A 72,089-nucleotide genomic window follows, 5' to 3' on the forward strand; every position below is an offset into this window, starting at 1 on the left:
TTCTCATTAAGTGTCAGTAGTCTGCAAACTGCTAAGTTTGGTGTCTTGCATGCATTGTTATTTGATTTTAGTTGCATTTTGATTATTCCTCATTATTAAAAATCCAAAAATATTTTTAATTTGTGTCTTTTCAAGTCAATAATACAGAGAATTGAAGATTCAGAACATACTGCAGAGGAATTACACAGAAAAAGCTGAGCATTCAAAAATGCCCAGTGAAGAAGACAGACTGACGTTTAAACGCCAGCCAGGGTACGGTTGGGGTTTAACGCCCAAAAAGTAGCATTTTGGGCGTTAAACGCCAGAATGGATACCATTCTGGGCGTTTAACGCCAGGATGGCACAAGGGGGAAGATTTTGTTTTCAAATCAATTTTTTTCAAGTTTCAAAGTTTTTCAAAATCAAATCTTTTTCAAATCATATTTTCAATCAAATGCTTTCAACATCATTTCTTTTCTTTTCAAAGATACTTACTAACAATTAATGATTTGATTGAACATCTCAAGTTTGTTGCCTTTTCTGTTGAGAAAGGTTTAATGTTTGAATCATATCTTTTCTTGTTAGGCAAGTCATTATTTTAAAATCAAATCTTTTAAAAATTGTTTTCAAAACATTTTAAAATTGTTTTCAATCAAATCTTTTTAAAATGTTTTCAAATCATATCTTCTCAATCACATCTTTTTAAAACCAATCATATCTTTTTAACCACATCTTTTTCAAATTAGTTTTCAATCAAATCTTCTTAACTTCTAATTTCAAAATCTTTTTCAAAAATCACTTGATTTCTTTTCCACTTTGAATTTTCGAATTATCAATCAATTTTTTCAAAATGTTTTTGACATCTTTTTAATTAATTTTCGAAAATTCTCTTCCCTTCCTCCCACATCCTTCTATTTATGGAATACTACTCCTTCTTAATGCACAATTCGAACTCTATCTAATCAAGTTCGAATTCTTCTACCTCCTTCTTCTATTTTTCTTTACCTCTGACACCTCAAGGAATCTCTATACTATGACATAGAGGATTCCACATTTTCTTGTTCTCTTCTCTTCATATGAGCAGGAACAAAGACAAGGCATTCTTGTTGAGGCTGACCCTGAACCTGAAAGGACCTTGAAGCGAAAGCTAAGAGAAGCTAAGGCACAACTCTCTGTAGAGGACCTAACCGAACTCTTCAAAGAAGAAGAACCCATGGCAGCCGAAAACAACAACAATGCCAACAATGCAAGGAAGGTGCTGGGTGACTTTACTGCACCTACTCCCAACTTCTATGGGAGAGCATCTCTATCCCTGCCATTGGAGCAAACAACTTGAGCTTAAGCCTCAATAGTTTCTCTAATGCAACAGAATTGCAAGTTCCATGGACTTCCAATGGAGATCCTCATCAGTTTTTAGCTGAGTTCTTGCAAATCTGTGACACAGTCAAGATTAATGGGGTTGACCCTGAGGTCTACAGACTGATGCTATTCCCTTTTGCTGTAAGAGACAGAGCTAGAATATGGTTGGACTCACAACCTAAAGATAGCCTGGACTCTTGGGAAAAGCTAGTCAATGCCTTCTTGGCAAAGTTCTTTCCACTCAAAATGGAGTAAGCTAGAGTGGAAGTCCAAACCTTCAGACAGAAGGATGGAGAATCCCTCTATGAAGCTTGGGAAAGATACAAACAATTAATCAGAAAATGTCCCTCAGACATGCTTTCTGAATGGAGCATTATAGGTATTTTCTATGATGGTCTCTCTGAACTATCCAAGATGTCTTTGGATAGCTCTGCTGGAGGATCTCTTCATCTGAAGAAGACGCCTACAGAAGCTCAAGAACTAATTGAAATGGTTGCAAATAACCAATTCATGTACACTTCTGAAAGGAATCCTGTAAACAATGGGACAAGTCAGAAGAAAGGAGTTCTTGAGATTGACACTCTGAATGCCATATTGGCTCAGAATAAAATATTGACTCAACAAGTCAATTTAATTTCTCAAAGTCTGTCTGGAATGCAAAATGCACCAAGCAGTACTAAGGATGCTTCATCTGAAGAAGAAGCTTATGATCCTGAGAACCCTTCAATGGAAGAGGTAAATTACTTAGGAGAACCCTATGGGAACACCTATAATTCTTCATGGAGAAATCACCCAAATTTCTCATGGAAGAATCAAGAGAAACCTCAACAAGGTTTCAACAACAACAATGGTGGAAGAAACAGGTTTAGCAATGGCAAACCTTTTCCATCATCTTCTCAGCAACAGACAGAGAATTCTAAGCAGAACCCCTCTGACTTAGCAACCATGGTCTCTGATCTAATCAAAACCACTCAAAGTTTCATGACTGAAACAAGGTCCTCCATTAGGAATTTGGAGGCACAAGTGGGACAGCTGAGCAAGAAAGTTACTGAACCCCCTCCAAGTACTCTTCCAAGCAACACAGAAGAAAATCCAAAAGGAGAGTGCAAGGCCATAAGCATGGCCGAATTTGGAGAGGAGGGAGAGGAAGTGGACGCCACTGAGGAAGGCCTCAATGGGCGTGCACTGGCCTCCAATGCGTTCCCCAATGAGGAACTATGGGAATCTGAGGCTCAAAATGAGACCATAGAGATTCCATTGGACTTACTTCTGCCTTTCATGAGCTCTGATGAGTATTCCTCCTCTGAAGAGGATGAGTATGTCACTGAGAGCAAGTGCTAAATACCTTGGAGCAATCATGAAGCTAAATGACAAGTTATTTGGAAATGAGACTTGGGAGACTGAACCTCCTTTGCTCACCAAAGAACTGGATGACTTGTCTAGGCAGAAATTACCTCAAAAGAAACAAGATCCTGGGAAGTTTTCCATACCTTGTACCATAGGCACCATGACCTTCAAGAAGGCTCTGTGTGACTTAGGGTCAAGTGTGAACCTCATGCCTCTCTCTGTAATGGAGAAGCTAGGGATCTTTGAGGTACAAGCTGCAAGAATCTCACTAGAGATGGCAGACAACTCAAGAAAACAAGCTCATGGACTTGTAGAGAATGTTTTGGTAAAAGTTGAAGACCATTACATCCCTACTGATTTCATAGTCCTAGAAACTGGGAAGTGCATGGATGAATCCATCATCCTTGGCAGACCCTTCCTAGCCATAGCAAAGGCTGTGATTGATGTTGATGGAGGTGAACTGATCATTCAAGTGAATGAAAAAAATCCTATGTGTTTAAGGCTCAAGGATATCCCTCTGTCATCATGGAGAGGAAGCATGAAGAGCTTCTCTCAAATCAGAGACAAACAGAGCCCCCACAGTCAAACTCTAAGTTTGGTGTTGGGAGGCCACAACCAAACTCTAAGTTTGGTGTTGAACCCCCACATTCAAACTCTAAGTTTGGTGTTGGGAGGTTCCAACATTGCTCTGAGTATCTGTGAGGCTCCATGAGAGCCCTCTGTCAAGCTATTGACATTAAAGAAGCGCTTGTTGGGAGGCAACCCAATGATTATATTTTATATATTTTCTTTTGTTATTTTATGTTTTTTGTAGGTTGATGATCATAAGAAGTCACAAAATCCATTGAAAAAGCAAAAACAGAATGAAAAACAGGAAGAAAAACACACCCTGGAGGAAGAATTCACTGGCGTTTAAACGCCAGTGAAGCTAGCAGTTGGGCGTTTAACGCCCAGTCTGGCACCATTCTGGGCGTTTAACGCCAGAAAGGGGCACCAGACTGGCGTTAAACGCCAGAAAAGGGCAAGAACCTGGCGTTAAACGCCAGGAATGGGCACCAGCCCGGCGTTTAACGCCAGAAATGGCTCAAAACGTGATTTTTGATACCAATTGGTGCAGGGATGACTTTTCCTTGACACCACAGGATCTGTGGACCCCACAGGATCCCCACCAACCCCACCACTCTCTCTCTCTTCTTCACCCATTCACCAATCACCTCATTACCTCTTCCCCAAAACCCCTTCACCTATCAAATCCCATCTTTCTCTTCACCACTCACATCCATCCTTCATAAAACCCCACCAACCTCACCCTTCAAATTCAAACCACTTTCCCTCCCAAACCCACCCAATATGGCCGAACCCCATCTCCCCTCTCTCCTATAAATACCCTTCTTCACTCCTTCATTTTCACAAAACCTAAACACCACTTTCCCCCCTCCTTGGCCGAATACATAAGCCATCTCCTTCTCCCTCATTTCTTCTTCTTCTACTCTCTTCTTTCTTCTTTTGCTCGAGGACGAGCAAACCTTCTAAGTTTGGTGTGGTAAAAGCATTGCTTTTTGTTTTTCCATAACCATTTATGGCATCCAAAGCCGGTTCAACTGAGAAGGCATGACCTCAAGCCCATCACTAAGAAAAGGATGGAGCAAACAAGAGACCCCTCTCATCAAGAGATCCCTGAGATGCCTCAAGGGATGCACTTTCCTCCACAAGACTATTGGGAGTAAATTAACACCTCCCTAGGAGAATTGAGTTCCAACATGGGACAACTAAGGGTGGAGCACCAAGAACACTCCATTCTCCTCCATGAAATTAGAGAAGATCAAAGAATCATGAGAAAGGAGCAACAAAGACAAGGAAGAGACATTGAGGAGCTCAAGCACTCCATAGGATCTTCAAGAGGAAGAACAAGCCGCCATCACTAAGGTGACCGTCTTTAATTTCCTTGCTCTTTGTTTTTCTGTTTTTCGAAATTTTCATGCTTATGTTTATCTATGTTTGTGTCTTATGATCATTAGTGTCTTAGTGTCTATGCCTTAAAGCTATGAATATGAATCCATCACCTTTCTTAAATGAAAACTGTTTTTATTACAAAAGAACAAGAAGTACAGGATTTCAAATTCATCTTTAAAACTAGCTCAATTAGTTTGATGTGGTGACAATACTTTTTGTTTTCTGAATGTATGCTTGAACAGTGCATATGTCTTTTGAACTTGTTGTTCATGAATGTTAAAATTGTTGGCTCTTGAAAGAATGATGAAAAAGGAGACATGTTACTGAGGATCTGAAAAATCATAAAAATGATTCTTGAAGCAAGAAAAAGCAGTGAATACAAAAAAAAGAAGAGAAAGAGAAAAACAAAAAAAAAGGGAGAAAAAGAAAAAGAAAGAAAAAGAAAGAAATAAAGTTGTGATCCAAGGCAAAAAGAGTGTGCTTAAGAACCCTGGACACCTCTAATTGGGGACTCTAGCAAAGCTGAGTCACAATCTGAAAAGGTTCACCCAATTATGTGTCTGTGGCATGTATGTATCCGGTGGTAATACTGGAAGACAGAGTGCTTTGGGCCACGGCCAAGACTCAATAAGTAGCTGTTCAATCATCATACTTAACTAGGAGAATCAATAACACTATCTGGATTCTGAGTTCCTAAAGAAGCCAATCATTCTGAATTTCAAAGGATAGAGTGAGATGCCAAAACTGTTCGGAGGCAAAAAGCTACTAGTCCCGCTCATCTAATTTGGAGCTAAGTTTCATTGATAATTTGGAGTCTATAGTATATTCTCTTCTTTTATCCTATTTGATTTTCAGTTGCTTGGGGACAAGCAACAATTTAAGTTTGGTGTTGTGATGAGCGGATAATTTGTACGCTTTTTGGCATTGTTTTTAGTATGTTTTTAGTATCTTTTAGTTAGTTTTTATTGTATTTTTATTAGTTTTTAGTTAAAAATCACTTTTCTGGACTTTACTATGAGTTTGTGTGTTTTTCTGTGATTTCAGGTATTTTCTGGCTGAAATTGAGGGATCTGAGCAAAAATCTGATCCAGAGACTCAAAAGGACTGCAGATGCTGTTGGATTCTGACCTCCCTGCACTCGAAGTGGATTTTCTGGAGCTACAGAAGCCCAATTGGCGCGCTCTCAACGGCGTTGGAAAGTAGACATCCTGGGCTTTCCAGCAATATATGATAGTCCATACTTTGCTCAAGATTTGATGGCCCAAACCGGCGTTCAAAGTCACCTCAAGAAATTCCAGCGTTAAACGCCGGAACTGGCACCTAAATGGGAGTTAAACGCCCAAACTGGCATAAAAGCTGGCGTTTAACTCCAAGAAGAGTCTCTACACGAAAATGCTTCATTGCTCAGCCCAAGCACACACCAAGTGGGCCCGGAAGTGGATTTTTATGTCATTTACTCATCTCTGTACACCTAGGCTACTAGTTTTCTATATATAGGACCTTTTACTATTGTAATTTCATCTTTGGATCTTTGGATTATTTTTAGATCCTTTGATCATCTTTGGACATTTAGTTCTTAGATCACTGGGAGGCTGGCCTCACGGCCATGCCTAGACCTTGTTCTTATGTATTTTCAACGGTGGAGTTTCTACACACCATAGATTAAGGTGTGGAGCTCTGCTGTACCTCGAGTATTAATGCAATTACTATTGTTCTTCTATTCAATTCCGCTTGTTCTTGTTCCAAGATATCACCTGTTCTTCAACTTGATGAATGTGATGATCCGTGACACTCATCATCATTCTCACTTATGAACAAAGTGACTGACAACCACTCTTGTTCTACAAGCATATGAGGCTTAGTGAATATCTCTTGGATTCCTGATACACGATGCATGGTTGATCGCCTGGCAACCGAGTGCTCGCCTGACAAACGAGCCAGCCATTCCGTGAGATCAGAGTCTTCGTGGTATAGGCGAGAACTGATGGCGGCATTCAAGAGAATCCGGAAGGTCTAAACCTTGTCTGTGGTATTCTGAGTAGGATTCAATGATTGAATGACTGTGACGTGCTTCAAACTCCTAGCAGGCGGGGCGTTAGTGACAGACGCAAAAGGATCGATGGATTTTATTCCGGCCTGACCGAGAACCGACAGCTGATTAGCCATATGCTGTGACAGAGCATGGGAACATTTTCACTGAGAGGATGGGAGGTAGCCATTGACAACGGTGAAACCCTACATGAGCTTGCCATGGAAAGGAGTAAGAAGGATTGGATGAAGACTGTAGGAAAGCAGAGAGACGGAAGGGAAGGCATCTTCATACGCTTATCTGAAGCTCTCACCAATGATATACATAAGTATCTCTATCTTTATCTTTATGCTTTATTCATCATCTATACCCATTTGAGTCTGCCTGACTGAGATTTACAAGATGACCATAGCTTGCTTCATAGCAACAATCTCCGTGGGATCGACCCTTACTCGCGTAAGGTTTATTACTTGGACGACCCAGTGCACTTGCTGGTTAGTTGTGCGAAGTTGTGTTTATGCCATGGTATTGAGCACCAAGTCTTTGGAGCCATAACTAGGGATTGTTCTGTGTAAAATTAGTGATCACAATTTCGTGCACCAGTCGTCCAAGTAATAAACCTTATGCGAGTAAGGGTCGATCCCACGGAGATTGTTGGTATGAAGCAAGCTATGGTCATCTTGTAAATCTCAGTTAGGCAGATTCAAATGGTTATTGAGGATGAATGATTAAAAGATAAATAAAACATAAAATAAAGATAGAGATACTTATGTAATCCATTGGTGAGAATTTCAGATAAGCGTATAGAGATGCTTTGTCCCTTCCGTCTCTCTGCTTTCCTACTATCTTCATCCAATCCTTCTTACTCCTTTCCATGGCAAGCTGTATGTTGGGCATCACCGTTGTCAGTGGCTATAGTCCCGTCCTCTCAGTGAAAATGTTCAACGCGCTCTGTCATAGCACGGCTATTCATCTGTCGGTTCTTGATCATGTCGGAATAGAATCTAATGATTCTTTTGAGTCTATCACTAACGCCTCACAATCGCGAGTTTGAAGCTCGTCACAGTTATTTAATCCTTGAATCCTACTCAGAATACCACAGACAAGGTTTAGACCTTCTGGATTTTCTTGAATGCCGCCATCAATTCTAGCTTATACCATGAAGATTCCGATTAAGGGATCCAAGAGATATCCACTCACTCTAAGGTAGAACGGAGGTGGTTGTCAGGCACACGTTCATAGGTGAGAATGATGATGAGTGTCACGGATCATCACATTCATCAAGTTGAGGAACAAGTGATATCTTAGAACAAGAATAAGCTGAATTGAATAGAAGAACAATAGTAATTGCATTAATACTCGAGGTACAGCAGAGCTCCACACCTTAATCTATGGTGTGTAGAAACTCCACCGTTGAAAATACATAAGAACTAGGTCAAGGCATGGCCGCGAGGCCAGCTCCCATGATCTAAAAACTAGACGTCCAAAGATGATCAAAAGATCTAAAGTGATCCAAAGATGATAATACAATAGTGAAAGGTCCTATTTGTAGATAACTAGTAGCTTAGGGTTTACAAAGATGAGTAAATGACATAAAAATCCACTTCCGGGTCCACTTGGTGTGTGCTTGGGCTGAGAATTGAAGCTTTCATGTGTAGAGACTTTTCTTGGAGTTAAACGCCAGCTTTTGTGCCAGTTTGGGCGTTTAACTCCCATTCTTGTGCCAGTTCCGGCGTTAAACGCCAGAATTCTTGAGTTGACTTGAAACGCCTGTTTGGGCCATCAAATCTCGGGCAAAGTATGGATTATCATACATTTCTGGAAACCCCAGGATGTCTACTTTCCAAAGCAATTGAGAGCGTGCCAATTGGGTTTCTGTAGCTCCAAAAAATCCACTTTGAGCGCAGGGAGGTCAGAATCCGACAGCATTTGCAGTCCTCTTCAGCCTCTGAATCAGATTTTTGTTCAGGTTCCTCAATTTCAGCCAGAAAATACATGAAATCATAGAAAAACACACAAACTCATAGTAAAGTCCAGAAAAGTGAATTTTAAATAAAAACTAATAAAAATATAATAAAAACTAACTAAAACATACTAAAAACAATGCCAAAAAGCGTATAAATTATCCGCTCATCATTAGCCATCATCAATTCTCAATTTCTCAAATTCATCATCAATCTAGTGCTCCATCAACTCACATAACTAATCCATCCACATTACATCTCAAGTCTAAGTCACTGTCTTCTAAAATCATAACAGAAAATATCTAATTTAAGTCACCTAACCCATCTTCACTAGTCTCAAATCCTAATCACTAGTTACGAGCCCTAAGTAGTAATTAAAGAAGGTTGGAAAGCTAGAGGAACAATTAAAGTTTTTAAAAATAAGTTTTCAGCAAAATACGAGTCACTCATACGCACGCCCCCTCTCGCATACGCATGGGTGTCAAATTGCCCAAGTCAGAAATGCATGCTCCATTCGTGTACGGGAGTCCTCAAAACAGAATGGGAGGCTCGCGTCGCGTGTAACATCCCACATACGCATGCCTGTAAAAATGTCATTCTTGCGTACGCATGCCAATGTCGCGTACATGAGAGTCTTGGCAGCAACTAATCCTCGTGTCGCATGCACTGTCCGCGTACGCATGCCTTGAAAACCTTTGAAAATTTTTAAAATCTTCAAAATTTAGATTTTTATACCAAACTTCAAACGCACATAACTTTTTCGTTTTAAAACATTTTTCATCCTTCTTTGAACGTGTTAAACTTCTCGAGCCCAACTTTCATTTAAATCAAGTTTCATAAAAAAAATGAGGGTCCGGAGCACAAGCTATGGCTCTTTGAAGTTGGTTAAAAATAAGGTTTTATTAAAAATTGCTAGGTTCTCTAGTTTTCCAAAACTCCAAACCAAACCAAATCCAAACATACACAATTCCAAATCCTACACTTTTCTACACATTACCAATTGCAACTCTATCATTGTTCAACTACACAATACCTAACCATTTAATTTTAAAATCAACGACTACTTCTAAGCCATAACCGCGACAACGGTGGCTCCCTACATCATCACTTCTTGCTTCCCTTTCCTCCTCTTTTTATCTTTTTCATTCTCTGATCCTCCCTCGCTCTTTGTCTTTGTCTTTGTCTTTATCTTTTTTTCACTGTCATGATTGCGACGACGATGACACCACCCTTTCTTGCCGTTTCCTTCCTATTCTCTCTTCCCTTTCTTTTTTCTTCTCTTATCCTTTTCTTTGCTTCCTTTTCTTTCTTTGTGTGTTCGTGTGTGTGTTTGAAAGTAAGTGGTAAAAAGACTGTAGTGTGCGTGTGTTAGTAAATTTAGGAAATTAGGGATAGGTTTGGTAAAAAAAATCAAATTAGAGGATACAAAGGTAAATAATTAGGATTATTGAAATTGTTCATGCCCTGGGTCGAGCTGTACGACCCGGGCGGATCAACGACAAATCAACCGACCTGTTCAGATCAGGACTACTCGACCTCTTTATGAAAGAGGTCGGCCAAATCACTACAGAGGCCCAAGAATGCCCAAAAAAGAGGAACACGACCCAAATCTAAAGGCAGCCCGAAGCCTAGAGAGAAAAGGCGGTTTCCTTAAAGATAAGATAACTTCACACAAAGATAAGATAAGATAACTATCTTATCTCCAGAAAGGTCATTCTATGCCATTATAAATACATTGGAGCACCCAGGTATAACTCATACTCTAATTCTACTAAAAACCTGCTTAATACCCTTGCTGACTTAAGCATCGAAGTCCCTTGCAGGTACCACCACCCTCCGGTGACGAAGGATCAATGGTGCGCGAAATTGTGAACAATACTTTTCACAACTCTCATAATCCCTGGTCATGAACTCCAAAAACTTGGTGGTTCAATTCCATGGCATTACACAACTTCGCACAACTAACCAGCAAGTGCACTGGGTCGTCCAAGTAATACCTTACGTGAGTAAGGGTCGATCCCACGGAGATTGTTAGCATTGAAGCAAGCTATGGTCATCTTGTAAATCTTAGTCAGGCAAACTCAATTGTATATGATGATGAACGAAAATAACAAAGAAGATAAAGATAGTGATACTTATGTATATCATTGATGTAAGAGCCTCAGACAAGTGTATGAAGATGCCTTCCCTTCCGTCTCTCTGCTTTCCTAATGCCTTCATCCAATCCTTTCTTACTCCTTTCCATGGCAAGCTCGTGTAAGGTTTCACTGTTGTCAGCAGCTACCTCCCATCCGCGCAGTGAAAGCTAATGCACACACTCTGTCACAGTGCTGCCAATCACCGGTTTGGTTCCCTCCCCTACCGGAATAGAATCACTCTTTTGCGTCTGTCACTAACGCCCAGTAGGTTACAGGTTTGAAGCACATCACAGTCATTCAATCATGAATCCTACTCAGAATACCACAGACAAGGTTAGACCTTCCGGATTCTCTTGAATGCTGCCATCAGGTCCTGCCTATACCACGAAGACTCTGATCTCACGGAATGGTTGGCTCGTTTGTCAGGCGAGCACTCGGTTGTCAGGCGATCAACCATGCATCGTGCAATCAGGAATCCAAGAGATATTCACTAAGCCTCAGATGCTTGTAGAACAAGAATGGTTGTCAGTCACCTTGTTCATGGGTGAGAATGGTGATGGGCGTCAATCATCACCTCATCATGTTGAAGAACAAGTGATATCTTGGACAAAGAACAAGCGGAATTGAATGGAAGAACAATAGTAATTGCATTAATACTCGAGGTACAGCAGAGCTCCACACCTTAATCTATGGTGTGTAGAAACTCCACCGTTGAAAATACATAAGAACAAGGTCTAGGCATGGCCGAATGGCCAGCCTCCACAGGTCTAAGATAGCATAAAACTCAAAGATAGCTACCCAGATGTTCCTAATACAATAGTAAAAGGTCCTACTTATAGAAAACTAGTACATAGATGAGTAAATGACATAAAAATCCACTTCGGGCCCACTTGGTGTGTGCTTGGGCTGAGCAATGAAGCTTTTTGTAGAGACTCTCCTTGGAGTTAAACGCCAGCTTTAGTGCCAGTTTGGGCGTTTAACTCCCAATAGGTGCCAGTTCCGGCGTTTAACGCTGGAATTTCTTGAGGTGACTTTGAACGCCGGTTTGGGCCATCAAATCTTGGGCAAAGTATGGACTATTATATATTGCTGGAAAGCCCAGGATGTCTACTTCCAACGCCGTTGAGAGCGCGCCAATTGGGCTTCTGTAGCTCCAGAAAATCTACTTCGAGTGCAGGGAGGTCAGAATCCAACAGCATCTGCAGTCCTTTTGAGTCTCTGGATCAGATTTTGCTCAGGTCCCTCAATTTCAGCCAGAAAATACCTGAAATCACAGAAAAAACACACAAAACTCATAGTGAAGTCCAGAAAAGTGAATTTTAACTAAAAACTAATAAAAATATACTAAAAACTAACTAGATCATACTAAAAATATACTAAAAACAATGCCAAAAAGCATACAAATTATCCGCTCATCACAACACCAAACTTAAATTGTTGCTTGTCCCCAAGCAACTTAAGATCAAATAAGATAAAAAGAAGAGAATATGCAATGAACTCCAAAAACATCTATGAAGATCAGTATTAATTAGATGAGCGGGGCTTTTAACTTTTTGTCTCTGAATAGTTTTGGCATCTCACTCTATCCCTTATAATTCAGAATGATTGGCTTCTTTAGGAACTCAGAATCCAGATAGTGTTAATGATTCTCCTAGTAAAGTATGATGATTCTTGAACATAGCTATTTCTTGAGTCTTGGCCGTGGCCCAAAGCACTCTGTCTTCCAGTATTACCACCGGATACATACATGCCACAGACACATAATTGGGTGAACCTTTTCAGATTGTGACTCAGCTTTGCTAAAGTCCCCAATTAGAGGTGTCCAGGGTTCTTAAGCACACTCTTATTTGCCTTGGATCACAACTTTATTTCTTTCTTTTTCTCTTTTTTTTTTCGAAATTTTTTTTTCTTTTTTTTTTTCGTTTGCTTTTTCTCTCTTTTTTCTGCTTTTTCTTGCTTCAAGAATCATTTTTAATGATTTTTCAGATCCTCAGTAACATGTCTCCTTTTTCATCATTCTTTCAAGAGCCAACATTCATGAACCACAAATTCAAAAGACATATGCACTGTTCAAGCATACATTCAGAGAACAAAAGTGTTGCCACCACATCAAAATAATTAAACTATTATAAAATTCAGAATTCATGCAATTCTTTCCTTTTCAATTAAGCACGTTTTTATTCAAGAAAGGTGATGGATTCATAGGACATTCATAACTTTAAGGCATAGACACTAAGACACTAATGATCACAAGACACAAACATGGACAACCATAAGCATAAAAATCAAAAAACAGAAGAATAAAGAACAAGGAAATCAAGGAACGGGTCCACCTTAGTGATGGCGGCTCTTTCTTGCTCTTGAAGATCCTATGGAGTGCTTGAGCTCCTCAATGTCTCTTCCTTGTCTTTGTTGCTCCTCCCTCATGATTCTTTGGTCTTCTCTAATTTCATGGAGGAGAATGGAGTGTTCTTGATGTTCCACCCTTAGTTGTCCCATGTTGGAACTCAATTCTCCTAGGGAGGTGTTTACTTGCTCCCAATAGTTTTGTGGAGGAAAGTGCATCCTTTGAGGCATCTCAGGGATCTCATGATGAGAGGGGTCTCTTGTGTGCTCCATCCTTTTCTTGGTAATGGGCTTATCCTCATCAATGGTGATGTCTCCTTCTATGTCAACTCCAACTGAATAACAGAGGTGACAAATGAGATGAGGAAAGGCTAACCTTGCCAAGGTGGAGGTCTTGTCTGCCACCTTATAGAGTTCTTGGGCTATAACCTCATGAACCTCTACTTCTTCTCCAATCATGATGCTATGAATCATGATGGCCCGGTCTATGGTAACTTCGGACCGGTTGCTCGTGGGAATGATTGAGCGTTGTATGAACTCTAACCATCCTCTAGCCACGGGCTTGAGGTCATGCCTTCTCAATTGAACCGGCTTTCCTCTTGAATCTTGCTTCCATTGTGCGCCCTCTTCACATATGGTTGTGAGGACTTGGTCCAACCTTTGATCAAAGTTGACCCTTCTAGTGTAAGGGTGCTCATCTCCTTGCATCATAGGCAAGTTGAACGCCACCCTCACACTCTCCGGACTAAAATCCAAGTATTTCCCCCGAACCATAGTGAGATAATTCTTTGGATTCGGGTTCACACTTTGGTCATGGTTCTTGGTGATCCATGCATTGGCATAGAACTCTTGAACCATCAAGATTCCGACTTGTTGAATGGGGTTGGTAAGTACTTCCCAACCTCTTCTTCGGATCTCATGGCGGATCTCCGGATATTCACCCTTTTTGAGTGAAAAGGGGACTTCGGGGATCACCTTCTTCAAGGCCACAACTTCATAGAAGTGGACTTGATGCACCCTTGAGAGGAATCTATCTATCTCCCATGACTCGAAGGTGGAAGCTTTTGCCTTCCCTTTCCTCTTTTTAGAGGTTTCTCCGGCCTTGGATGCCATAAATGGTTATGAAAAAGCAACGCTTTTACCACACCAAACTTAAAATGTTTGCTCGTCCTCGAGCAAAAGAAGAAAGAAGAGAGTAGAAGAAGAAGAAATGAGGAAGAGGGGGAAGGTGGTGTGTTATGAAGGATGGATGTGAGTGGTGAAGAGAAAGAGATGTTGAGGTGATTGGTGAATGGGTGAAGAAGAAGAGAGAGAGTGGTGGGGTTGGTGGGGATCCTGTGGGGTCCACAGATCCTGAGGTGTCAAGGAAAAGTCATCCCTGCACCAAATGTTGCTCAAAGTCACGTTTTGAGCTATTTCTGGCGTTAAACGCCGGGCTGGTGCCCATTCCTAGCGTTTAACGCCAGGTTGTTGCCCTTTACTGGCGTTTAACGCCAGTCTGGTGCCCCTTTCTGGCGTTAAACGCCCAGAATGGTGCTAGACTGGGCGTTAAACGCCCAACAGCTAGCATTACTGGCGTTTGAACGCCAGCTTCTTCTCCTCCAGGGTGTGCTGTTTTTCTTCCTATTTTTCATTCTGTTTTTGCTTTTTTCATTGTTTTTGTGACTTCTTATGATCATCAACCTACAAAAAAGATAAAATAACAAAAGAAAATAGTTAACCATAAAACATTGGGTTGCCTCCCAACAAGCGCTTCTTTAATGTCATTAGCTTGACAGAGGACTCTCATGGAGCCTCAGAAATACTCAGAACCGTGTTGGAACCTCCCAACACCAAACTTAGAGTTTGACTGTGGGGGCTCTGCTTGGCTCTGTTTTGAGAGAAGCTCTTCATGCTTCCTCTCCATGATGATAGAGGGATGTCCTTGGGCCTTAAACACCAAGGATTCTTCATTCACTTGAATGATCAACTCTCCTCTATCAACATCAATTACAGCCTTTGCTGTGGCTAGGAAGGGTCTGCCAAGGATGATGGATTCATCCATGCACTTCCCAGTCTCTAGGACTATGAAATCAGTAGGGATGTAATGGTCTTCAATCTTCACCAAAACATTCTCTACAAGTCCATGAGCTTGTTTTCTTGAATTGTCTGCCATCTCTAATGAGATTCTTGCAGCTTGCACCTCAGAGATCCCTAATTTCTCCATTACAGAGAGGGGCATGAGGTTTACACTTGACCCTAAGTCACACAAGGCCTTCTTGAAGGTCATGGTGCCTATGGTACAAGGTATAGAAAACTTCCCAGGATCCTACCTCTTTTGAGGCAGTTTCTGCCTAGCCAAGTCATTCAGTTCTTTGGTGAGCAAGGGTGGTTCATCCTCCCAAGTCTCATTTCCAAATAACTTGTCATTTAGTTTCATGATTGCTCCAAGGTATTTAGCAACTTGCTCTTCAGTGACATACTCATCCTCTTCAGAGGAAGAATACTCATCAGAGCTCATGAATGGCAGAAGTAAGTCCAATGGAATCTCTATGGTCTCATTTTGAGCCTCAGATTCCCATTGGAACTCAGAGGAGATTGGTACACGCCTACTGAGGTCTTCCTCAGTGGCGTCCTCCTCCTCTCTTTCCTCTCCATATTCGGCCATGTCTATGGCTTTGCACTCTCCTTTTGGATTTTCTTCTGTATTACTTGGGAGAGTGCTTGGAGGGAGTTTAGTAACTTTCTTGCTCAGCTGACCCACTTGTCCTTCCAAATTTCTGATGGAGGACCTTGTTTCATTCATGAAACTTTGAGTGGTCTTTATTAGATCAGAGACCATTGTTGCTAAGTCAAAAGTATTCTGCTTAGAACTCTCTGTCTGTTGCTGAGAAGATGATGGAAAAGGTTTGCCATTGCTAAACCTGTTTCTTCCACCATTATTGTTATTGAAACCTTGTTGAGGTCTCTCTTGATTCTTCCATGAGAAATTGGGGTGATTTCTCCATGAAGAATTGTAGGTGTTTCCATAGGGTTCTCCTAGGTAATTCACCTCTTCCATTGAAGGGTTCTTAGGATCATAGGCTTCTTCCTCAGATGAAGCTTCTTTAGTACTGCTTGGTGCATTTTGCATTCCAGACAGACTTTGAGAAATCAAATTGACTTGTTGAGTCAATATCTTATTCTGAGCTAATATGGCATTCAGAGTGTCAATCTCAAGAACTCCTTTCTTCTGACTAGTCCCATTGTTCACAGGATTTCTTTCAGAAGTGTACATGAATTGGTTATTTGCAACCATTTCAATCAATTCTTGAGCTTCTGCAGGCGTCTTCTTCAGATGAAGAGATCCTCCAGCAGAGCTATCCAAGGACATCTTAGATAGTTCAGAGAGACCATCATAGAAAATACCTATGATGCTCCATTCAGAAAGCATGTCTGAAGGACATCTTCTGATTAATTGTTTGTATCTTTCCCAAGCTTCATAGAGGGATTCTCCATCCTTCTGTCTGAAGGTTTGGACTTCCACTCTAAGCTTACTCCATCTTTGTGGTGGAAAGAACTTTGCCAAGAAGGCATTGACTAGCTTTTCCCAAGAGTCCAGGCTTTCTTTAGGTTGAGAGTCCAACCATATTCTAGCTCTGTCTCTTACAGCAAAAGGGAATAGCATCAGTCTATAGACCTCAGGGTTAACCCCATTAGTCTTGACTGTGTCACAGATTTGCAAGAATTCAGCTAAGAACTGATGAGGATCTTCCATTGGAAGTCCATGGAACTTGCAATTCTGTTGCATTAGAGAAACTAATTGAGGCTTAAGCTCAAAGTTGTTTGCTCCAATGGCAGGGATAGAGATGCTTCTCCCATAGAAATCAGGAGTAGGTGCAGTGAAGTCACCCAGCACCTTCCTTGCATTGTTGGCATTGTTGTGTTTTCGGCTGCCATGTGTTCTTCTTCCTTGAAGAATTCGGTCAGGTCCTCTAAAGAGAGTTGTGCTTTGGCTTCTCTTAGCTTTCTCTTCAAGGTCCTTTCGGGTTCAGGGTCAGCTTCAACAAGAATGCCTTTGTCTCTGCTCCTGCTCATATGAAAGAGAAGAGAAACAGAAACTGTGGAATCCTCTATGTCACAGTATAGAGATTCCTTGAAATGTCAGAGGAAAAGAGAAATAGAAAGAAGAAGGAGAAGAAGAATTCGAACTTTAATTAGATAAGGTTCGAATGTGCATTTAGAAGGAGTGATACTCCATAAATAGAAGGATGTGGGAAGGAGGGAAGAGAATTTTCGAAAATTCATTAAAAGATTTTGAAAACATTTTGAAAATTTGATTGATAATTTTCGAAAATTAAAAGTAAAAAAGAAATCAAGTGATTTTTGAAAAAGATTTTTAAATTAGAAATCAAAAAGATTTGATTGAAAACTATTTTGAAAAAGATGTGGTTAAAAAGATTTAATTGAAAAGTTATGGTTTTAAAAGGATGTGATTGAGAAGATATGATTTGAAAACAATTTTAAAAGATATGATTTGAAAACAATTTGAAAAGATATGATTTTAAAGATTAATGACTTGCCTAACAAGAAAAGATATGATTCAAACATTAAACCTTTCTCAACAGAAAAGGTAACAATCTTGAAATTTTGAATCAAATCATTAATTGTTAGTAAGTATCTTTGAAAAAGGAAAGAAATTAATTTTGAAAACATTTGATTGAAAAGATATGATTTGAAAAAGATTTGATTTTGAAAAACTTTGAAAACTTGGAAAAAAAATTGATTTTGAAAACAAAATCTTCCCCCTAGCACCATCCTGGCGTTAAACGCCCAGAATGGTATACATTCTGGCGTTTAACGCCCAAAATGTTACCCTTTTGGGCGTTAAACGCCCAACCAGGTACCCTGGCTGGCGTTTAAACGCCAGTCTGCCTTCTTCACTGGGCATTTTTGAATGCTCAGCTTTTTCTGTATAATTCCTCTGCAGTATATTCTGAATCTTCAATTCTTTGTATCATTGACTTGAAAAGACACAAATTAAAAATATTTTTGGATTTTTAATAATCAAAATGCAAAAGGAATCAATTAACAATGCATGCAAGACACCAAACTTAGCAGTTTGTATACTACTGACACTAACAATATGAGAATGCATATGAGACACACAAAATGCTTCAAGTCAATAGAATTCAAAGATTAGAACACAAAAATCATCAAGAATTACTTGAGGATCCTTAAGACACATGAATGAATGCATACAATTGACACCAAACTTAAGATGAAACACTAGACTTAAGCAGGAAACATCAAATATTTTTGGTTTTTTTTTTTTGTAAATTTTTTTTTTGTGTTTTTCGAAAATTAAGTGGGAAAAGGTATCAAAATCCTTGATGAGAATTCCAGGAATCAGTGCAATGCTAGTCTAAGACTCCGGTCCAGGAATTAGACATGGCTTCACAGCCAGCCAAGCTCTCAAAGAAAGCTTCGGTCCAAAACACTAGACATGACCAAAGGTCAGCCAAATCTTAGCAGATCACTGCTCCAAGAGCAAAATTGATGAGAATCAACAAGCTCTTGTGGTGATAAGTTGAAACCTCGGTCCAATCAGATTAGACATGGCTTCTCAGCCAGCCAGATTTCAACAAATCATCATGAAACTCTAGAATTCATCTTCAAGAATTTCGAAAAAAAATAAATACCTAATCTAAGCAACAAGATGAACCGTCAGTTGTCCAAACTAGAACAATCCCCGGCATTGTTACCAAAAGCTTGCTCAAAACTTGAACAATCCCCGGCAACGGCGCCAAAAACTTGGTGCGCGAAATTGTGAACAATACTTTTCACAACTCTCATAATCCCTGGTCATGAACTCCAAAAACTTGGTGGTTCAATTCCATGGCATTACACAACTTCGCACAACTAACCAGCAAGTGCACTGGGTCGTCCAAGTAATACCTTACGTGAGTAAGGGTCGATCCCACGGAGATTGTTAGCATTGAAGCAAGCTATGGTCATCTTGTAAATCTTAGTCAGGCAAACTCAATTGTATATGATGATGAACGAAAATAACAAAGAAGATAAAGATAGTGATACTTATGTATATCATTGATGTAAGAGCCTCAGACAAGTGTATGAAGATGCCTTCCCTTCCGTCTCTCTGCTTTCCTAATGCCTTCATCCAATCCTTTCTTACTCCTTTCCATGGCAAGCTCGTGTAAGGTTTCACTGTTGTCAGCAGCTACCTCCCATCCGCGCAGTGAAAGCTAATGCACACACTCTGTCACAGTGCTGCCAATCACCGGTTTGGTTCCCTCCCCTACCGGAATAGAATCACTCTTTTGCGTCTGTCACTAACGCCCAGTAGGTTACAGGTTTGAAGCACATCACAGTCATTCAATCATTGAATCCTACTCAGAATACCACAGACAAGGTTAGACCTTCCGGATTCTCTTGAATGCTGCCATCAGGTCCTGCCTATACCACGAAGACTCTGATCTCACGGAATGGTTGGCTCGTTTGTCAGGCGAGCACTCGGTTGTCAGGCGATCAACCATGCATCGTGCAATCAGGAATCCAAGAGATATTCACTAAGCCTCAGATGCTTGTAGAACAAGAATGGTTGTCAGTCACCTTGTTCATGGGTGAGAATGGTGATGGGCGTCAATCATCACCTTCATCATGTTGAAGAACAAGTGATATCTTGGACAAAGAACAAGCGGAATTGAATGGAAGAACAATAGTAATTGCATTAATACTCGAGGTACAGCAGAGCTCCACACCTTAATCTATGGTGTGTAGAAACTCCACCGTTGAAAATACATAAGAACAAGGTCTAGGCATGGCCGAATGGCCAGCCTCCCACAGGTCTAAGATAGCATAAAACTCAAAGATAGCTACCCAGATGTTCCTAATACAATAGTAAAAGGTCCTACTTATAGAAAACTAGTACATAGATGAGTAAATGACATAAAAATCCACTTCCGGGCCCACTTGGTGTGTGCTTGGGCTGAGCAATGAAGCTTTTTCGTGTAGAGACTCTCCTTGGAGTTAAACGCCAGCTTTAGTGCCAGTTTGGGCGTTTAACTCCCAATTAGGTGCCAGTTCCGGCGTTTAACGCTGGAATTTCTTGAGATGACTTTGAACGCCGGTTTGGGCCATCAAATCTTGGGCAAAGTATGGACTATTATATATTGCTGGAAAGCCCAGGATGTCTACTTTCCAACGCCGTTGAGAGCGCGCCAATTGGGCTTCTGTAGCTCCAGAAAATCCACTTCGAGTGCAGGGAGGTCAGAATCCAACAGCATCTGCAGTCCTTTTGAGTCTCTGGATCAGATTTTTGCTCAGGTCCCTCAATTTCAGCCAGAAAATACCTGAAATCACAGAAAAACACACAAACTCATAGTGAAGTCCAGAAAAGTGAATTTTAACTAAAAACTAACTAGATCATACTAAAAATATACTAAAAACAATGCCAAAAAGCATACAAATTATCCGCTCATCAATCAACACCACCACCAAGTCCAACAAGTCAGACACGGCGGTCCCGACCACCATCATCAAATCGGACATAGCAGCTCCGACTAGTACAAAAGATCTTGTCTGAGATCGACTTACAATTTCAGGTAACCCTCGGAACATTGACGCTATTGCCGGGGACCTAGAAGTCATCCTATCATCATAGCAGACAACCTTGACAACGACCACAACTCTGATCTAGAGGACAGGACGCCGCACAAGAATGCGGATGCCACACCAAAGGATACTCCTCAACAAAACAAGGATAAGAGTCCACCAAATACAGAAATCTTAGAGACACTTCAAGCTCAACAAGAACGTCTCAAACAACTCAAAAAAGAGGCCAAGTATCAATGAGAAGCCGAGAAGGACCTCAGAAGAGAAACTAGGCAACGCAAAGAGCTAGAAGACAAACTATTACAGCTTGAAGCAGATCTAAAAAAGACTACTCGATCCAATCACGAGGATAATCCCCACAAGGATCAAGACCCATTTACCAAAGAAATTATGAAAGCCAAAGTTCCAAAAGACTTCAAAGCCCCAGACATGACCCCGTACGACGGCACATGGGATCCAAGCCATCACCTCAATAATTTCAGAAGCAGAATGTATCTTACCGATGCCTCAGATGCAATCCAGTGCAAAGCCTTCCCAACTACCTTAACTAAAACAGTAATCAAATGGTTCGACAGCCTATCCCCGAGGCCCATCTCAAGCTTTGATGACTTAGCGGGAAAGTTCCTTGTTATATTCTCTATCCAGAAGGACAAAGCCAAGCACACCCCAAGCTTATTAGGGATCAAGCAAGGAGATCAGGAAAGTCTTCGCAGCTACATGGAAAGATTCAACAAAGCATGTCTGGACATACAAAGTCTGCCAACCGAAGCAGCCATCATGGGTCTCCTCAATGGCCTACGAAAGGGACCTTTCAGTCATTTCATATCAAAGAAACATCCTACATTCCTGAACGAAGTACAAGAACGAGCAGAAAAGTACATTAACATGGAGAAAAACTCTCGACTAGGAGAGACCTCAAAATTTGGATCCTTTTACTCCTCCCGAGATAGGGATAAAGAGTCCAAGAAAAAAGACGATCAGCATGGAGAGAAGATCAAGAAATACTATAACTACACCCCTCTCTAGGTATCTCTCGTAGAAGTATACCGAGAAGTATGCCATACTGAAAAAATCCCACTACCTCACCCACTTAAAAGCAAAAAGGGAGGAGGAAATCAGACGAAATACTGCGAATACCATCAAATCTATGGACATCCCACCAACGAATGCTTCGACTTGAATAATGTCATAAAGAAATTGGTAAGAGAAGGGAGACTGGATAGGTACCTAGCTAGTAAGACAGACGAGCCCAGAAAAAGAAGAAGAGATGAAGAGGGCGGGCGAACAGAACAACCACCTCGTACCCCAGAGAGACATGTTCACATGATACATGGAGAATTTGCGGGAGGAGGAATCTCCAAATCATCTCGCAAAAGACACCTCAAAGAAGTATATCACGTCGAGGGAGGAGAAGGAGCACCCGACCTCCCTACTATTACTTTCACTAAAGAGGATGCAACTGGCGTCATCTCGGGACATGACGATCCCATGGTCATCACTATTATATTGGCCAACGCTAACCTCCACCGCACACTGGTGGACCAAGGAAGTTCAGCTGACATCTTATTCAAAACCGCCTTCGACAAACTCGGCCTGGAAGAAAAAGAGCTCCGAGCAAATCCAAACAGCCTATTCGGATTAGGAGACACTCCAATCCAACCACTTGGATACATCTTGCTACACACAACCTTTGGAAAGAGAAACCGGTTAAAGACACTTGTTGCACAAAATTACAATCACACTTTTGCAATCCCGCACAACTAACCAGCAAGTGCACTGGGTCGTCCAAGTAATACCTTATGTGAGTAAGGGTCGATCCCACGGAGATTGTCGGCTTGAAGCAAGCTATGGTTATTGTTCCGAGGGTTACCTGAAACGTGCAGCTCGATCTTCCGGCAAGGCCCGAGGTGGTGGGTCTGAGACCCGAGCTGGTTGTGCTGAACGGCGGGGGGTTGTACCTGCAATGACACTCCGATGCTTAAGTTAGCATGGGTCCAAGCAGATATCAAGTAGAATTAGAGTATGAGTTATACCTGGGTGCTCCAGTGTATTTATAGTAGTTGGCTGTGATCATCCCTGGATAAGATATTCTTATCTTATCTTATCTTTTGGGAGATTCATCTCTATCTTTGCGGAACCGCCTTTCCCAGGCCCTTTCGGCCTTTAGGTTTTGGGCTTAGTTCCTTCTGATGGGCCTTTCTTTGGCCTGTTTGTCCGAGGTCCGACCTCGAACGTGGGCCTTGGGTCGAGGTCGGGCCTTCTATCAGCTTTACCGAGTTTGGAGAGCTCGGTCAGGGTATGAACAGTGCCCCTGCCCGAGTTCGTCTTTTTTCGGAAGGTCGAGCTCGGGCATAGTAGTTTTTTCAAAATTTGAAAACGGTCGTTTCAGCATTTATTGCTTGTTACCGTTTCTTCCTCGATTTCCGTGCGGCGCTCTGTGGAGGCTTTATTTATTTGCCCCTTTCTTCATTTTTCTTTGTTTATTCATCACTTCTTTTCGAGCATCTTCTCTTCTTTCTCTCTGTTCTTCGTCTTCCATTTTTTGTGCGTTTTTTCAGAGTTCTTTTCTGCGCCGCCGTTTTTCCTTTCGTCGGAGCTCGTCGCTTTCTTCTTTTCCAGGTTTGCTTTTTTCGCTTTATTCTTCGTACGCTTCTTTTTTCTGATATCTTCTATGCCCGGGTTGCCCCGAAAAGAGGCGCCGCTATTGCTTTGTATGTGTGTGTGGGGGGACTCTTTTCTCCGATCCATTTTTGTTATTCGAGTTGCTGCCTTCTTGTTTGTAAAAGAACTTTGCTTTCTTTTGTTTTTGTTGAATTTGGTTTTTCTGCCTTTGTGTGATTTTTGTCTTGCTGTTGTATTCTTTCTTTGTAGGCAAGATTTTTTTATGTCTCGAAAGGTGTTTCAAGCAATGTCGACCAAGATTCCGAGTGGTCTAGGTTGGGTAGATCCTGCTCCTTTAAGGGTCCCGTCTGTTGTAGATTCTGAGTATCTGATTAGGTTCCGTAGGGAGTGTAGTATTTGTGAGAACAGGGAGTCTGAGCGGGATTACGAGTTAGCAGCCCCGGAGTCCGAGGAGAGGGTATGTTTTCCGCCGTTAGAGAGTTCCGAGAAACTTTTCTTCTATGCTTATGATTGTTTCTTCTCCAAGCTAGGTGTCCGTCTTCCTTTCACCGACCTGGAATCCGAGGTCCTTTGGTCTTGTAACCTTGCCCCTACACAACTCCATCCGAACTCTTGGGCGTTTTTAAAGCTTTTCCAACTTTTGTGTCAGATTTTAGGCGTCTCCCCTTCTGTTTCTCTTTTTTCTTATCTGTTTGTACTGACGAAGCCGGGGTCGGGTGCTGGGAAGGTGTCCTGGGTTTCGTTTAGGGCTAACCAGGGTAGGAAATTTTGCACTTTGTATGATGAGTCGTTTCACGATTTCAAAAACTATTACTTCAAAGTCCGGGCTGTTGGAGATGTCCGACCTTTTTTCTTAGATGAGAGTGGGGAGCCTTCGTTTCCTCTTTGTTGGCAAGAGAGTGTGGTGTCGATTAAGTACACTTTCGAGAGTCTAGATGAGGTGGAACAGGCTTTCGTTGGTGTGTTGAGCAGTCTATGGGGTCGGGCACCTTACTTGGATACGAAGAAAATGTTGGGAGATCCAAGCCTTCTCCGTTCCGAGTTAGGTAGTTCCCGACCTCTTTTTGAGATTTCATTTTCATATTTTGACTTTGTTTTGATCTTTCTGTTTGATAACCTCTTTGTTTCGTTTCTGCAGAGATGTCTTCTCAGGCTGATTCTATGAAGTTTCTCCGTCGAGCGAAGAAATCTGCGGCATCTCGGAATATCGAGGCTGAAGCTTCTCCCCGACCTTCTCCGCAGAAGACTACAATTGGTGTTCAGACTCGGTCGAAGACCATTCCGGTCCCTCAGTTCCGAGCTATAACTCAGGATCCTCCGACCTCCGGACCTGGTCAGCTTTCCCCGACCTCGACCTCGGGTCCTCCCCCCAAGAAACAGAAGTCTTCCCGAGAGCCTGCTGGTTTCAATGACAAGGATTTCGATGCTCTCGGTTGGGTTGAGCAGCACATTCTTCCTCAGACTTTTATTTCTACTGATGATGCGTCCATGGAGCATCACTTTCAGTATATGGCGCGGAGTTGTGTTCGGATGGCTAGCCTTCATGCCGCCATTGCTCGGGAGTTTAAGAAAGCTCCCCTTGGGGCGACCAGCTCCCGACTTGAGAAGGCCCGGTCCGAGCTTGATAAGGTTAGTCAGCTGAAGGATGCTAGGATTGCCGAGCTGGAGGAGTCTTTGGAGGAAGAGAAGACTAGGGCTACCGCGGCTGTGGCGGTGGCGAAGACGTCTGAGGAGATGGCGAGGGTGGCGACGGAGAACTATACCAAGCTGTATGCTGAGCTTGTGGAGACGAAGGAGAAGCTGCAATCTGCTCGGGATGACTTTTATGAGCTGGAAGATAATGTGGCCAAGGGTATGGATGCTATGTTTGTGAATTTGAGGGATCAGGTCCGGGTTCTTGCTCCCGAATTGGATCTCAGTTTGTTCAGTACGGATAACATGGTTGTGGAGGGGAAGATTGTTCCTGCCCCTGTTGAGGATGAGGTTCCGATGTCCGACCCCAAGGCTCCGGTGTCCGACCCCGAGGCTCCGGTCGTGAACCCGACTTCACCTTTGGCCGAGGATAGAGTTGGTATGGAGGTTCCAAGCGATGGTGCTGTTCCTGCAGTCCCGATATCCATGTTTCAGCCAGGTGTTGATGCGGAGTCTGGAAAGGGCCTTGATCCTCTGTAATTTTTTGTACTTTTTGTGCTTTTGCCCGACCTGTGGGCTTTTTGTTTTTTGGATGTTTTCTGCAAACATTTTGGACACCTGTTCTGCTATTTTAGCTACTCTTGTAGCTTTATTATGCCATGCTTTGTGTTTCGATTGTCTCGTTCCGCTTTTATGCTTTTTAGTTGTTCTCGGGTAACAACTTTTTAGCTAGCGTTTTGACTTCTCGCTTTTTGCTTTTTAGTTGTTTTTGGGTAACAACTTTTTAGCTAGCGCTTTGACTTCTCGCTTTTTGCTTTTTAGTTGTTTTTGGGTAACAACTTTTTAGCTAGTGCCTTGACTTTCTCGCTTTTGCTTTTTAGTTGTTTTTAGGTAACAACCTTTTAGCTAGCGCCTTGACTTTCTCGCTTTTTGCTTTTTAGTTGTTTTTGGGTAACAACTTTTTAGCTAGCGCCTTGACTTTCTCGCTTTTTGCTTTTTAGTTGTTTTTGGGTAACAACTTTTTAGCTAGCGCCTTGACTTTCTCGCTTTTGCTTTTTAGTTGTTTTTGGGTAACAACTTTTTAGCTAGCGCCTTGACTTTCTCGCTTTTTGCTTTTTAGTTGTTTTTGGGTAACAACTTTTTAGCTAGCGCCTTGACTTTCTCGCTTTTTGCTTTTTAGTTGTTTTTGGGTAACAACTTTTTAGCTAGCGTTTCTCGAAGTCCTGGTTCTTTGCCAGCTTCTTTCTTGGGTCCGAGTTTACTCTCGGACATCGGGATCCTTGAGTACCCCTTTGGTCAGGTCCGACTTCGTTGTTTGGTCGGCCTTTTTTAAGTTATTTTTGTAACTTCTTTTCTATTTGGCTTTTTGAGCCATTTCAGAGTTACTTTTATAACTTCTCACATTAATTTGAACCTCGTCGCTTCATCTTTGCCGAACTCGTATGGCCTTTGGCAAATGATTTTTTGCGTTTTGCCGAGCATAAATTAATGCGCCTTGGTGGGGTACTTTTTAGGATATGCTTTATAACGAGAAAGAGAAAATAAAGAAATTTGATTAGTATTAAAAAGAAGAATATGTACAAAGTGTTTACCCTTTTGACTAGGTCGGGTGTCCTACTTAACCGGGTGTCTCATTAAAAAACCCTCGTGGGGAAAAAGAGTACACCTCGGGTTAAGTTTTTCTAGCTGTAGTATCGTCTTAGGTTACAGGCGTGCCAGGTTCTGGGCAGCTCATTGCCTTCTAGGTCGGATATCTTGTAGTAGCCTGTCCCTAAGACTTCTGTTACTTTGTAGGGCCCCTTCCAATTTGCGGCTAGCTTTCCTTCTCCCGATTTTTGTGTTCCGATGTCGTTTCGGATTAAAATCAGGTCGTGAGTGGAGAAGCTTCGTTTTATCACCTTTCGGTTATATCTGAGGGCCGTTCGTCGTTTTAAGACTTCTTCTCTGATTCGGGCTTTTTCTCGGACCTCGGGTAGGAGGTCGAGTTCTTCCCTTTGTGCCTGAGGGTTGCCTCCTTCGTTGTAGAAGATGGTTCTGGGTGATCCTTCGTCTATTTCGACGGGAATCATTGCCTCCATTCCGTAGGCTAGTCGGAATGGGGATTCTCCTGTTGTAGAGTGCGGGGTTGTCCGATATGCCCATAATACCTGGGGGAGTTCATCGGCCCATGCCCCTTTGGCCTCTTGGAGTCTTCGTTTTAACCCGGCCAAGATGACTTTATTTGCGGCCTCTGCTTGTCCATTGGCTTGCGGGTGTTCGACCGATGTGAACTGCTGTTTGATTTTTAGCTCGGCCACCAAGTTCTGAAAACTTGTGTCTGTGAACTGTGTTCCATTGTCTGTTGTGATGGAGTAGGGGACTCCGAACCTCGTGACAATGTTTTTGTATAGGAATTTACGGCTTTTCTGAGCCGTAATAGTGGCTAAGGGTTCAGCCTCGATCCACTTTGTGAAGTAGTCGACCCCTACTATGAGGTACTTGACTTGCCCCGGTCCTTGTGGGAATGGGCCGAGTAGGTCGAGTCCCCACTTGCGAAGGGCCATGGTGCGGTGATGCTTATGAGGTCTTCGGGCGGTGCTTTGTGAAAATTGGCGTTTTTTTTGGCAGGGGGGGCATATTTTCACAAACTCTGCCGCGTCTCTTTGCAAGGTCGGCCAGTAGAACCCGGCTCTGACTATTTTCTTGGACAGGGCCCGGGCTCCGAGATGGTTCCCACACATGCCTTTGTGGACTTCTTCGAGGACGCTCTTTGTTTCTGTGGTCGGGACGCACCTCAGGAGGGGGTTTGAGAATCCTCTTCTGTATAATACGTCGTGGATTAACGTGTAGTTCTGGGCGTCTTTTGTAAGCCTTTTAGCTTCTTTTCCTTCGGCGGGGAGAGTTCCCGATTTCAGATAGTTGAGTATGGGGGTTATCCATCCTTGTTGTTGCCCGGATATATTTAGTATTTCTTCCTCCCTTAACACGGAGGGGGATTGTAGAGTTTCTTGGAGGAGACTTCTGTTGTTCCCTCCGGGCTTGGTGCTAGCAAGTTTTGAGAGGGCGTCTGCCCGGGCATTTTGCTCCCGGGGTATGTGCTGGATTTGTATTTCCGGGAAGTGTCGTAATTGCGCCTGTGTTTGGTCCAGGTATTTTTTCATAGTAGGGTCTTTGGCCTGGTAGCTTCCATTTACTTGTGATGTGACGACCTGGGAGTCGCTGAAGATCGTGATCCTCTTTGCTCTGACCTCTTCGGCTAGTTTTAGTCCCGCTAGTAGGGCTTCGTATTCGGCTTGGTTATTTGAGGCCTGGAACTCGAATTTTAGGGATAGCTCAATCCGTGTTCCTTGATCGCTTTCGAGTATAACACCGGCCCCGCTTCCTGTTTTGTTTGAGGATCCGTCGACATACAGATTCCATGAGAGTGGGGTTCCCGGGGTCTCAGTGTATTCTGCGACGAAGTCGGCTAGGTATTGAGATTTTATGGCAGTCCGGGCTTCATAGTGGAGGTCGAACTCGGACAATTCCACCGCCCATTGTAGGATTCGTCCTGCCATGTCTGTCTTTTGTAGGATGTGTCTCATGGGTTGGTTTGTCCGGACTTTGATGGTGTGGGCTTGAAAGTAGGGGCGGAGTCTCCGAGCTGTGAACACTAGTGCATAGGCAAATTTCTCTATTTTCTGATAGTTTAATTCGGCCCCTTGTAGTGCTTTGCTTACGAAGTATATGGGGTGTTGCCCCTCCTCATTTTCTCGTATTAGTGCCGAGGCGACTGCCCGATGTCCGACCGACAGGTATAGTACGAGCTCTTCCCCTTTTAGAGGTCGGGTTAAGATTGGTGGCTGCCCGAGGAATTCCTTGAATTCTTGGAAGGCCTTTTCGCATTCCGGGGTCCAAGAGAAGGGTTTCCCTTTCTTTAGGAGTGAGTAGAGAGGGAGTGATCTTATCGCTGATCCTGCCAAGAATCTTGATAGGGCGGCTAGTCTCCCATTTAGTTGTTGTACTTCTTTGACACACGTCGGGCTTTTCATATTGAGTATTGCTTGGCATTTGTCCGGGTTTGCTTCGATGCCTCTCTGAGTCAGCATGAAGCCTAAGAACTTCCCGGCTTCTGCGGCGAAGGTGCACTTTGTCGGGTTAAGTCTCATGTTGTGTTTCCGGAGGGTGTCGAAGATACTGCTGAGGTCGGCGACCAAGTTTCTGTCTTCTTGTGTCTTTACTAGCATGTCGTCGACGTACACCTCTAGCTGTAGCCCGATGTGTTCTGAGAACACTTTGTTCATTAGCCTCTGGTAGGTTGCCCCTACGTTCTTCAGCCCGAAGGGCATTACTACGTAGCAGTAGTTTGCCCGTGGGGTTATGAACGAGGTCTTTTCTTGGTCGGGTCCATACATCGGGATTTGATTGTATCCCGAGTATGCATCCATGAAGGAGAGGTATCTGTAGCCTGAAGCGGCATCGACTAAGGCGTCGATGTTCGGTAGTGGATATGGATCTTTGGGGCAGGCTTTGTTGAGATCCGTGTAGTCGACGCACATCCTCCATTTTCCATTGGGCTTCTTCACTAGGACCACGTTTGCGAGCCATAGGGGGTACTTTACTTCCCTAATGAACCCTGCATCTAGTAGTGCTTGCACTTGTTCTTCTATTGCTTGCATGCGTTCGGGCCCGAGCTTCCTGCGTCTTTGTTGGACAGGTCGGGATCCCGGGTATACTGATAGCTTATGGCACATCAGGTCGGGGCTTATGCCTGGTATATCGGAGGCTTTCCAGGCGAAGAGGTCGGAATTCTCCCTTAAGAGGGTTGTGAGTTCCTCCTTTAGGCCTGCCTCGAGGTTTGCCCCTATGTTTGTTACTTTCTCGGGTGTGTTCCCGATCTGGATCTCGGGTTGTGGCCGAAGATCTTCTCGGGCTTGGACTCGCCCGAGTTCTATTGTGTTGACCTCTTTCCCTTTTAGGCTCAGGCTTTCGTTGTAGCATCGTCGTGCTAGTTTTTGGTCGCCTTTTAGGGTAGCGATTCCCTTTGCGGTAGGGAACTTCATACAGAGGTGTGGGGTCGAGACTATAGCCGCTAGTCTGTTTAGGGTTGGTCGTCCGATGAGGGCATTGTATGCTGAAGTGACGTCGACTACAATGTAGTCGATGCTTAGTGTTTTGGTTTGCTCGCCTTTTCCAAAGGTAGTGTGTAATGAGATGTATCCCAAGGGGCGGATCGGGGTATCTCCTAGTCCAAACAGGTCAGTGGGATAGGCTTTTAGCTCTTTTTCTTCGAGTCCGAGCTTGTCGAAGGCTGCTTTGAACAGGATATCTGCTGAGCTTCCTTGGTCGATCAGGGTTCGATGTAAGTTGGCGTTGGCTAGGATGATGGTGATCACCATAGGGTCGTCGTGTCCGGGTATTATTCCAAGAGCATCTTCTCGGGTAAATGAGATAGTAGGTAACTCGGGTAAGGGGCTGTCTTCTTGGACATGGTAGACTTCTTTGAGGTGTCTCTTCCGTGAGGATTTGGATGTCCCTCCCCCTGCGAAACCTCCGTTTATCATGTGTATGTGCCTTTCAGGAGTTCGCGGGGTTCGTGTTTGCTCGGCCCGATCTTCGTTATCTCCCCGTCTTCTCTTTCTGGTTTCTTCTCCTTTCTCAGCTATGTATCTGTCGAGTTTTCCCTCTCTGGCTAGCTTTTTTATAACATTCTTTAAGTCGTGGCAGTCGTTAGTAGAGTGGCCGTAGAGTCTGTGGTATTCGCAATACTCGGACCGATCTCTTCCTGCTCTCTTGTGCTTCAGAGGTTTGGGTGGTGGGATCTTCTCGGTGTGGCATACTTCTCTGTAGACGTCTACCAGGGAGACTCGGAGGGGAGTGTAGCTGTGGTATTTTCGTGGCTTGTCCGAGTTGGATTCTTCTTTCTTTTTCTGTCCCCGATCTCGATCTCGGGGCGGGTAGGTTGACTCCTTCCTGGAAGAGTCTCTCAGCTGGGAGGTTTCTTCCATGTTGATATACTTTTCTGCCCGTTCTTGTACTTCGTATAAGGAGGTCGGGTATCTTTTGGATAGGGATTGGCTAAACGGTCCTTCTTTTAGGCCGTTTGCTAGTCCCATGATGGCTGCTTCCGTGGGCAAGTGTTGTATGTCCAGGCAGGCCTTGTTGAATCGCTCCATGTACTCTCTGAGAGTTTCTTGGTTGCCTTGTTTGATCCCGAGTAGGCTGGGGGCATGTTTTGCCTTGTCCTTTTGAATAGAGAACCTTGTTAAGAATTTTTGGTCAGGTCTTCAAAGCTGGAGATTGATCCTGGTGGCAGGTTGTCGAACCACTTCATGGCTGACTTAGTGAGAGTGGTGGGGAAGGCTTTGCATCGAATCGCGTCGGAGGCGTCGACTAAGTATATTCTGCTTCTGAAATTGCTGAGGTGATGACTTGGATCGGTGGTGCCGTCGTAGAGGTCCATATCTGGTGGTTTGAAGTTTCGCGGTACCTTCTCTTTCATGATCTCTTGTGTGAAGGGATCATGGTTGCTTTCGGGAGTGGTGCCGTGTTCCGTCCGATCTTTCAGGTTGGCCTCTATCTTCCGCAGTTTTTCTTCCAATTCTCTGTGTTTGCGAGCTTCCCTTCTCAGATCCTGTTCAGTTTCCTTCTGCTTCTTTACGTCCTCTTCGAGTTGTCTCAGCCGGCTTTGTTGTGCCCGAACTGTTTCCAGAATCTCCGAACTTTTTTCTCTTTCGGGATTTTGTGGATCTTTGTCTGGGGGTGATGTCTTTGGGCGATTCTGTTTGTTTCCTCCTGGAGTGCGTGGTGATAGAGGGCTGTCCGGCCGTTCTCCGGTGTCAACTTCCTCTTCTTGTTCTGATGTAGCGTGGTTATTGTTGGGAGGGTCGTCCGCCATGGTAAAGGGATGACTTCCAGGTCCCCGGCAACGGCGCCAATGTTCCGAGGGTTACCTGAAACGTGCAGCTCGATCTTCCGGCAAGGCCCGAGGTGGTGGGTCTGAGACCCGAGCTGGTTGTGCTGAACGGCGGGGGGTTGTACCTGCAATGACACTCCGATGCTTAAGTTAGCATGGGTCCAAGCAGATATCAAGTAGAATTAGAGTATGAGTTATACCTGGGTGCTCCAGTGTATTTATAGTAGTTGGCTGTGATCATCCCTGGATAAGATATTCTTATCTTATCTTATCTTTTGGGAGATTCATCTCTATCTTTGCGGAACCGCCTTTCCCAGGCCCTTTCGGCCTTTAGGTTTTGGGCTTAGTTCCTTCTGATGGGCCTTTCTTTGGCCTGTTTGTCCGAGGTCCGACCTCGAACGTGGGCCTTGGGTCGAGGTCGGGCCTTCTATCAGCTTTACCGAGTTTGGAGAGCTCGGTCAGGGTATGAACAGTTATCTTGTAACTCTTAGTCAGGATATCAATAATTCTCAGGTTTAATTGTGAAAAGTAGGAGAACATGAAATAAATACTTGTTTTACAGTAATGGAGAACAGGTTGAGGTTTTGGAGATGCTCTATCTTCTGAATCTCTGCTTTCCTACTGTCTTCTTCTTCACACACGCAAGGCTCCTTCCATGGCAAGCTGTATGTAGGGTTTCACCGTTGTCAATGGCTACCTCCCATCCTCTCAGTGAAAATGTTCAACGCGCTCTGTCACAGCACGGCTATTCATCTGTCGGTTCTCGATCATGTCGGAATAGAATCCAGTGATTTTTTTGCGTCTGTCACTAACGCCCCACAATCGTAAGTTTGAAGCTTGTCACAGTCATTCAATCCCTGAATCCTACTCAGAATACCACAGACAAGGTTTAGACCTTCCAGATTCTCAAGAATGGCCGCCAATATATTCTAGCTTATACCATGAAGATTCTGGCTAAAGAATCCAAGAGATATCCACTCAATCTAAAGTAGAACGGAGGTGGTTGTCAGGCACATGTTCATAGGTGAGAATGATGATGAGTGTCACGGATCATCACATTCATCAAGTTGAGGAGCAAGTGATATCTTAGAATGGAAACAAGCGTTTTTGAATGAAAAACAGTAGTAATTGCATTAATCCATCAAGACACAGCAGAGCTCCTCACCCCCAACCATGGGGTTTAGAGACTCATGCCGTAGAAGGTACAATATGAAACGTGTAAAGTGTCATGAGGTGAAGATACAATAGCAAAAAGTCCTATTTATAGTGAACTAGTGACCTAGGGTTACACGAATGAGTAAATGACGTAAAAATCCACTTCCGGGGTCCACTTGGTGTGTGATAGGGCTGAGCATTGAAGCTTTCATGTGTAGAGACTTTTCCTGGAGTTAAACGCCAGCTTTTGTGCCAGTTTGGGCGTTTAACTCCAATTTTTGTGCCAGTTCCGGCGTTAAACGCCGGGAATTTTGAAGCTGATTTGAAACGCCAGTTTGGGCCATCAATCCTTGGGCAAAGTATGAACTATGATATATTAATAGAAAGCCCAGGATGTCTACTTTCCAACAAAATTGAGAGCGCGCCAATTGGGCTTCTGTAGCTCCAGAAAAGTCACTTCGAGTGCAGGGAGATCAGAATCCAACAGCATCTGCAGTCCTTTTTCAGTGTCTGAATCAGATTTTTGCTTAGGTCCCTCAATTTCAGCCAGAAAAACACACAAACTCATAGTAAAGTCCAGAAAAGTGAATTTTAAATAAAAACTAATAAAAATATAATAAAAACTAACTAAAATCTACTAAAAACATACTGAAAACAATGGCAAAAAGCGTATAAATTATCCGCTCATCAACACTCAACATAGACTACATTGTGGTCAACGTAAGCTCAGCCTACAATACCTTAATAGGTTGGACAACGCTAAATCAGCTCGGGGCAGTAGTCTCAACTCCACATCTATGCATGAAGTTCCCAACTACAGAAGGAATCACTACGATAAAAGGAGACCAGAAAATAGCACGTTGCTATTACAATGAAAGCCTAAACCTTCGAGGAAAAAGAGAAGAAATCAACACCATTGAACTCGGGGGAATTTGAGGTCGGGAAGAACTCCACCCACAGCCTGAGGGCGAGACAGAAAAAGTCCAGATCGGAGACGTCCCAGATAAAACGACCAATATCGGCGCAATTCTAAAGGGAGAAGTAAAAAAGTCCCTCATACAGTTCTTAAAGGATAATAACGACCTCTTCGCATGGAAGGCCGCAGACATGCTTATGTGCCACAAGCTGGCAGTATATCCAGGATCTCGGCCAGTACAGCAGAGGCGTAGAAAGCTCGCACCAGAAAGATCCCAAGCTGTGGAAGAGCAGGTATAGGCTCTACTGGAGGCAGGATTCATTAGGGAAGTCAAATACCCACTATGGTCAGCCAATGTTGTCTTGGTGAAAAAATCAAATGGGAAGTGGCGGATGTGCACTGATTACATCGACCTCAACAAAGCCTGCCCAAAAGATCCTTACCTACTCTCAAACATCGACACTCTAGTGGACGCCTCCTCTGGATACAAGTACCTCTCATTTATGTACGCCTATTCAGGGTACAATCAAATCCTGATGTACCCACCTGATCAAGAAAAACCTCATTCTTAACACCCAAAGTGAACTATTGCTACGTCATCATGCCATTCGGGCTCAAAAACACAGGAGCTACCTACCAAAGGTTAATGAACAAAGTCTTCGCAGATCACATTGGAAAACTAATGGAGGTATACATGGACGACATGTTAGTAAAGACACAACGCGAGGAATCATTACTGTCCGACCTCACCCAAGTATTCAATACCATAAGAAAGCATGGCATGCGACTTAACCCTGCGAAATGCACCTTCGCAGTAGAAGCTGGCAAATTCCTAGGATTCATGCTCACACAAAGAGGAATCGACGCAAACCCGGACAAGTGCCAGGCCATACTCAACATAAAAAGCCCGACTTGTATCAAAGAAGTGCAACAACTCAACGGGCGACTGGCAGCATTGTCCAGATTTCTAGCTGGATCAGCCATAAGATCTCTCCCCTTCTACGCTACGCTAAGGAAAGGAAAAAAGTTCGAATGGACATCAGAGTGTGAGCTAGCTTTCCAGGATTTCAAAAGATTCCTGGGACAACCACCCGTCCTTACTCGACCACGGGAAGGAGAAGCACTCATATTATACCTAGTAGTAGGAAGTCAGGCAGTAGCCCCGGCACTAGTCCGAGAGTACGAAAGTGGACAGCAACCTATATACTTCATCAGCAAAGCGCTACAAGGGTCTGAACTGAACTATCAAAAGATAGAGAAGTTCGCCTACGCTCTCATATTAACCTCTCGACGACTTTGTCCATACTTCCAGGCTCACACCATCAAGGTTCAGACCAACCAGCCCATAAAAGGCATTCTGCAAAAAACAAATTTAGCAGGGAGAATCCTACAGTGGGCAGTCGAGTTGTCCGAATTTGACCTCCAATATGAAGCTCGGACAGCGGTCAAATCACAGTATCTGGCTGACTTCATTGCAGAGTACACTGACACCCCGAAAATCTCTACAAAGTGGAATCTCTACGTGGACGGCTCTTCCAATAAAACTGGGAGCGGAGCAGGCGTGATAATAGAAAGTAATCAAGGAACCCAACTCGAACTCTCACTGAAGTTCAAGTTCCCTACTTCCAATAACCAGGCTAAGTATGAGGCACTATTGGCTAGTTTGAAGCTGACCAAAGAAGTCAGAACCCAAAAACTTGTCATCTTTAGCGACTCACAGGTTGTCACCTCGCAAATAGTAGGGACCTACCAAGCCAAAGATCCGGCTATGAAAAAGTACCTAGACAAAACCAGGGAACAACTCGGGCAATTTCAGGAATATGAGATCCAACATATACCTCGGAAACAGAATGCTCGAGCTGACGCACTCTCAAAATTAGCTAGTACCAAACCAGGGGCAATAATAGGAGCCTCATCCAGGAAGTATTGCAAAACCTGTTCCGAGGGTTACCTGAAACTGTAGGTCGATCTCGGACGAGATCTTCTTATGCTGGTCGGAGCTGTTGTGTCCGACTTGTTGGGCTTAGTGATGGTGCTGATCCTTCGTTCCCGAAGGGTGGGGGGTACCTGCAAGGGACTCCGATGCTTAAGTTAGCAAAGGCATTAAGCAGGTATTGAGTAGAATCAGAGTATGGGTTATACCTGGGTGCTTCAGTGTATTTATAATGGTGAGGAGTGACCTCTCTGGAGATAAGATAGTTATCTTATCTTATCTTATCTTTGAGAAGAGGTCGGGCATTGGCCGAGCTCTTTGAGAAGAGGTTGGATAGTCTGACCTGAAGAGGTCAGTCGGCTTGTCGCTAAACATCCCGGGTTGGACAGCTTGACCCAAGGTATGAACAGTGCCCCTGCTTGAGTTCGATCTTTCCATGAGATTGTGCTTTTCAGAGCTTTGATCTCTTTGGAAGTCGTGCTCAAGCATCTGTCTGGCTTGTTACTTCATTACTTTGCAATCTTTGTAGATTTTCTAGAGGTTTGGTACTTCACAGTCCAACCTTTTTTGAGTGGTAGTGTGGGTTTTCTACCCTTGCCTTCTGGATCACGCCTTGCTTTAAGTTTGTGTTGACAACCCTCTACTTTGGCGAAGTTATCCTTGCGGCTTGATATCCAGACTTTTAGTGATTTTTCCAATGACTTTTAAGTGTTCTTTATATAGAACCCTTTTTTAGTCTTGGATGATGTTCGTAGCCCTGTTTGAGATTGTGCCTTTTTTAAGTGGAGTTGTATCCTTTTTGGCTAAGCACATTTGAGCCTTAAGTTGTTTCCCAACCTTTTGGCTTGCTCTTTTTTGAAGTCGTACTTGCGCCTCTTCTTTAGCTGACGTCAACCTGTATGACTTTGCCCCTGCTTGAGTTCAGACTTTTTCCGTGAGACTGTGCTTTCAGAGTTTCGATCTCTTCGGGGAAGTCGTGCTCAAGCATCCTGAATTTGGTCGATCTTTGTGTAGTTTCTCCTTGTGCGAGTCTGGTATTGCCCCTTTTACTTTGTTGAGGGGACTTCTCAGCCTTCTTCCGACTTGTTTGTCTACGCTGTTCGGGCTTTTTAGTCATGATCGAACAACTTTTTAGGTAGTGTTCCGGTGGAAAACCTTTTTATAGTTTGTTTGGATGACTTTTTAGCTCCGTCTTTAAGACCGTGCTTTTCACTTTTTAAGTAGTGTCTTTTTTCAAGACTTCGTACTTTTCAGCGAGGCATTCCTGGCTTTCCTCTAGCCGTTTGCGAGATGTCTTTGTCCCTTTTTGTGGATCTTTATAGAGTGTCGGTACTTTATTGTCCGACCTCTTTTGATCACTTCTTATTTTTGTCCACTTTCTGCTTGGTCGAGGTGGTCCTTGGGGCTAACTTGTCCGACGACTTTTTAGTGTTCTTGTAGAACACTTTTTAGTCAGTCTGAACAATTTTGATAGCCTTGTCGTGGAGCCGTGGCTTTTTGGGCGGAGCTATGTCCGTTTTAGCGCACATTTTTCGTTGGTCCGACTTCTTCTTGTCGGTCCAAGCTATAGCTTTCGTTGGTCCGACTTCTTCTTGTCGGTCCGAGCTGTAGCTTTCGTTGGTCCGACTTCTTCCTGTCGGTCCAAGCTGTAGCTTTCTTTGGTCCGACTTCTTCCTATCGGTCCGAGCTGTAGCTTTCGTTGGTCCGATTTCTTCTTGTCAGTTCATTCTAAGTTATTTTTGTAATCCTCTTTCTTGGACCTTTGTTAGGTCTCTTTCAGGGATTACTTTTATAACTTGTCTTGTAGGAGACCGACTTCGTTAGGTCGATCTCTTCTAAGTTATTTTTGTAATCTTCTTTCTTGGACCTTTGTTAGGTCTCTTTCAGGGATTACTTTTATAACTTGTCTTGTAGAAGACCGACTTCGTTAGGTCGATCTCTTCTAAGTTATTTTTGTAATCCTCTTTCTTGGACCTTTGTTAGGTCTCTTTCAGGGATTACTTTTATAACTTATCTTGTAGGAGACCGACTTCGTTAGGTCGATCTCTTCTAAGTTATAGTAATTCCTCTTTAATAGGGTTGGCCAGACCTCTTTCCAGGGATTTACTGATAACTTGGGTTGACTTGGTTCGACTTTTTAGTGTCGGCCAGTCTTTTTAAGTTATTATATAGCAATCCATAAGACCTCGTCAGGTTTTTTTTGGGATCACTTTCGATAACTTCTTGCATTATTCTGTGTTCATCTTTGCCGATTTGTAGATGGTGGTTTCTGTCCTGGTTTGATCGTCCTTTAGGTGAATCGTGTTTTCACCTTTGTCGGACGATCATTCCTATCGAGATCGTACAGTGAATCTGTTCTTCACTTTCTGTCGATCTGTTGCTTTATAATCGGACGATGAATGCTTCAGATTAATGCGGCTTGATTGAGCAGTGAATTTTGATTTTTACTTTGTCGACCTTTGTCGAAATCAAACGATGAATTCGGTTTTCATCGTGGTCAAGAGGTGAAGTTGGTTTTCACCTTGCCGACCTGTCGCTTTGAAATTAGACGATGAATTTGGTTTTCATCTTGCCGACTTTGTCGTGATCGGGCAGTGAATTTGGTTTTTACCTTGCCGACCTTTGTCGTGATCGGGCGGTGAATTTGGTTTTCACCTTGCTGACTTGTCGTAATCGGACGTCTTGGTAGGAAACTTTTTTGGGAATCTACAAACTTTTAAACAATAAAATGAAGATATAAATAAGAGTGTGTATATGTTAGTACTTACCCTTCTAGATCAGGCAATCTTTTTGGATCTCGGCCTGGCGCCCTTTTTAGATTGCAGGCATGCCATGACCTTGGTAGCTCTCGCCCCTCGAGGTCGGACACTTTGTGGTCACCTTTCCCCAGTACTTCCGTGACTTGGCAGGGTCCTTTCCAATTAGCTGCTAGCTTTCCCTCTCCTGGTCGACTTGTTCTGATATCATTTTGGATTGGGATGAGGTCATTATTGGCGAAGCTTCTCTGCACTACCTTTCATTTGTACCTTAAGGCCATGCGACGTTTTAACGCTTCTTCCCTGATCCGAGCTCTTTCTCGGACTTCTGGGAGTAGGTCGAGCTCTTTCCTTTGGATTTGGGAGTTGACCTCTTTATTGTAGAGGGTCATTCTGGGGGATCCTTCTTCGATCTCTACTGGGATCATTGCCTCCACTCCGCGAGTCAATCGGAAGGGTGATTCGCCAATGGTGAAGTGTGGAGTTGTCCGATATGCCCATAGGACTTGTGGGAGCTCTTCAGCCTAAGCTCCCTTTTGATCTGAAGAACTTTGGTTCTTTCTGCAAAAAGTTTGCGTCTTTGATCATTTGTTGTGACTTTTCTTTTGTCGTTCGCCTTTGAGGAGAATGTGTGTTTTGCTTAGGATTTGGTTGCTGTTCCTATTTTTTTTCATCGTTGCCTGACTCTTTTTGTACAAAAGTTCTAGCTTTTATTTTGACCTTTTGTTTAAGAGGTGTTCGGACTGTTTGGGTATAGATTGTCGACTTCTCTTCTCTGTGTCCTTGCCCTGTTGTTGCCTCCAAAGGGTGCCCCTGGACTTTCGTGTGAGTCCTGGGGTTTCCTTTTTACTGCTGTATCTGACACTTGATGTTTTGCTGCTATTGTCCGAGTTGTTTCCTTTATTTATCCGAGTTGTTTGGTAATAACCCCATGGTTGACCTATGTCTTCTTGAAAAAATATTGCTGAGATGTCTACTAAGATCCTGGACGGCATGTCTGATTGACTGGATTCCATAGTTGTAATGCGTGTTACTGTGGCTGACCCTGAGTACTGTGTGTGACTTAGGAGGTTCCTCTGAATTTGTAGGGATAGGGATGAGGAGAAGAATTATGAGCTGGTGTCACCAGACTCTGAGGAGAGGGTTTGTTTTCCTTCCTTGTTGTGGTCTTGTAATGTGGCCTGGATGATGCTTCTGTTATTGCCCACTAGTTTGGTGTTGGCTAGTTTTGAAAATGCATAAACTCGGGCATTCTGCTCCCGAGGTATGTGTCAGACTTCATATTCCCTGAAATGTCTGAGCTGTTTTCCATTTTTGTCCAGGGTCCCCTGAATTGTCTGAGCTGTTCTCTGGTTTTGTCCAGGGTCCCCCGAATTACCCGAGGTATTTTTTGTGGTGGGATCCTCAGCTTGGTTGCTCCCTTCTATTTGTGAGGTGACTACTTGTGAGTCACTCGACATGGTAAGCTCCTACCTTCTTAGCTAGCCTTAAACCAGCCAGTAGTGCCTCGTATTCAGCTTGGTCATTTGGCTTGATTTGGCTTCCCTGATCACTTTTCTATAATTACACCTGCACCACTCCCGGTTTTGTTTGAAGAGTCATCCATGTAGAGTTTCCATTTTGTAGGAGTTCCCGGGGTGTCAGTGTACTCTGTAATGAAGTCGGCCAGATACTATGATTTGATGGCTGTTCGAGCTTCATGTCGAAGATCGAATTCGGATAACTCGATTGCCCACTGTAAGATTCTTCCAGCTAAGTCTGTTTTCTGTAGGATGCCTTTTATGGGCTGGTTGGTCCGAACTCTAATAGTGTGAGCTTGAAAATATGGGCGGAGTTGTCAAGAAGAGAATATGAGGTCATAGGTGAACTTTTCTATCTTTTGATAGTTTAGTTCGGCCCCTTGTAGAGCCTTGATGATGAAGTAGACGGATTGTTGCCCACTTTTATCGTCCTTAACTAGTGATGAAGCTTTTGCCCGACTTCACACTACGAGGTATAATATGAGCTTTTCACTTTCCCTTGGTCGGGTAAGAATGGGTGGTTGCCCCAAGAATTTTTGAAATCTCGGAAGGCTTGTTTGCACCCTGTTGTCCTGTTCAAACCTTTCTCCCTTCCTTAATATCCCTCTTTGAGGTTCCTTTACGAGATGATTTAGAGATCCCTCCTCTTGTGAATCCTCCATGAACATGTCTCTCTGGGGTGTGATGTGGACGTTCAACTTGTCCGACCTCTTTGGTGTGAGGTAGACCTTCAACTTGTTCGACCTCTTTGGTGTGAGGTGGACCTTTCAATGCGTTCGACTTCTTTGGTGTGAGGTGGACCTTCAACTTTGTCTGCCCTCTTTGGTGTGAGGTGGATCTTCAACTCGTCCGACCTCTTTGGTGTGAGGTGGACCTTCAACGCGTCCGACCTCTTCGATGTGAGGTGGGCCTTCAACATGTCCGACCTCTTTGGTATGAGGTGGACCTTCAACGCATCCGACCTCTTCGGTGTGTGGACGTTCAACTCATCCGACCTCTTTGGCGTGAGGTGGACTTTCAGCTTGTCAGACCACTTTGGTGTGAAGTCTGACCTTCGACTTGTCCGACCTCTTTGGCCTTTCTGCTTTTGATTGGGAGAGGTGGTGAGATCTTCTCAGTGTTGCGTATTTCTCGTTAAACATCCACAAGAGATAGGTTTCTTAGTTGGTTAGTCTTCTTTCTTCCTGGTTTCTTCATCCTTGTCCTGTGGTGGATTAGGAGAATCTGAGTTTTGAGCTCTCTCCTAGTCGAGAGTTCTCCTCCATGTTGATGTATTTCTCTGCCCGTTCCTGTACCTCGTTCCGAGATGTTTGGGTGTGATGAGCGGATAATTTATACGCTTTTTGGCATTATTTTTAGTATGTTTTAGTCAGTTTTTATTATATTTTTATTAGTTTTTAGTTAAAATTCACTTTTCTGGACTTTAATATGAGTTTGTGTGTTTTTCAGTGATTTCATGTATTTTCTAGCTGAAATTGAGGGACCTGAGCAAAAATCTGATTCAGAGGCTGAAAAGGACTGCAGATGCTGTTGGATTCTGACCTCTCTACACTCGAAGTGGATTTTCTGGAGCTACAAAAGCCTAATTGGAACGCTCTCAATTGCGTTGGAAAGTAGACATCCTGGGCTTTCCGGAAATGTATAATAGTCCATACTTTGCACGAGATTTGATGGCCCAAACAGGCGTTCCAAGTCAGCTCAAGAATTCTGGCGTTTAACGCCGAAACTGGCACAAGAATGGGAGTTAAACGCCCAAACTGGCACAAAAGCTGGCGTTTAACTCCAAGAAAAGTCTCTACACATGAAAGCTTCAATGTTCAGCCCAAGCACACACCAAGTGGGCCCGGAAGTGGATTTTTATGTAATTTACTCATCTTTGTAAACCCTAAGCTACTAGTTATCTACAAATAGGACCTTTTGCTATTGTATTTTCATCTTGGTTCTTCTGGTTCCCTCTCTGGGGCCGAAGCCAATGATCACTATTATCACTTATGTATTTTCAACGGTGGAGTTTCTACACACCATAGATTAAGGTGTGGAGCTCTGCTGTACCTCGAGTATTAATGCAATTACTATAGTTCTTTTATTCAATTCAGCTTATTCTTGTTCTAAGATATTCATTCGTACCCAAGAACATGATGAATGTGATGATTATGTGACGCTCATCATCATTCTCACTTATGAACGCGTGCCAGACAACCACCTCCGTTCTACAAGCAAACAAGGCTTGAATGTTTATCTCTTGGATTCCTTAACCAGAATCTTCGTGGTATAAGCTAGAATTGATGGTGGCATTCAAGAAAATCCGGAAGGTCTAAACCTTGTCTGTGGTATTCTGAGTAGGATTCAAGGATTGAATGACTGTGACGAGTTTCAAACTCCTGAAGGCTGGGCGTTAGTGATAGACGCAAAAGAATCACTGTATTCTATTCCAACCAGATTGAGAACCGACAGATGATTAGCCGTGCTGTGACAGAGCGCGTTGAACATTTTCACTAAGAGGATGGGACTGTAGCCATTGACAACGGTGATGCCCAACATACAGCTTGCCATGGAAAGGAGTAAGAAGGATTGGATGAAGACAGTAGGAAAGCAGAGAGACGGAAGGGACAAAGCATCTCCATACGCTTATCTGAAATTCTCACCAATGAATTACATAAGTATCTCTATCCTTATTTTATGCTTTATTCATAAATCATCCATAACCATTTGAATCTGCCTGACTGAGATTTACAAGATGACCATAGCTTGCTTCATACCAACAATCTCCGTGGGATCGACCCTTACTCGCGTAAGGTTTATTACTTGGACGACCCAGTGCACTTGCTGGTTAGTTGTGCGAAGTTGTGATAAAGAGTTGAGATTGCAATTGAGCGTACCATGTTGATGGCGCCATTGATGATCACAATTTTGTGCACCAAGTTTTTGGCGCCGTTGCCGGGGATTGTTCGAGTTTGGACAACTGACGGTTCATCTTGTTGCTTAGATTAGGTATTTTTCTTCAGAATTTTTAAGAATGAATTCTAGTGTTTCAAGGTGATGTTCTTATCATCACCAAAGCTGATTGATTCTCATCAATTTAGCTCTTGAATGTAATGTCCTGCTGAAGCTTGGCTAGCCATGTCTAATTTCTTTAGACTAAAGCTTTAGACTAACATTGCATGATTCCTGGAATTCTCATTGAGAATTTTGATATCCTTATTTTCTTTTTCACTCAATTTTCACAAAAATAAAAAAAATTACAAAATCATAAAAACCAAAAATAATTTTTATGTTTCTTGTTTGAGTCTAGTGTCTAATTTTAAGTTTGGTGTCAATTTCATGTTTCTATTCTTCTTGCGTTTTTCGAATTCATTATGTTCTTCATTGATCTTCAAGTTACTCTTGATGATTTCCTTGCTCTGATCTTTAAATTCTCTTGTTTTGTGTGTTTTGTTGTTTCTCATATGCATTCTTATTTTGTTAGTGTCAGTAGTATACAAACTTCTAAGTTTGGTGTCTTGCATGCATTGTTTATTTGATCTTAGTTGCATTTTGATTATTCCTCATCATTAAAAATTCAAAAAATATTTTTAATTTGTGTCTTTTCAAGTCAATAATACAGAGAATTGAAGATTCAGAACATACAGCAGAGAAATTACACAGAAAAAGCTGGGCGTTCAAAACGCCCAGTGAGGATGGAAAACTGGCGTTTAAACACTAGCCAGGGTACCTGGCTGGGCGTTTAACGCCCAAAAGGGGTGAGTTTTGGGCGTTAAACGCCAGAATGAATACCATTCTGGGCGTTTAACGCCAGGATGGCACAAGAGGGAAGATTTTGTTTTTAATTCAAATTTTTTTCAAGTTTTCATAATTTTTCAAAATCAAATCTTTTTCAAATCATATCTTTTCAATCATATCTTTTTCAAAATCAATTTCTTTCCATTTTCAAAAATACTTGCTAACAATTAATGATTTGATTCAACATTTCAGGTGTGTTGCCTTTTCTGTTGAGAAAGGTTTAATGTCTGAATCATATCTTTTAAATTTCTTGTTAGCCAAGTCATTAATTTTCAAAATCAAATCTTTTTAAATTGTTTTTCAAATCATATCTTCTCAATCATATCTTTTTAAAACCATAACTTTTCAATCATATCTTTTTAATTTCTACTTTCAAAAATCTTTTTCAAAAATCACTTTATTTCTTTCCCAATCTTAGTTTTCGAAAATCAATTACTTTTTTTTTCAAAATTTCTTTTAATTAATTCACTTTAATTTTCGAAAATTTCTTCCCCTCTTCTCACATCCTTCTATTTATGGACTAACACTCCTCCTCAATGCACAATTCGAACCCTATCTCTCTTGATAAGTTCGAATTTTTCTACCTCCTTCTTCTATTCTTCTCTTCCTCTGACACCTCAAGGAATCTCTATACTGTGACATAGAGAATTCCATACTTTCTTGTTCTCTTCTCTTTCATATGAGCAGGAACAAAGACAAAAGCATTCTTGTTGAGGCTGACCTTGAACCTGAAAGGACCCTGAAGCGAAAGCTAAGAGAAGCTAAAGCACAACTCTCTGTAGAGGACCTAACAGAAATCTTCAAACAAGAAGAAGACATGGCAGCCAAAAACAACAACAATGCCAACAATGCAAGGAAGGTGCTGGGTGACTTTACTGCACCTACTCCCGACTTCTATGGGAGAAGCATCTCTATCCCTGCCATTGGAGCAAACAACTTTGAGCTTAAGCCTCAATTAGTTTCTCTAATGCAACAGAATTGCAAGTTCCATGGACTTCCATTGGAAGATCCTCATCAGTTTTTAGCTGAATTCTTGCAAATCTGTGACACTGTCAAGACCAATGGGGTTGACCCTGAGGTCTACAGACTTATGCTATTCCCTTTTGCTGTAAGAGACAGAGCTAGGATATGGTTGGACTCACAACCTAAAGAAAGCCTGAACTCTTAGGAAAAGCTAGTCAATGCCTTCTTGGCAAAGTTCTTTCCACCTCAAAAATTGAGTAAGCTAAGAGTGGAAGTCCAAACCTTCAGACAGAAGGAAGGTGAATCCCTCTATGAAGCTTGGGAAAAATACAAACAATTAATCAGAAAGTGTCCCTCTAACATGCTTTCTGAATGGAGCATCATAGGTATATTCTATGATGATCTGTCTGAACTGTCCAAGATGTCATTGGACAGCTCTGCTGGAGGATCTCTTCATCTGAAAAAGACGCCTGCAGAAGCTCAAGAACTCATTGAAATGGTTTCAAATAACCAATTCATGTACACTTCTGAAAGGAATCCCGTGAACAATGGGACGAATCAGAAGAAAGGAGCTCTTGAGATTGATACTCTGAATGCCATACTGGCTCAGAACAAAATATTGACTCAACAAGTCAATATGATCTCTCAAAGTCTGTCTGGAATGCAAGCTGCACCAGGCAGTACTAAGAACGCTTCATCTGAAGAAGAAGCTTATGATCCTGAGAACCCTTCAATGGAAGAGGTGAATTACATGGGAGAACCCTATGGAAACACCTATAATCCTTCATGGAAAAATCATCCAAATCTCTCATGAAGGACCAACGGAGACCTCAACAAGGTTTCAACAATAATAATGGTGGAAGAAACAGGTTTAGCAATGGCAAGCCTTTTCCATCATCTTCTCAGCAACAGACAGAGAATTCTAAGCAGAGCCACCCTGACTTAGCAACCATGGTCTCTGATCTAATCAAAACCACTCAAAGTTTCATGACTGAAACAAGGTCCTCCATTAGAAATTTGGAGGCACAAGTGGGTCAGCTGAGTAAGAAAGTTACTGAACTCCCTCCTAGTACTCTTCCAAGCAATACAGAAGAGAATCTAAAAGGAGAGTGTAAGGCCATCAACATGGCCGAATTTGGAGAGGAGGAAGAGGTAGTGATCTCCACTGAGGAAGAACTCAATGGGCATCCACTGGCCTCCAATGAGTTCCCTAATGAGGAACCATGGGAATCTGAGGCTCACACTGAGACTATAGAGATTCCATTGGATTTACTTCTACCATTCATGAGCTCTGATGAGTATTCTTCCTCTGAAGAGGATGAAGATGTCACTAAAGAGCAAGTTGCTAAGTACCTTGGAGAAATCATGAAGCTAAATGACAAGTTATTTGGTAATGAGACTTGGAAGGATGAACCCCCTTTGCTCACCAAAGAACTGGATGACTTGACTAGGCAGAGATTACCTCAAAAGAGACAGGACCCTGGGAAGTTCTAATTACCTTGTACCATAGGCACCATGACCTTTGAGAAGGCTCTATGTGACCTAGGGTCAAGCATAAACCTCATGCCTCTCTCTATAATGGAGAAGCTAGGGATCTTTGAGGTACAAGCTGCAAGAATCTCACTAGAGATGGCAGACAATTCAAGAAAACAAGCTTATGGACTTGTAGAGGATGTTCTGGTAAAGGTTGAAAACCATTACATCCCTGCTGATTTCATAGTCCTAGAGACTGGGAAGTGCATGGATGAATTCATCATCCTTGGCAGACCCTTCCTAGCCACAGCAAAGGCTGTGATTGATGTTGACAGAGGAGAATTGATCATTCAAGTGAATGAAGAATCCTTTGTGTTTAAGGCTCAAGGATATCCCTCTGTAACCATGGAGAGGAAGCATGAAGAGCTTCTCTCAAAACAGAGTCAAACAGAGCCCCCACAGTCAAACTCTAAGTTTGGTGTTGGGAGGCCACAACTAACTTCTAAGTTTGGTGTTGAACCCCCACATTCAAACTCTAAGTTTGGTGTTGGGAGGTTTCAACATTGCTCTGAACATCTGTGAGGCTCCATGAGAGCCCACTGTCAAGCTACTGACATTAAAGAAGCGCTTGTTGAAAGGCAACCCAATATTATATTTATCTATTTTCCTTTGTTATTTTATGTTTTCTGTAGGTTAATGATCATGTGAAGTCACAAAAATAATTGAAAAAGCAAAAACAGAATGAAAAACAAAAAGAAAAATAGCACACCCTGGAGGAAAATTTGCTGGCGTTTAAACGCTAGTGAAGACAGTAAATGGGCGTTTAACGCCCAGTCTGGCACCATTCTGGGCGTTTAACGCCAGAAAGGGGCACCAGACTGGCGTTGAACGCCAGGAATGGGCAAGAAGCTGGCGTTAAACGCTAGAAATGGGCACTAGCCCAGCGTTTAACGCCAGGATTGGCAAAAAAGAGCATTTTTGCTCGCCACTTGGTGCAGGGATGAATTATCCTTGACACCTCAGGATCTGTGGACCCCACAGGATCCCCACTGATGAGCGGATAATTTGTATGCTTTTTGGCATTGTTTTTAGTATATTTTTAGTATGATCTAGTTAGTTTTTAGTATATTTTTATTAGTTTTTAGTTAAAATTCACTTTTCTGGACTTCACTATGAGTTTGTGTGTTTTTCTGTGATTTCAGGTATTTTCTGGCTGAAATTGAGGGACCTGAGCAAAAATCTGATCCAGAGACTCAAAAGGACTGCAGATGCTGTTGGATTCTGACCTCCCTGCACTCGAAGTGGATTTTCTGGAGCTACAGAAGCCCAATTGGCGCGCTCTCAACGGCGTTGGAAAGTAGATATCCTGGGCTTTCCAGCAATATATAATAGTCCATACTTTGCCCAAGATTTGATGGCCCAAACCGGCGTTCAAAGTCACCTCAAGAAATTCCAGCGTTAAACGCCGGAACTGGCACCTAATTGGGAGTTAAACGCCCAAACTGGCACTAAAGCTGGCGTTTAACTCCAAGGAGAGTCTCTACACGAAAAAGCTTCATTGCTCAGCCCAAGCACACACCAAGTGGGCCCGGAAGTGGATTTTTATGTCATTTACTCATCTATGTACTAGTTTTCTATAAGTAGGACCTTTTACTATTGTATTAAAAACATCTGGGTAGCTATCTTTGAGTTTTATGCTATCTTAGACCTGTGGGAGGCTGGCCATTCGGCCATGCCTAGACCTTGTTCTTATGTATTTTCAACGGTGGAGTTTCTACACACCATAGATTAAGGTGTGGAGCTCTGCTGTACCTCGAGTATTAATGCAATTACTATTGTTCTTCCATTCAATTCCGCTTGTTCTTTGTCCAAGATATCACTTGTTCTTCAACATGATGAAGGTGATGATTGACGCCCATCACCATTCTCACCCATGAACAAGGTGACTGACAACCATTCTTGTTCTACAAGCATCTGAGGCTTAGTGAATATCTCTTGGATTCCTGATTGCACGATGCATGGTTGATCGCCTGACAACCGAGTGCTCGCCTGACAAACGAGCCAACCATTCCGTGAGATCAGAGTCTTCGTGGTATAGGCAGGACCTGATGGCAGCATTCAAGAGAATCCGGAAGGTCTAACCTTGTCTGTGGTATTCTGAGTAGGATTCAATGATTGAATGACTGTGATGTGCTTCAAACCTGTAACCTACTGGGCGTTAGTGACAGACGCAAAAGAGTGATTCTATTCCGGTAGGGGAGGGAACCAAACTGGTGATTGGCAGCACTGTGACAGAGTGTGTGCATTAGCTTTCACTGCGCGGATGGGAGGTAGCTGCTGACAACAGTGAAACCTTACACGAGCTTGCCATGGAAAGGAGTAAGAAAGGATTGGATGAAGGCATTAGGAAAGCAGAGAGACGGAAGGGAAGGCATCTTCATACACTTGTCTGAGGCTCTTACACCAATGATATACATAAGTATCACTATCTTTATCTTCTTTGTTATTTTCGTTCATCATCATATACAATTGAGTTTGCCTGACTAAGATTTACAAGATGACCATAGCTTGCTTCAATGCTAACAATCTCCGTGGGATCGACCCTTACTCACGTAAGGTATTACTTGGACGACCCAGTGCACTTGCTGGTTAGTTGTGCAAAGTTGTGTAATGCCATGGAATTGAACCACCAAGTTTTTGGAGTTCATGACCAGGGATTATGAGAGTTGTGAAAAGTATTGTTCACAATTTCGCGCACCAAGTTTTTGGCGCCGTTGCCGGGGATTGTTCAAGTTTTGAGCAAGCTTTTGGTAACAATGCCGGGGATTGTTCTAGTTTGGACAACTGACGGTTCATCTTGTTGCTTAGATTAGGTATTTATTTTTTTCGAAATTCTTGAAGATGAATTCTAGAGTTTCATGATGATTTGTTGAAATCTGGCTGGCTGAGAAGCCATGTCTAATCTGATTGGACCGAGGTTTCAACTTATCACCACAAGAGCTTGATTGATTCTCATCAATTTTGCTCTTGGAGCAGTGATCTGCTAAGATTTGGCTGACCTTTGGTCATGTCTAGTGTTTTGGACCGAAGCTTTCTTTGAGAGCTTGGCTGGCTGTGAAGCCATGTCTAATTCCTGGACCGGAGTCTTAGACTAGCATTGCACTGATTCCTGGAATTCTCATCAAGGATTTTGATACCTTTTCCCACTTAATTTTCGAAAAACACAAAAAAAAAAAACAAAAAAATTTACAAAATCATAAAAACCAAAAATATTTGATGTTTCCTGCTTAAGTCTAGTGTTTCATCTTAAGTTTGGTGTCAATTGTATGCATTCATTCATGTGTCTTAAGGATCCTCAAGTAATTCTTGATGATTTTTGTGTTCTAATCTTTGAATTCTATTGACTTGAAGCATTTTGTGTGTCTCATATGCATTCTCATATTGTTAGTGTCAGTAGTATACAAACTGCTAAGTTTGGTGTCTTGCATGCATTGTTAATTGATTCCTTTTGCATTTTGATTATTAAAAATCCAAAAATATTTTTAATTTGTGTCTTTTCAAGTCAATGATACAAAGAATTGAAGATTCAGAACATACTGCAGAGGAATTATACAGAAAAAGCTGAGCATTCAAAAATGCCCAGTGAAGAAGGCAGACTGGCGTTTAAACGCCAGCCAGGGTACCTGGTTGGGCGTTTAACGCCCAAAAGGGTAGCATTTTGGGCGTTAAACGCCAGAATGTATACCATTCTGGGCGTTTAACGCCAGGATGGTGCTAGGGGGAAGATTTTGTTTTCAAAATCAATTTTTTTCCAAGTTTTCAAAGTTTTTCAAAATCAAATCTTTTTCAAATCATATCTTTTCAATCAAATGTTTTCAAAATTAATTTCTTTCCTTTTTCAAAGATACTTACTAACAATTAATGATTTGATTCAAAATTTCAAGATTGTTACCTTTTCTGTTGAGAAAGGTTTAATGTTTGAATCATATCTTTTCTTGTTAGGCAAGTCATTAATCTTTAAAATCATATCTTTTCAAATTGTTTTCAAATCATATCTTTTAAAATTGTTTTCAAATCATATCTTCTCAATCACATCCTTTTAAAACCATAACTTTTCAATTAAATCTTTTTAACCACATCTTTTTCAAAATAGTTTTCAATCAAATCTTTTTGATTTCTAATTTAAAAATCTTTTTCAAAAATCACTTGATTTCTTTTTTACTTTTAATTTTCGAAAATTATCAATCAAATTTTCAAAATGTTTTCAAAATCTTTTAAATGAATTTTCGAAAATTCTCTTCCCTCCTTCCCACATCCTTCTATTTATGGAGTATCACTCCTTCTAAATGCACAATTCGAACCTTATCTAATTAAAGTTCGAATTCTTCTTCTCCTTCTTCTTTCTATTTCTCTTTTCCTCTGACATTTCAAGGAATCTCTATACTGTGACATAGAGGATTCCACACTTTCTGTTTCTCTTCTCTTTCATATGAGCAGGAGCAGAGACAAAGGCATTCTTGTTGAAGCTGACCCTGAACCCGAAAGGACCTTGAAGAGAAAGCTAAGAGAAGCCAAAGCACAACTCTCTTTAGAGGACCTGACCGAATTCTTCAAGGAAGAAGAACACATGGCAGCCGAAAACAACAACAATGCCAACAATGCAAGGAAGGTGCTGGGTGACTTCACTGCACCTACTCCTGATTTCTATGGGAGAAGCATCTCTATCCCTGCCATTGGAGCAAACAACTTTGAGCTTAAGCCTCAATTAGTTTCTCTAATGCAACAGAATTGCAAGTTCCATGGACTTCCAATGGAAGATCCTCATCAGTTCTTAGCTGAATTCTTGGAAATCTGTGACACAGTCAAGACTAATGGGGTTAACCCTGAGGTCTATAGACTGATGCTATTCCCTTTTGCTGTAAGAGACAGAGCTAGAATATGGTTGGACTCTCAACCTAAAGAAAGCCTGGACTCTTGGGAAAAGCTAGTCAATGCCTTCTTGGCAAAGTTCTTTCCACCACAAAGATGGAGTAAGCTTAGAGTGGAAGTCCAAACCTTCAGACAGAAGGATGGAGAATCCCTCTATGAAGCTTGGGAAAGATACAAACAATTAATCAGAAGATGTCCTTCAGACATGCTTTCTGAATGGAGCATCATAGGTATTTTCTATGATGGTCTCTCTGAACTATCTAAGATGTCCTTGGATAGCTCTGCTGGAGGATCTCTTCATCTGAAGAAGACGCCTGCAGAAGCTCAAGAATTGATTGAAATGGTTGCAAATAACCAATTCATGTACACTTCTGAAAGAAATCCTGTGAACAATGGGACTAGTCAGAAGAAAGGAGTTCTTGAGATTGACACTCTGAATGCCATATTAGCTCAGAATAAGATATTGACTCAACAAGTCAATTTGATTTCTCAAAGTCTGTCTGGAATGCAAAATGCACCAAGCAGTACTAAAGAAGCTTCATCTGAGGAAGAAGCCTATGATCCTGAGAACCCTTCAATGGAAGAGGTGAATTACCTAGGAGAACCCTATGGAAACACCTACAATTCTTCATGGAGAAATCACCCCAATTTCTCATGGAAGAATCAAGAGAGACCTCAACAAGGTTTCAATAACAATAATGGTGGAAGAAACAGGTTTAGCAATGGCAAACCTTTTCCATCATCTTCTCAGCAACAGACAGAGAGTTCTAAGCAGAATACTTCTGACTTAGCAACAATGGTCTCTGATCTAATAAAGACCACTCAAAGTTTCATGAATGAAACAAGGTCCTCCATCAGAAATTTGGAAGGACAAGTGGGTCAGCTGAGCAAGAAAGTTACTGAACTCCCTCCTAGCACTCTCCCAAGTAATACAGAAGAAAATCCAAAAGGAGAGTGCAAAGCCATAACCATGGCCGAATGTGGAGAGGAAAGAGAGGAGGAGGACGCCACTGAGGAAGACCTCAGTAGGCGTGTACCAATCTCCTCTGAGTTCCAATGGGAATCTGAGGCTCAAAATGAGACCATAGAGATTCCATTGGACTTACTTCTGCCATTCATGAGCTCTGATGAGTATTCTTCCTCTGAAGAGGATGAGTATGTCACTGAAGAGCAAGTTGCTAAATACCTTGGAGTAATCATGAAACTGAATGACAAGTTATTTGGAAATGAGACTTGGGAGGATGAACCACCCTTGCTCACCAAAGAACTGAATGACTTGGCTAGGCAGAAACTGCCTCAAAAGAGGCAGGATCCTGGGAAGTTTTCTATACCTTGTACCATAGGCACCATGACCTTCAAGAAGGCCTTGTGTGACTTAGGGTCAAGTGTAAACCTCATGCCCCTCTCTGTAATGGAGAAATTAGGGATCTTTGAGGTGCAAGCTGCAAGAATCTCATTAGAGATGGCAGACAATTCAAGAAAACAAGCTCATGGACTTGTAGAGAATGTTTTGGTGAAGATTGAGGACCATTACATCCCTACTGACTTCATAGTCCTAGAGACTGGGAAGTGCATGGATGAATCCATCATCCTTGGCAGACCTTCCTAGCCACAGCAAAGGCTGTAATTGATGTTGATAGAGGAGAGTTGATCATTCAAGTGAATGAAGAATCCTTGGTGTTTAAGGCCCAAGGACATCCCTCTATCATCATGGAGAGGAAGCATGAAGAGCTTCTCTCAAAACAGAGCCAAGCAGAGCCCCCACAGTCAAACTCTAAGTTTGGTGTTGGGAGGCCACAACCAAACTCTAAGTTTGGTGTTGAACCCCCACATTCAAACTCTAAGTTTGGTGTTGGGAGGTTCCAACACGGTTCTGAGTATTTCTGAGGCTCCATGAGAGTCCTCTGTCAAGCTAATGACATTAAAGAAGCGCTTGTTGGGAGGCAACCCAATGTTTTATGGTTAACTATTTTCTTTTGTTATTTTATCTTTTTTGTAGGTTGATGATCATAAGAAGTCACAAAACAATGAAAAAAGCAAAACAGAATGAAAAACAGGAAGAAAAACAGCACACCCTGGAGGAGAAGAAGCTGGCGTTCAAACGCCAGTAATGCTAGCTGTTGGGCGTTTAACGCCCAGTCTGGCACCATTCTGGGCGTTTAACGCCAGAAAGGGGCACCAGACTGGCGTTAAACGCCAGTAAAGGGCAACAACCTGGCGTTAAACGCCAGGAATGGGCACCAGCCCGGCGTTTAACGCCAGAAATAGCTCAAAACGTGATTTTGAGCAACATTTGGTGCAGGGATGACTTTTCCTTGACACCTCAGGATCTGTGGACCCCACAGGATCCCCACCAACCCCACCACTCTCTCTCTTCTTCTTCACCCATTCACCAATCACCTCAACATCTCTTTCTCTTTACCACTCACATCCATCCTTCATAACACACCACCTTCCCCCTCTTCCTCATTTCTTCTTCTTCTACTCTCTTCTTTCTTCTTTTGCTCGAGGACGAGCAAACATTTTAAGTTTGGTGTGGTAAAAGCGTTGCTTTTTCATAACCATTTATGGCATCCAAGGCCGGAGAAACCTCTAAAAAGAGGAAAGGGAAGGCAAAAGCTTCCACCTCCGAGTCATGGGAGATAGATAGATTCCTCTCAAGGGTGCATCAAGTCCACTTCTATGAAGTTGTGGCCTTGAAGAAGGTGATCCCCGAAGTCCCCTTTTCACTCAAAAAGGGTGAATATCCGGAGATCCGCCATGAGATCCGAAGAAGAGGTTGGGAAGTACTTACCAACCCCATTCAACAAGTCGGAATCTTGATGGTTCAAGAGTTCTATGCCAATGCATGGATCACCAAGAACCATGACCAAAGTGTGAACCCGAATCCAAAGAATTATCTCACTATGGTTCGGGGGAAATACTTGGATTTTAGTCCGGAGAGTGTGAGGGTGGCGTTCAACTTGCCTATGATGCAAGGAGATGAGCACCCTTACACTAGAAGGGTCAACTTTGATCAAAGGTTGGACCAAGTCCTCACAACCATATGTGAAGAGGGCGCACAATGGAAGCAAGATTCAAGAGGAAAGCCGGTTCAATTGAGAAGGCATGACCTCAAGCCCGTGGCTAGAGGATGGTTAGAGTTCATACAACGCTCAATCATTCCCACTAGCAACCGGTCCGAAGTTACCATAGACCGGGCCATCATGATTCATAGCATCATGATTGGAGAAGAAGTAGAGGTTCATGAGGTTATAACCCAAGAACTCTATAAGGTGGCGGACAAGACCTCCACCTTGGCAAGGTTAGCCTTTCCTCATCTCATATGTCACCTCTGTTATTCAGTTGGAGTTGACATAGAAGGAGACATCACCATTGATGAGGATAAGCCCATTACCAAGAAAAGGATGGAGCACACAAGAGACCCCTCTCATCATGAGATCCCTGAGATGCCTCAAGGGATGCACTTTCCTCCACAAAACTATTGGGAGCAAGTAAACACCTCCCTAGGAGAATTGAGTTCCAACATGGGACAACTAAGGGTGGAGCATCAAGAACACTCCATTCTCCTCCATGAAATTAGAGAAGACCAAAGAATCATGAGGGAGGAGCAACAAAGACAAGGAAGAGACATTGAGGAGCTCAAGCACTCCATAGGATCTTCAAGAGCAAGAAAGAGCCGCCATCACTAAGGTGGACCCGTTCCTTGATTTCCTTGTTCTTTATTCTTCTGTTTTTCGATTTTTATGCTTATGGTTGTCCATGTTTGTGTCTTGTGATCATTAGTGTCTTAGTGTCTATGCCTTAAAGTTATGAATGTCCTATGAATCCATCACCTTTCTTGAATAAAAACGTGCTTAATTGAAAAGGAAAGAATTGCATGAATTCTGAATTTTATAATAGTTTAATTATTTTGATGTGGTGGCAACACTTTTGTTCTCTGAATGTATGCTTGAACAGTGCATATGTCTTTTGAATTTGTGGTTCATGAATGTTGGCTCTTGAAAGAATGATGAAAAAGGAGACATGTTACTGAGGATCTGAAAAATCATTAAAAATGATTCTTGAAGCAAGAAAAAGCAGAAAAAAGAGAAAAAAATTTTCGAAAAAAAAAAAAAGAGAAAAAGAAAGAAATAAAGTTGTGATCCAAGGCAAATAAGAGTGTGTTTAAGAACCCTGGACACCTCTAATTGGGGACTTTAGCAAAGCTGAGTCACAATCTGAAAAGGTTCACCCAATTATGTGTCTGTGGCATGTATGTATCCGGTGGTAATACTGGAAGACAGAGTGCTTTGGGCCACGGCCAAGACTCAAGAAATAGCTATGTTCAAGAATCATCATACTTTACTAGGAGAATCATTAACACTATCTGGATTCTGAGTTCCTAAAGAAGCCAATCATTCTGAATTACAAGGGATAGAGTGAGATGCCAAAACTATTCAGAGACAAAAAGTTAAAAGCCCCGCTCATCTAATTAATACTGATCTTCATAGATGTTTTTGGAGTTCATTGCATATTCTCTTCTTTTTATCTTATTTGATCTTAAGTTGCTTGGGGACAAGCAACAATTTAAGTTTGGTGTTGTGATGAGCGGATAATTTGTATGCTTTTTGGCATTGTTTTTAGTATATTTTCAGTATGATCTAGTTAGTTTTTAGTATATTTTTATTAGTTTTTAGTTAAAATTCACTTTTCTGGACTTCACTATGAGTTTGTGTGTTTTTCTGTGATTTCAGGTATTTTCTGGCTGAAATTGAGGGACCTGAGCAAAAATCTGATCCAGAGACTCAAAAGGACTGCAGATGCTGTTGGATTCTGACTCCCTGCACTCGAAGTGGATTTTCTGGAGCTACAGAAGCCCAATTGGCGCGCTCTCAACGGCGTTGGAAAGTAGACATCCTGGGCTTTCCAGCAATATATAATAGTCCATATTTTGCCCAAGATTTGATGGCCCAAACCGGCGTTCAAAGTCACCTCAAGAAATTCCAGCGTTAAACGCCGGAACTGGCACCTAATTGGGAGTTAAACGCCCAAACTGGCACTAAAGCTGGCGTTTAACTCCAAGGAGAGTCTCTACACGAAAAAGCTTCATTGCTCAGCCCAAGCACACACCAAGTGGGCCCGGAAGTGGATTTTTATGTCATTTACTCATCTATGTACTAGTTTTCTATAAGTAGGACCTTTTACTATTGTATTAAAAACATCTGGGTAGCTATCTTTGAGTTTTATGCTATCTTAGACCTGTGGGAGGCTGGCCATTCGGCCATGCCTAGACCTTGTTCTTATGTATTTTCAACGGTGGAGTTTCTACACACCATAGATTAAGGTGTGGAGCTCTGCTGTACCTCGAGTATTAATGCAATTACTATTGTTCTTCCATTCAATTCCGCTTGTTCTTTGTCCAAGATATCACTTGTTCTTCAACATGATGAAGGTGATGATTGACGCCCATCACCATTCTCACCCATGAACAAGGTGACTGACAACCATTCTTGTTCTACAAGCATCTGAGGCTTAGTGAATATCTCTTGGATTCCTGATTGCACGATGCATGGTTGATCGCCTGACAACCGAGTGCTCGCCTGACAAACGAGCCAACCATTCCGTGAGATCAGAGTCTTCGTGGTATAGGCAGGACCTGATGGCAGCATTCAAGAGAATCCAGAAGGTCTAACCTTGTCTGTGGTATTCTGAGTAGGATTCAATGATTGAATGACTGTGATGTGCTTCAAACCTGTAACCTACTGGGCGTTAGTGACAGACGCAAAAGAGTGATTCTATTCCGGTAGGGGAGGGAACCAAACCGGTGATTGGCAGCACTGTGACAGAGTGTGTGCATTAGCTTTCACTGCGCGGATGGGAGGTAGCTGCTGACAACAGTGAAACCTTACACGAGCTTGCCATGGAAAGGAGTAAGAAAGGATTGGATGAAGGCATTAGGAAAGCAGAGAGACGGAAGGGAAGGCATCTTCATACACTTGTCTGAGGCTCTTACACCAATGATATACATAAGTATCACTATCTTTATCTTCTTTATTATTTTCGTTCATCATCATATACAATTGAGTTTGCCTGACTAAGATTTACAAGATGACCATAGCTTGCTTCAATGCTAACAATCTCCGTGGGATCGACCCTTACTCACGTAAGGTATTACTTGGACGACCCAGTGCACTTGCTGGTTAGTTGTGCGAAGTTGTGTAATGCCATGGAATTGAACCACCAAGTTTTTGGAGTTCATGACCAGGGATTATGAGAGTTGTGAAAAGTATTGTTCACAATTTCGCGCACCACCCACCTACCCCACCACTCTCTCTCTTCTTCACCCATTCACCAATCACCTCAATACCTCTTCCCCAAAAATCCCTCACCTATCAAATCCCACCATTCTCTTCACCACTTACATCCATCCTTCATAAAACCCCACCTACCTCACCATTCAAATTCAAACCACTTTTCCTCCCAAACCCACCCATAATGGCCGAACTATAAACCCCCTCTCCACTCCTATATAAACCCTTCTTCACTCCTTCATTTACACAACCTAAACAATACTTCTCCCCCTTGGCCGAAACACAAAGCCCACCTGCATCTCCTCTATTTCTTCTTCTTCTACTCCCTTCTTTCTTCTTTTGCTCTAGGACGAGCAAACCTTTTAAGTTTGGTGTGGTAAAAGCATTGCTTTTTGTTTTTCCATAACCATTTATGGCATCTAAGGCCGGAAAAACCTCTAGAAAGAGGAAAGGGAAGGCAAAAGCTTCCACCTCCGAGTCATGGGAGATGGAGAGATTCATCTCAAAGGGTGCATCAAGACCACTTCTATGAAGTTGTGGCCATGAAGAAGGTGATCCCCGAGGTCCCTTTCAAACTCAAAAAGAGTGAATATCCAGAGATCCGACATGAGATCCAAAGAAGAGGTTGGGAAGTTCTTACCAACCCCATTCAACAAGTCAGAATCTTAATGGTTCAAGAGTTCTATGCCATAGCATGGATCACCAAGAACCATGATCAAAGTGTGAACCCGGACCCAAAGAATTGGCTTACAATGGTTCGGGGGAAATGCTTAGATTTTAGTCCGAAAAATGTAAGGTTGGCATTCAACTTGCCCATGATGCAAGGAGATGAACACCCTTACACTAGAAGGGTCAACTTTGATCAAAGGTTGGACCAAGTCCTCATAGACATTTGTGAAGAGGGCGCTCAATGGAAGAGAGATTCAAGAGGGAAGCCGGTTCAACTGAGAAGGCATGACCTCAAGCCCGTGGCTAGGGGATGGTTGGAGTTTATCCAACGCTCAATCATTCCCACTAGCAACCGGTCTGAAGTCACTATAGACCGGGCTATTATGATTCATAGCATCATGATTGGAGAGGAAGTAGAAGTTCATGAGGTTATATCCCAAGAACTTTATAAGGTGGCGGACAAGTCCTCTACCTTGGCAAGGTTAGCCTTCCCTCATTTCATTTGTCACCTCTGTAATTCAGTTGGAGTTAACATAGAACGAGACATCCTCATTGATGAGGACAAGCCCATCACTAAGAAAAGGATGGAGCAAATAAGAGATCCCACTCATCATGAAATCCCTGAGATACCTCAAGGGATGCACTTTCCTCCACCTAACTATTGGGATCAAATCAACACCTCCCTAGGAGAATTGAGTTCCAACATGGGACAACTAAGGGTGGAGCACCAAGAACATTCCATCCTCATCCATGAAATTAGAGAAGATCAAAGAATCATGAGAGAGGAGCAACAAAGACAAGGAAGAGACATTGAGGAGCTCAAGCACCCCATAAGATCTTCAAGAGGAAGAACAAGCCGCCATCACTAAGGTGGACCCGTTCTTTAATCTCCTTGTTCTTTATTTTTCTGTTTTTCGAATTTTCATGCTTATGTTTATCTATGTTTGTGTCTTATGATCATTAGTGTCTTAGTGTCTATGCCTCAAAGTTATGAATGTCCTATGAATCCATCACCTTTCTTAAATGAAAAATGTTCTTAATTGGAAAAGAGAAGAATTGCATGAATTTTGAATTTTATAACAGATTAATTATTTTGATGTGGTGGCAATACTTTGACTTCTGAATGTATGCTTGAACAATGCATATGTCTTTTGAATTTGTTGTTCATGAATGTTGGCTCTTGAAAGAATGATGAAAAATGTAACACCCTAACTACCAAAGCTCACGCTTCCGGCTGCGCAACTCTGATAGTTCGGACATTACGACGACACTTATACTATTTAATACTAAAATATGAGCCTATTTAAAAATTTAAAAATGCAATACCACTCCCAAAATACTTTCGTTCGACAATGTACGTCCATAGATACCATATAACTTACAAAAACTCTTAAAAGATACATCCATATATATACATACATATATATAAATAATATTACAAACATTAACCAATACAATTCCTATCCCTCTTACAGAATATATCAAGATAAGGGCGAGGGTACAATAAATAATAACTAAGGCCATACAGAGCATCACAACAATAACTAAATAAATTCTTCGTAACTTCTGCGCCCATATCCTGAAAGGGGAAAAATGTAAGGGGTGAGAACATCATCCTCGAAAGGGTTCTCAGTAGAGGGGTTTTGGGAATTACTGTAATAGGATACATGAAGATAAATCGTACCAGTGATTAATAACCATCTTATGCCTCTTTTCAAAAACAACGGTTTTCAATAAAAGTAAAGCCGGAACCTTTTCTAAAAGAGGAACCATTCAATTCTCAAAAGCTCAAAAGCCTTTCAAAACGGTTTATCTATGCTGAACCAAAATAGCCTTTCATACTTTTCCAAATCAGAAACACAAAACCAAAACCAATCATCGGTCCATATCATTTCAACCATGGCCCTAGGCCCAAACAATCCAACCATCAACCAAATCACCACGATCCAACAGAGTCCCAATTGCAAACACAGATAGGAAGTTCAAGCACAAACAAACAGTTACAGCAAGTAGAACAATTAGCAGTTAATCACAAAGGCAAACCAAGTACAATATGCACACCCAAACAATGTCACATAGATGCATATGATGCATGCCTGTCCCTAGTGGCTGATGATATCATCTGTCGGTTATATAGCCAACCCAACACGTTCTGGTAGCTAACCATGTACAGAAACACCCCTCGCGGAGCAAGTAGGTTTGAGCTACAACCCCATTGCTACTACCCGCTCAACCCAGAGCCAGTGGAATAACCACTACTGCGGCTACTACCCAGGTGGGTGTTTAAAAGCTCAACCTGGAGCGAGTGGAATCACCACTACTATCGCTACTACCCAAGCTTCACAGTCTCTGACCTGGAGCAAGTGGGACGAACCACAACCCTTGCTACTATCCAGGTATCTCAAGCATATATTCATTCAGTCCCAGCCATGGATCAACATCCATCTCAGCCATCCGGCTTAAATTCATAAATCATAGTCAGCCATACGGCCCATAACTTATTCAGCAATCAGCCATAAATCAATATCATACACAGCCATTCGAGCTCACGGTTCAATCCAGAACCAGCCAATATTCATAATCATACACAGCCATTCCGGCTCACAACAAAACAACACTCCCACCATTCAACATTATCAAATTCATAAATCGGCATTTAAGCCATAAATCACTTTTCTCAATTCATTCACTTTGAAATCAAGTTTCAACCCCTTTCAGCCTTGGCTTTAAATATCTCATTTCTCAAATCATCTCAGGCTCATAAGCCAAATTTACTCAAAGTGAGTTCCCTTTTTAAAACAAAGCCACTCTCGGCATTCTCTTTCCAAAACTTCCAAAACCATGGAAAGTTAAAGATTTATTTCGAAGTATTCAAAATCACCCATCCAACCATAGGATTTTATAACAAAAGTTTCTCAGCAGAGTCTCAAGTCTTTAGGGAAGGTCAACCCATATTGATTCCTTAAAATTCATTGAGACTCTTAAAATCATAGATTCTCGGTTCAAGTAAATAAAACTGAATTTACTATAAAACCGGCCATACAAAATCACAGGTTTCAACCCGGTCCAAAAATCAACTCATTTGAAATGGAACCGGTTCATTTGAATCAAACCACTTTCAGGTTTCTTGTTGGAATCCATTTTTCTAAATCTTCCAAAATGCTTCAAACTTAATTACTCAAGTAAAAGTCTAGATTCCTTTAAGATCACTAAAAACCCTTTTTTTGTATTGAAATCAACCTTAGAGCATCATTCTTTCCTTCAGTGATTCAAACGGTACAAATAGTTCATTTCTAAATAAGCCGAACTCAACGCATAAAGTTCTTTAAATAAATTAAGCTTGAAAACATAAATATTCTCTTAATAAATCAAATAATACAATTTCTCAAATCCAACCCTTTTTAAATAACTTTACAAACAAGTGTAGGATTTTGTAGAAATTTCGGCAGTACCTCCCCTAAAACTTGGACTTTTGCCACCCGGTTCGGGTCCCAACTAAACCGTTTCTCATTCCTTTTCAACAGCTCAAAACCAGAAATCAATTCAAAAGCAAGCTAAATCCAACAATCGCCTCAGTGGCATATCCCAAGAAAACCATTTCAAAAATCAACTCAATATCAACCGATTTAACTCATTTCTAAAGCTTTAAAGAAACGGCTCAATAACAAATCATTTGTCCAAAACCAAATCAATTAAAGTAAACCAGGCTGAATTCAAAAGTGCATTCGACTTTTCAAATCATCAAAACAATTAACTCAAATCAGATCAATCCTCAGCGGATTAAACTCAGATTTCAAATCTTTAAAGAATCAACTTCAAAACATTACATTTCACAAAGCCGCACAACAATTCAGCCAAACCAACATCCATAATCATTCGAGTCAATCAAATAATACATAAGGCAGATACAATCACCAAATACACCATATCTCACATCAGTATCCATATGTAATAATTCCAATACATAAAACATAGTTTTTGGAAAGCGCCCCTACCTCAAAACGCAATCCCATAACCCAAACGCGTCACAGAATCCTTTCCACCTCAGCCCGAACCGACGGCAACCAAAACCTCAGCTCCCAGCCACTTTCGCAATATCCATCGCAACACTAATCGCAATGTACAATAACTGAGACTCAATCTTATAGCGATTAACGCCGCAAAACCTCATCGTATGATAACAGAATAGTAACTAGAGAGCTTTCAAATCAAAAACGCTTACCGAACGAAGAATGAACGACTGAACCGGAACAGCAGCGATCTCCGAACTGGTTTGGCGACAATCCGGCAGCCACCTCAAGCGGCAGCGGCGACCGGACTCCGGCGATGAAGACTGAAACCCACATACAGAAACAGTAAGGCTTCCGGAATCTTAAACGAACAAAAACCGAATTCAAAACCCTTACTGACAGAGTTTTCCGGTGACTACAGCAAAGTTTTTCGGCGACAGAAGCTCGATTACGGCGGCACAGCTCCCAGCAGCAGCGGTGACGGAGCGCGCGACTGCGACAGTAGCTTCGTGATGCACGGCGGCGCCTCCCCGCTTCCCTCCACCGTGAGATCTCTTTCTCTTGCTCTCTGTTTGAAAGGCTGCGATGCAACTGAGCGGCGGCAGGGCTTGTTGGCGATGGTGATGCGGTTACGAGCTCGACGGCGGCGCACAACAACGGCGCTGCAACGACCGCAAGAAGCTGGATGTGGGTTGGGCAGCGATGGGCTCCTTCTCACACTGTCTCTCTTCTTGGCTCAGCTCTGATTCGCGATGGCACACACTCTCTCTCTCTTTCCTTCGACGGCGACTACGAGAAGCACGACAGTTGGCCGTGGCGGCGGCAGCACCCTTCCTGGCCGACGCAAATCTTCTTCCTCGGTCCTCACAGATATGTCACCTCCTTGTCAACAGCGGCGGCGACGGTGGCAGTGACGCCCACCGCGCCGCCTTTCTTCCTCCTCCTTCACCCTGCTTCCACGGAACCCCTCCCCTGCGTCCCCCCTTCTTCCTTTTCTTCGTTCAATTTGCAGTTGCTGCTGCCATAGTGTAAGGTGCAGCTGTGTGTGTTGGGTTTAGGGGAACTGGGTTACCGGGTAGGGTTTTTAGGGTTAGGGTTGTGTGTGTTGAGTTTTAGGATTAGGGTAAAATTAGGTACAAGGGTAATTTTGTAATTTCACTTAAAAATAGGGATAATATAGTAATTGAAACTCAATTAAATCTAACACTAATTATCTATAGAAAATACTATTTGTTCATTACTTTCACAAATTATTTTCAATAAAAGGTCCAAATCAAATAACTAAAAATAATATAATTAAATCCTTTATTTTCCAAAGTAGCAGTATTAATATTTAAAATATTAATTATTTAATCCAAATCATATAAAATTCTTATTATTTCATAACTAACAACTTTATAATTCAAATATAGAAAATAATTTAATAATTATAAAATTGGATAATAATCATAACTCATCTCAAATTCAATAAATCAAAACTTGCCTTAATTATCTTTAATAAGATAATTTCTGAAATTAAGGCTATAAATAACTATATGATTTGAGACTTGATCATAATAAGACTTTTCAAAAGTTCTGGGTCTTACAAAAAAAGGAGACATGTTACTGAGGATCTGAAAAATCATAAAAATGATTCTTGAAGCAAGAAAAAGCAGTGAATACAATATATAATAATAATAATAATAATAATAATAATAATAATAATAATAATAATAATAATAATAATACTAATATTAATAATAAAGTCGTGATCCAAGGCAAAAAGAGTGTGCTTAAGAACCTTGGACACCTCTAATTGGGGACTCTAGCAAAGCTGAGTCACAATCTGAAAAGGTTCACCCAATTATGTGTCTGTGGCATGAATGTATCCGGTGGTAATACTGGAAGACAGAGTGCTTTGGGCCACGGCCAAGACTCATAAAGTAGCTGTGTTCAAGAATCATCATACTTAACTAGGAGAATCAATAACACTATCTGAATTCTGAGTTCCTATAGAAGCCAATCATTCTGAATTTCAAAGGATAAAGTGAGATGCCAAAACTGTTCAGAGGCAAAAAGCTAAAAGCCCCACTCATCTAATTAATATTGATCTTCATAGATGTTTTTGGAATTCATTGCATATTCTCTTCTTTTTATTTGATTTTCAGTTTCTTGGGGACAAGCAACAATTTATGTTTGGTGTTGTGATGAGCGGATAATTTATACGCTTTTTGGCATTGTTTTTAGTATATTTTTAGTATGTTTTAGTCAATTTTTATTATATTTTTATTAGTTTTTAGTTAAAATTCACTTTTCTGGACTTTACTATGAGTTTGCGTGTTTTTCTATGATTTTAGGTATTTTTTGGCTGAAATTGAGGGACCTAAGCAAAAATCTGATTCAGAGGCTGAAAAGGACTGAAGATGCTGTTGGATTCTGACCTCCCTGCACTCAAAGTAGATTTTCTGGAGCTACAGAAACCCAATCGACGCGCTCTCAATTGCGTTAGAAAGTAGACATCCTGGGCTTTCTCGCAATGTATAATAGTTCATACTTTGCTCGAGATTTGATGGCTCAAACAGGCATTCCATGTCAGCTCAAGAATTTTGGCGTATAATGCCGGAACTGGCACAAGAATAGGAGTTAAACGCCCAAACTGGCACAAAAGCTGGCGTTTAACTCCAAGAAAAGTCTCTACACATGAAAGCTTCAATGCTCAGCCCAAGCACACACCAAGTGGGCCCGGAAGTGGATTTTTAAGTAATTTACTCATCTTTGTAAACCCTAAGCTACTAGTTATCTACAAATAGGACCTTTTGCTATTGTATTTTCATCTTGGTTCTTCTGGTTCCCTCTCTGGGGCCGAAGCCAATGATCACTATTATCACTTATGTATTTTCAATGGTGGAGTTTCTACACACCATAGATTAAGGTGTGGAGCTCTGCTGTACCTCGAGTATTAATGCAATTACTATTGTTCTTTTATTCAATTCAGCTTATTCTTGTTCTAAGATATTCATTCGTACCCAAGAACATGATGAATGTGATGATTATGTAATGCTCATCATCATTCTCACTTATGAACGCGTGCCTGAGAACCACCTCCGTTCTACAAGCAAACAAGGCTTGAATGTTTATCTCTTGGATTCCTTAACCAGAATCTTCGTGGTATAAGCTAGAATTGATGGCGGCATTCAAGAGAATCTGGAAGGTCTAAACCTTGTCTGTGATATTCTGAGTAGGATTCAAGGATTGAATGACTGTGACGAGCTTCAAACTCCTGAAGGTTGGGCGTTAGTGACAGACGCAAAAGAATCACTGGATTCTATTCCAACCTGATTGAGAACCGACAGATGATTAGCCGTGCTATGACAGAGCGCGTTGAACATTTTCACTTAGAGGACGGGACTGTAGCCATTGACAACGGTGATGCCCAACATATAGCTTGCCATGGAAAGGAGTAAGAAGGATTGGATGAAGACAGTAGGAAAGCAGAGAGACGGAAGGGACAAAGCATCTCCATACGCTTATCTGAAATTCTCACCAATGAATTACATAAGTATCTCTATCCTTATTTTATGCTTTATTCATAAATCATCCATAACCATTTGAATCTGCCTGACTGGATTTACAAGATGACCATAGCTTCATACCAACAATCTCCGTGGATCGACCCTTACCGCGTAAGGTTTATTACTTGGACGACCCAGTGCACTTGCTGGTTAGTTGTGCGAAGTTGTGATAAAGAGTTGAGATTGCAATTGAGCGTACCATGTTGATGGCGCCATTGATGATCACAATTTCGTGCACCAGGGTGCTTCTTGGATATTGAGTGGCTAAAAGGTCCTTCTCGTAGACCATTGATGAGACCCCTGATAGCTGCTTCTGTTGGCAGACTTTGTATGTCCAGACATATTTTGTTGAATCTTTCCATGTAGTTGCGAAGTCTCTCCCGATCTCCTTGCTTGATCCCTAACAGGCTCGGTGCATGTTTGGCTTTTGTCCTTCTGGATGGAGAATAATGGATTGCATCTGAGGCCTTCGTGAGATACATCTTGCTTCTGAAATTGCTAAGATGATAGCTTGGATCTGATGTGCCGTCGTACGAAGTCATGTTGGGAGCTTTGAAGTCCTTTGGGACCTTTAGCTTTCATGATCTCTTTGTTGAATGGGTCTTGATCTTTGTGGGGGCTATCTTCATGACTGGATCGAGCTGTCTTGGTTTTGAGATCAGCTTTGAGTTTTAAGAGCTTATCTTTTAACTCTTGGCGTCGCCTAGTTTCCCTTCAGAGGTCCTTCTTGGCTTCCCGTTGATGCTCGTCTTCTTTTCCGAGTTGTTGGAGGCGGTTTTGTTGAGCTTGTAGTGCTTCCATGATTTCTGTGTTTGTAGGTTACTTATCTCCCCCGTTTTGGGGTTTGCTTTTGGGGGTGGCGTCCGCGTTTTTATGCGGCATTCTATCCTCTAGATCTGGATCATGGTCGTTGTCATGGTCGTCTGCCATGGTGTTGAAAGGACTTCCAGGTTCTCCGGCAACGGCGCCAATGTTCCGAGGGTTACCTGAAACTGTAGGTCGATCTCGGACGAGATCTTCTAATGCTGGTCGGAGCTGTTGTGTCCGACTTGTTGGGCTTGGTGATGGTGCTGATCCTTCGTCCCCGGAGGGTGGGGGTACCTGCAAGGGACTCCGATGCTTAAGTTAGCAAGGGTATTAAGCAGGTATTGAGTAAAATCAGAGTATGAGTTATACCTGGGTGCTCCAGTGTATTTATAATGGTGAGGAGTGACCTCTCTGGAGATAAGATAGTTATCTTATCTTATCTTATCTTATCTATGAGTGAAGTCATCTTATCTTTAGAGGAACCGCCTTTATCTTTCTAGGCTTTGGCTGCCTTTAGTTTGGGCTGTGTTCCTTCGTTTTGGGCCTGCTTTGGGCTCCTTTGGCGCATTGGCCGAGCTCTTTGAGAAGAGGTCGGATAGTCTGACCTGAAGAGGTCGGTCGGCTTGTCGCTAAACATCCCGGGTCGGACAGCTTGACCCAGGGTATGAACAGAACCCGTCAATCTCAGAAGAAGAAATCTTAGCCATATCAGGCCAAGATCAAGGATGGATGACTGGTGTGCGAAATTGTGATCACTACTTTTCACAACTCAAATAATCCCTAGTAATGGCTCCAAAAACTTGGTGCTCAATACCATGGCATAAACACAACTTTGCACAACTAACCAGCAAGTGCACTGGGTCGTCCAAGTAATAAACCTTACGCGAGTAAGGGTCGATCCCACGGAGATTGTTGGTATGAAGCAAGCTATGGTCACCTTGTAGATCTTAGTCAGGCAGACTCAAATGGGTATAGATGATGAATAAAACATAAAGATAAAGATAGAGATACTTATGTATATCATTGGTGAGAGCTTCAGATAAGCGTATGAAGATGCTTGTCCCTTCCGTCTCTCTGCTTTCCTACTGTCTTCATCCAATTCTTCTTACTCCTTTCCATGGCAAGCTTATGCAAGGGTTTCACCGTTGTCAGTGGCTACCTCCCATCCTCTCAGTGGAAATGTTCAACGCACCCTGTCACGGCACGGCTATCCATCTGTCGGTTCTCGATCAGGCCGGAATAGAATCCAGTGATTCTTTTGCGTCTGTCACTAACGCCCCGCCCTCAGGAGTTTGAAGCACGTCACAGTCATTCAATCATTGAATCCTACTCAGAATACCACAGACAAGGTTAGACCTTCCGGATTCTCTTGAATGCCGCCATCAGTTCTTGCCTATACCACGAGGACTCTGATCTCACGGAATGGCTGGCTCGTTTGTCAGGCTAGCACTCGGTTGTCAGGCGATCAACCATGCATCGTGTATCAGGAATCCAAGAGATAAACATTAGAGCCTTGTTTGCTTGTAGAACAGAAGTGGTTGTCAATCACTTGTTCATGAGTGAGAATGATGATGAGCGTCACATAATCATCACATTCATCAAGTTCTTGAGTGTGAATGAATATCTTAGAATAAGAACAAGCGGAATTGAATAGAAGAACAATAGTAATTGCATTAATACTCGAGGTACAGCAGAGCTCCACACCTTAATCTATGGTGTGTAGAAACTCCACCGTTGAAAATACATAAGAACAAGAGTGATCATTGGTTTCGGCCCCAGAGAGGGAACCAGAAGAACCAAGATCTGATCTAAGAACTAGATGTCCGAAGATGAAAATACAATAGTAAAAGGACCTACTTATAGGGAACTAGTAGCTTAAGAATTACAAAGATGAGTAAAAGACATAAAAATCCACTTCCGGGCCCACTTGGTGTGTGCTTGGGCTGAGCAATGAAGCATTTTCGTGTAGAGACTCTTCTTGAAGTTAAACGCCAGCTTTTGTGCCAGTTTGGGCGTTTAACTCCCATTTTGGTGCCAGTTCCGGCGTTTAACGCTGGGAAATCTGAAGGTGACTTTGAACGCCGGTTTGGGCCATCAAATCTTGGGCAAAGTATGGACTATCATATATTTCTGGAAAGCCCAGGATGTCTACTTTCCAACGCCGTTGAGAACGCGCCAATTGGGCTTCTGTAGCTCCAGAAAATCTACTTCGAGTGTAGGGAGGTCAGAATCCAACAGCATCTGCAGTCCTTTTCAGTCTCTGAATCAGATTTTTGCTCAGGTCCCTCAATTTCAGCCAGAAAATACCTGAAATCACAGAAAAACACACAAACTCATAGTAAAGTCCAGAAAAGTGAATTTTAATTAAAAACTAATAAAAATATACTAAAAACTCAACTCAAACTACTAAAAACATACTAAAAACAATGCCAAAAAGCGTACAAATTATCCGCTCATCACAACACCAAACTTAAATTGTTGCTTGTCCCCAAGCAACTTAAAATCAAATAAGATAAAAAGAAGAGAATATTCAATGAATTCCAAAAATATCTATGAAGATCAGTATCAATTAGATGAGCGGGGCTTTTAGCTTTTTGCCTCTGAATAGTTTTGGCATCTCACTCTATCCTTTGAAATTCAGAATGATTTGCTTCTTTAGGAACTCAGAATCCAGATAGTGTCATTGATTCTCCTAGTTAAGTATGATGATTCTTGAACACAGCTATTTTTTGAGTCTTGGCTGTGGCCCAAAGCACTCTGTCTTCCAGTATTACCACCGGATACATACATGCCACAGACACATAATTGGGTGAACCTTTTCAGATTGTGACTCAGCTTTGCTAAAGTCCCCAATTAGAGGTGTTCAGGGTTCTTAAGCACACTCTTTTTGCCTTGGATCACAACTTTATTTCTTTCTTTTTCTTTCTTTTTCGTTTTTTTTTGTATTCACTGCTTTTTCTTGCTTCAAGAATCATTTTTATGATTTTTCAGATCCTCAGTAACATGTCTCCTTTTTCATCATTCTTTCAAGAGCCAACATTCATGAACCACAAATTCAAAAGACATATGCACTGTTTAAGCATACATTCAGAAAACAAAAGTGTTGCCACCACATCAAAATAATTAAACTGTTATAAAATTCAAAATTCATGCAATTCTTCTCTTTTTCAATTAAGAACATTGTTTATTTAAGAGAGGTGATGGATTCATAGGACATTCATAACTTTAAGGCATAGACACTAAGACACTAATGATCATAAGACACAAACATGGACAAACATAAAGCATAAATTTTCGAAAAACAAGAAAATAAAGAACAAGGAGATTAAAGAACGGGTCCACCTTAGTGATGGCGGCTTGTTCTTCCTCTTGAAGGTCTTATGGAGTGCTTGAGCTCCTCAATATCTCTTCCTTGCCTTTGTTGCTCCTCTCTCATGATTCTTTGATCTTCTCTAATTTCATGGAGGATGATGGAATGTTCTTGGTGCTCCACCCTTAGTTGTCCCATGTTGGAACTCAATTCTCCTAGGGAGGTATTTAGTTGTTCCCAATAGTTTTGTGGAGGAAAGTGCATCCCTTGAGGTATCTCAGGGATTTCATGATGAGTGGGATCTCTTGTTTGCTCCATCCTTTTCTTAGTGGTGGGCTTGAGGTCATGCCTTCTCAGTTGAACCGGCTTCCCTCTTGAATCTCTCTTCCATTGAGCGCCCTCTTCACAAATTCTTATGAGGACTTGGTCCAACCTTTGATCAAAGTTGACCCTTTTTGATTTTGAAAGAGACCTCAGGGATCACCTTCTTCATGGCCACAACTTCATAGAAGTGGTCTTGATGCACCCTTGAGATGAATCTCTCCATCTCCCATGACTCGGAGGTGGAAGCTTTTGCCTTCCCTTTCCTCTTTCTAGAGGTTTCTCCGGCCTTGGATGCCATAAATGGTTATGGAAAAACAAAAAGCAATGCTTTTACCACACCAAACTTAAAAGGTTTGCTCATCCTCGAGCAAAAGAAGAAAGAAGAGAGTAGAAGAAGAAGAAATGAGGAAGAAGGGAATGGCTTTGTGTTCGGCCAAAGAGGGGGAGAAGTGGTGTTTAGGTTGTGTGAAAATGAAGGGGTGAAGAAGGGTTTATATAGAAGAGGGGGGCTCATGGTTCGGTCATGTATGGGTGGGTTTGGGAGGGAAAGTGGTTGAATTTGAAGGGTGAGGTAGGTGGGGTTTTATGAAGGATGGATGTGAGTGGTGAAGAGAAAGATGGGATTTGATAGGTGAAGGGTTTTTTGAGGAAGAGGTGTTGAGGTGATTGGTGAATGGGTGAAGAAGAGAGAGAGTGGTGGGGTTGGTGGGGATCCTGTGGGGTCCACAGATCCTGAGGTGTCAAGGAAAAGTCATCCCTGCACCAGATGTCATGAAAAAACACGTTTTGAGCCAATTCTAGCGTTAAACGCCGGGCTGGTGCCCATTTCTGGCGTTTAACGCCAGGTTCTTGCCCTTTCCTGGCGTTTAACGCCAGTCTGGTGCCCCTTTCTGGCGTTAAACGCCCAGAATGGTGCCAGACTGGGCGTTAAACGCCCACCTGCTAGCCTTACTGGCGTTTAAACGCCAGTAGGTTCTTCCTCCAGGGTGTGCTGTTTTTCTTCCTGTTTTTCATTCTGTTTTTGCTTTTTCAATTGATTGTGTGACTTCTTATGATCATCAACCTACAAAAAACATAAAATAACAAAAGAAAATAGATAAAATATAACATTGGGTTGCCTCCCAACAAGCGCTTCTTTAATGTCAGTAGCTTGACAGAGGGCTCTCATGGAGCCTCACAGATACTCAGAGCAATGTTGGAACCTCCCAACACCAAACTTAGAGTTGAATGTGGGGGTTCAACACCAAACTTAGAGTTTGGTTGTGGCCTCCCAACACCAAACTTAGAGTTTGACTGTGGGGGCTCTGTTTGACTCTGATTTGAGAGAAGCTCTTCATGCTTCCTCTCCATGGTGACAGAGGGGTATCCTTGAGCCTTAAACACAAAGGATTCTTCATTCACTTGAATGATCAGTTCACCTCCATTAACATCAATCACAGCCTTTGCTGTGGCTAGGAAGGGTCTGCCAAGGATGATAGATTCATCCATGCATTTCCCAGTCTCTAGGACTATGAAATCAGTAGGGATGTAATGGTCTTCAACTTTTACCAGAACATCCTCTACAAGTCCATAAGCTTGTTTTCTTGAGTTGTCTGCCATCTCTAGTGAGATTCTTGCAGCTTGTACCTCAAAGATCCCTAGCTTCTCCATTACAGAGAGAGGCATGAGGTTTACACTTGACCCTAAGTCACACAGAGCCTTTTTGAAGGTCATGGTGCCTATGGTACAAGGTATGGAAAACTTCCCAGGATCTTGTCTCTTTTGAGGTAATTTCTGCCTAGACAAGTCATCCAGTTCTTTGGTGAGCAAAGGGGGTTCATCCTCCCAAGTCTCATTACCAAATAACTTGTCATTTAGCTTCATG

At 42.2% G+C, this 72,089-nt stretch overlaps 3 non-coding genes across 3 annotated transcripts; 1 reads left to right on the top strand and 2 right to left on the bottom strand.

Moving 5' to 3' along the window:
- Positions 1 to 1,591: 1,591 nt before the first annotated feature.
- Positions 1,592 to 1,698, bottom strand: LOC130938642 (small nucleolar RNA R71). Its single transcript, XR_009069801.1, has one exon. It is a non-coding gene; the product is annotated as a small nucleolar RNA R71 (small nucleolar RNA).
- A 14,823-nt stretch (positions 1,699 to 16,521) lies between these two features.
- On the top strand, positions 16,522 to 16,629 carry LOC130938292 (small nucleolar RNA R71). Its single transcript, XR_009069463.1, has one exon. It is a non-coding gene; the product is annotated as a small nucleolar RNA R71 (small nucleolar RNA).
- A 34,735-nt stretch (positions 16,630 to 51,364) lies between these two features.
- LOC130938293 (small nucleolar RNA R71) lies at positions 51,365 to 51,472 on the bottom strand. The gene has a single exon (XR_009069464.1). It is a non-coding gene; the product is annotated as a small nucleolar RNA R71 (small nucleolar RNA).
- Between the last annotated feature and the right edge of the window lie 20,617 nt (positions 51,473 to 72,089).

Source organism: Arachis stenosperma, chromosome 6 (assembly GCF_014773155.1).
Source record: "Arachis stenosperma cultivar V10309 chromosome 6, arast.V10309.gnm1.PFL2, whole genome shotgun sequence".
Lineage (NCBI taxonomy): Eukaryota > Viridiplantae > Streptophyta > Magnoliopsida > Fabales > Fabaceae > Arachis > Arachis stenosperma.